The 72,089-nt window shown below is 45.5% G+C and overlaps 1 protein-coding gene across 1 annotated transcript; it reads right to left on the bottom strand.

Annotated features, from left to right (window-relative positions):
• Positions 1-12,714: 12,714 nt before the first annotated feature.
• COX5B (cytochrome c oxidase subunit 5B) lies at positions 12,715-27,424 on the bottom strand. Its single transcript, XM_089687770.1, has 4 exons — positions 27,261-27,424; positions 16,743-16,813; positions 16,413-16,512; positions 12,715-12,897 (listed from the first exon to the last, which is right to left on the bottom strand). Exons 1-4 carry the CDS (start codon positions 27,370-27,372, stop codon positions 12,785-12,787), a joined length of 396 nt encoding a protein of 131 aa, XP_089543896.1. The 5' UTR covers positions 27,373-27,424; the 3' UTR covers positions 12,715-12,784.
• Between the last annotated feature and the right edge of the window lie 44,665 nt (positions 27,425-72,089).

Genomic DNA, 72,089 nt, shown 5'->3' on the forward strand with positions numbered 1-72,089 from the left:
AGAGTCGAGTGCTGAGGCTTTGTGCTTTTGGTATGAGGATACAGTACAATGATTTGTGTTAGGAAGAGTCCAGCCAAGCAAAGCCCAAATCCATGCTACCACACTCCTCCTAGTGGTGACGCAGAAGTATCAGCACTAAGTAGCCAGTACAGCTTCGTGGCATATAAAGTGCCTTTCCAACATAAGAGTACATGACATTGGGATCGTGAAAAATATAAGTTCATCAGTTACCAACCCCCATATAGGAAACAATACATCCATGGCAAAGCCGCCATCTCCTCCAAAATGATCAAAGTAGCAGCAACCCGACACAGGATATCTCAATGAGTTTTCCAGGATCACATGTCTATACGCAGCACTTATAAGTAAACTGCAGACCAGGAAAGAAGTGGAAGAAAATTCTCTCAATCAGATACCATAGACATATTATTTATCCACTCACCCCATTTCAAATTTATTTGGAACTCCTCTGCTAGCATATGTGGGCCTATAAAGTGGTAGAGCTTTGTTAATTAAAGCTTTCCAGGCTTGAATGGAAAGGGCTGTAGGCAGGGGCGGACTGACCATTTGGAAACTCGGGCACTGCCCGAGGGCCCGGGGTCAGTAGGGGGCCCCATGAGATGCCCCTGGGACCTTTTTCATAGGCTTTTTTGAGTTTGGGCAAGGACACAGGGGCCCCATGATCCCCTATTGCCCGGGGGCCCCATGAGTTGTCAGTCCGCCCCTGGCTGTAGGCTTTTTCCATGAGAGAATAACAAGCTTCCTGGAGTAATAAAACAGTGATGTGAGTAAGGTACAGAACACCTTCATGGGAGCCATGGAATCCACCAAACCCAAAAGACATATTTCTATAGAGAGGTGGATAAATAGCTTTGTGACTGACTGAATACATTGCACTACCTCCAACCAATATTCCTGGATAGCTGTACATTCCCAAAATATGAATATAAAATCAGCCTGGGAGGAGGTAAATAGCCAACAGCTGGATGATTGAGTGGGAAAGATCTTAGCCAATCTAGCTGAAGTGAGATACACTATATTGCCAAAATAAGGGAAGGCTGTCCATAAGGTTTAGGAGTGTCTATGGGAATGTTTGACCATTCTTCCAGAAGTGCATTTGTGAAGTCAGGCACTGAAGTCGGACGAGAAGGCCTGGCTCACAGTCTCCACTCTAATTCACCCCAATGGTGTTCTATTTGGTTGAGGTCAGTACTCTGTGAAGTTCCCTTCATTGGAGCTAAGGGGCCAAGCCCAACCCCTGAAAAACAACCCCACACCATAATCCCCCCTCCATCAAACTTTACTCTTTACACAATGCAGCTTGGCAAGCACCCTTCTCCTGGCAACCGCCAAACCCAGACATGTCCATCAGATTGACAGACAGAGAAGCATGATTTGTTACTCCAGAGAACACGTCTCCACTGCTATAGAGTCCAGTGGCGGCGTGCTTTACACCACTGCATCCGACACTTTGAATTGCACTTGGTGATGTAAGCTTTGGATGCAGCTGCTTGGTCATAGAAACCAATTCCATGAAGCTCTCTACGCACTGTTGTTGTGCTAATCCGAAGGCCACAAAAAGTTTGGAGGTCTTTAGCTATTGACTCTGCAGACAGTTAGTGACTTCTGCTGTGCATTTCAGCATGCGCTGATCCCGCTCTGTCATTCTATGTGGCCTACCACTTTTTGACTGAGTTGCTGTTGTTCCCATTTGCTTCCACCTTGTTATAATATCACTAACAGTTGACCATGGAATATTTAGTAGCAAGGAAATTTCATAGATGGACTTATTGCACATTTGGCAACAAATCACGGTACCACGTTTGAATTCACTGAGCTCCTGAGAGTGACCCATTCTTTCACAAATGTTTGTAGAAGCGGTCTGCATGCCTAGGTGCTTGATTTTATACACCTGTGGCCATGGAGGGGATTGGAACATCTGAATCCAATGATTTGGAGGGGTGTCCCAATACATTTGGCAATAAAGTGTATATTCTATGTAAGAACTTATATTGGACAGGATGGTCTGACACCAGTCTTGTAAACGGAACCTCCCAGAGAATGTCCCAGTCATCACCATCCAACTGAGGGAAATTAACCAATCAGGCATTCGTAACAAGGTGTGAGAACGTTATTTGTATCAATAAACAACTGTTTATATATAGTGGATAAATCCTTGCACAGTATATTGGAGCAAGACCTCCAAATTCTCAATTTGGATGGTAATCTCAGAGGTAGCAAATTGGGCAAGGTAAGCATGGTGGAGCTGCAAGTAACGAAATAAGTGTGTTAGGTAATTGGTGTTGGGATTTCATGGCATCAAACTTTAGGAGCACCCCATTCCTCACTACATCCCCAAACTTTTTAACTCCAAATTTGGTCAATGTAATTGGATCAGGGTAATTATAGAAATGGGGCATATGAGGGGATACTGTGTTCATTAACAAGTTCTGCCCGTTTAGTCACCTCCCATGCCCTGACAGTAGAACGCATGGAGGCTGTGAGGGGATAGAGAACCCTACCACCCCGAAACACCAGATGAGACAGTGCCTCATAGGAACCAATAATAGCTGCCTCCAAGGACACCACCGCATCATCTTCCTGGAGGGTCAGCCATCTATTAGAAAAAACCAACTGGCCTAGCAGAAAATAGTGAGAAAATTTTGGGTCTGCCAAACCACCCTGTTTCCATGGTTGCTGAAGTACTTTCAATTTTATTTGAGGAGTATGCCCCTGCCACAGGAAAGCAGAAGCTAATTGATCTATATATTTAAATATAGTTTTCGGATCCACACGGGTGAGTTTCTAAAAATATATAAGAAGACAGGAAGGAATTCCATCTTAAGTAGGGTAATTTTCCTAATCAGGGATAGGGAGAGATTCTGCAGCCTGGAGTCAGTGTTTAAGAGTTTGGAGTAGGGAGTAACATTAAGAGGAAATCTGACACTGAGTTAGATATGAGAATACCCAGGTATTTAACCTTATCAACCCATTGGAGTGGGCAGTTATCAGGGGAACGTAAAGTGGGAAAGGGAGCTTTAAGAGGTAAGACTTCAGATGTACACCAGTTCACTTTCAGGCAAGAGAATATGGCAAAAGTGTTCAGAATGAAAAGAACCCGATAACGACGTGTCAGATTCACATAGGAATAGGACCATGTCATCTGCAAATTGGGCTGTTTATTCTTCCAGACTACCCACTTGAATGCCCTGCACCCCCAGGGAAGCTCTTAAGGCTGCAGCAAGTGGCACTATCATCAGTGCAAAAAGGCCAGGAGACATGGAGCATCCCTGGCAGGCGCCCCAACCTAAACTAAAGAACTCAGAGACCATGCCAATCAATTTAAAGCCGGCTACTGGGCATTGGTTTAATATCTGAACCCACTGTCTGAAAGTGGAACCAAAGGCAGACAACACCACTTCCATATAATGCCAATCGAGCCTTTTCAAGGTCTAAGAAAACTAAAATACCACACTAGAGATTTCTGGGCCCAGTTGGATATGAGAGAAAACTTGTCTTAAGTTAATGGCTGTGGCCTTATTGAGCATAAAGCCTGTCTGATCTGGAGAAATAATATACTGCAGGATAGACATAAGCCGGACAGCCAGCAGTTTCGTAAGAATATTAAAGTCTATGTTTAATAGGGAAATGGGCCTATAAATTGTGCAATGAAGGAAGTCCTTGTCCAGTTTGGCTACAAGTATCATGTGTGCCTTGTAAAAGGAGGGAGGAAGATAGCTACTCCTGAGACAATCAAGGTATGGAAGAAGGAGTTTTGGTGTAAGCATTTCAGCATAGTTTTTATACCACTCTATCGGTAGCCCGTCTGGACCAGGTGCCTTGCAATTAGGATAGGAGCCAAACACAGCAGCTACTTCCTCCTCAGAGGGAACATCTACAATGGCCCTGACTTCAGCAGGCAAAGTGGCTAAACATAGAGGCTCAAGGACAGATATAAGGTCTTCCTGAACGTAAGGTGTTATGGGCGAATAAAGATCAGTATAAAATGAGACAAAGGCCTGGAGAATCTCCTTCCTGTATGTTATCAGATCACCAGACAGGGAGGAAACACATCCCATTCTTATCTCCCTTCTCAAAAATATGTTCGGCCCTGTGTTGCAAGATGCAATGAGTGAGGTCTTGACAATGTAGTATAATTCCCGCCTAGCAAATTGTAGGTTGGCCAATGTCTCCAGGGAGGGTGAAGCGGCATGGGCCTGTTCCTTGGCCTGTAAGGTAGAGGCTCTATGATTGTGGTTCACAAGTGGCGCTTTAATGGTGGATATATGCACCCCTCTAGTAGTTGCCTTAGAGACCAGAGACCTTAGAGACTTAGCCAGCCAGAAGAAATCCATATGGGGCTGTAGCACTGCCTCAACAGATGGCTCTCCCACCTAACCCGGCGAGAGATGTCAGGTTCCCCCAGGCCTGCATTCCATCAATTGTAGAGTGATCTGGAGTGGGGTATGATCAAGTAAGCCCCCAGGAAGATGCAAGACATCTAGTACCACTGGTAATAGAGCAGTAGTAGGAAAAGCTAGGCCAATTTTGCAGGAGGAATCAAACACAGGGGACAGATCTACTTAACCCCTTTATCATATACTGTATGTATTAATTATTCATGAATGTCAGCTTTTCTTTTTATATTTGAGTAATACTGCAAGCAAACAGCTGGATAGGTGTATATTTACTCCATTTACGTTCAATGGCTTTGTAATTTTATTCAGCTACTCCTCAGATGTATAAAACTCCATCACACACAACATCCAGGGAGACCTCTTCCCTACTACTTCTTGGGTAATCTCCCACCTCCCTGGACAGAGGTGATGCAGCTTTATTGCCCAGAGAGCAAGCTGAGCAGGAGAGGGGGCTCCCACCTCTATGGGACTACAGCCTACGCCGAGGATGCTGAAGCTCCGCCTCCCATTTGCTTTGATTGACCTTTGAATCTGGAACTCAAAGCGTCCTCCACCAAGCGTTCCTAGAATTGAAGGATAGCACTAAGCATGTTGGGACATGTAGTCCCAAAAGCTATGTGACGTAGTGGCCGGGAGTGCACTCAGGGGAACGGAAGCTGCAGGGAAGTAAACAAGGAAGAGCCTCAAACTGGTATGTAAAAAAGTTTTTGGCAAAAATAAACATTGATATAGCATATGTATACTGCTAGCACATACAACTTGTAAACATAAAAAAAAAATGATGAGGGTTTAGAACCACTTTAAGAAAAAAAGGCTGATACAAAGAAGTGCTTTGCATATTTACATGTGGTGCTGCAAGAAGAGCCATTTACCAACTTTCCAGTGAAGCATGGTTTAAGTTGTATTGCACACTCCATGGACTCATTACAACACCCCCCACTTAAAGTGTTACTAAACCCACAACAGTAAAATCAGTCTGTATATGCAGTAAAGCATGCTTGTTATACTCACTGTGGAACCTTGGGAGAGTGTGATCAGCATAGGGCCAATAAGCACTGTCCAGACAGAGGTAAGGGGTTCTGCATCCTCCTAGAGAAAACTCCTGCTACAAGCTTTAACCAGTGCTCAGCTGGACACAAATAGAAGTCACAAGACTGCTCTAACTGCTGATGAGAAAAAGTATTTAGCAGTTTATACAGTATCTCACAGAAGTGAGTACACCTCTCACATTTTTGTAAATATTTTATTACACCACTGAAGAAATGACACTTTGCTACAATGTAAAGTAGTGAGTGTACAGCTTATATAGCAGTGTAAATTTGCTGTCCCCTCAAAATAACTCAACACACAGCCATTAGTGTCTAAACTGCTGGCAACAAAAGTGAGTACACCCCCTAAGTGAAAATGTCCAAATTGGGCCCAAAGTGTCAATATTTTGTGTGGCCACCAGGGGCAGACTGACAACTCATGGGGCCCCCGGGCAATAGGGGATCATTGGGCCCCTGTGTCCTTGCCAAAACTCAAAAAAGCCTATGAAAAAAGATACCAGGGGCATTTCATGGGGCCCACTACTGACCCCGGGCCCTCGAGCAGTGCCCGAGTTTCCAAATGGTCAGTCTGCCCCTGGTGGCCACCATTATTTTCCAGCACTACCTTAACCCTCTTGGGCATGGAGTTCACTAGAGCTTCACAAGATGCCACTGGAGTCCTCTTCCATTCCTCCATGACGACATCACAGAGCTGGTGGATATTAGAGACCTTGCACTCCTCCACCTTCCGTTTGAGAATGCCCCACAGATGCTCAAAAGGGTTTAGGTCTGGAGACATGCTTGGCCAGTCAATCACCTTTACCCTCAGCTTCTTTAGCAAGGTAGTGGTCGTCTTGGAGGTGTTTGGGGTCGTTATGTTGAAATACTGCCCTGCAGCCCAGTCTCCAAAGGGAGGGGATCATGGTCCGCTTCAATATGTCACAGTACATGTTGGCATTCATGGTTCCCTCAATTAACTGTAGCTCCCCAGTGCCGACAGCAGTCATGCAGCCCCAGACCATGACACTCCCACCACCATGCTTGACTGGAAGCAAGAGACACTTGTCTTTGTACTCCCCACCTGGTTGCCGCCACACACACCTGACACCAACTGAACCAAATAAATTTCTTGATCTCATCAGACCACAGGACATGGTTCCAGTAATCCATGTCCTTAATCTGCTTGTCTTCAGCAAACTGTGGGCTTTCTTATGCATTATAGAAGAAACTTCCTTCTGGGACGACAGCCATGCAGACCAATTTGATGCACTGTGCAGCGTATAGTCTGAGCACCGACAGGCTGACCCCCAACCCCTGCAGCAATGCTGGCAGCACTCATATGTCTATTTCCAAAAGACAACCTCTGGCTAGGACACTGAGCACATGCACTCAGCTTCTTTGGTCGACCATGGTGAGGGCCTGTTCTGAGTGGAACCTGTCCTTTTAAACCACTGTATGGTCTTGGCCACCGTGCTGCAGCTCAGTTTCAGGGTCTTGACAATCTTCTTATAGCCTAGGCCATCTTTATGAAGAGAAACAATTCTTTTTTTTTTTCAGATCCTCAGAGAGTTCTTTGCCATGATGTGCCATGTTGAACTTCCAGTGACCAGTATGAGAAAGTGAGAGTGATAACACCAAATTTAACACACCTGCTCCCAGTTCACACCTGAGATCTTGTAACACTAACGAGTCACATGACACCAGGGAGGGAAAATGGCTAATTGGGCCCAATTTGGACATTTTCACTTAGGGGTGTACTCACTTTTGTTGCCAGCAGTGTAGACATTAATGGCTGTGTGTTGAATTATTTTGAGGGGACAGCAAATTTACACTGTTATACAAGCTGTACATTCACTACTTTACATTGTAGCAAAGTGTAATTTCTTCAGTGTTGTCACATGAAAAGATACAATATTTACAAAAATATTTATCCAGAGTTTAGCAGCAGCAGAGTTAAAGGGGCAGTTAAATGTCCCTTTCCTGAACGCAGAAGAATCACGTTCAGGAGAGGAACATTTTGACCAAAATACATCAAACGCAGCAAAAACGCATGTGAATACATCTAGGCACTAGCCGTGTTTATTTAGTTCAATGGAAAATACCCTGGCCAATGAAATAAATAAATGTCTAAGAGACAAAACGCGGGTACATATGGTACCACGTTTACACGCATTTAGTGGTTTTCTGCTGCCAGTAGAATGTCTAATGTACTTCCAGTGTACAGTGATCAGCATAAATGAATACACCCATTTGAAAAGTAAGATTAATGAACAAAAGAAATTTCCATGACTATAACAAAACTGAGTTTTATAGAACATTTGTTTAGCTCATTACATGAAAGGTTAATATAGCTTCGATTACAACCTACAGTTTTACTCAAATTACTGTATTTTTCGCTCCATAAGACGCACCTACGTTTTAGAGGCAGAAAATAGGGGGAAATAAAAATTATGAACTAATGGACTGCAGCCATAGTACAGGAGATGACCAGAGACTGTGGACAGCACAGGAGATGACTGCAGACCTTTGGAAAGGGGAGCGGGTACCTGAATTTGACAGGTACCCGCTCTTACTTCCGCGGAGTTGTTCTTTGATCTTACCTGTTCCTCTATCCAGCCACGCGCTGTCTTCCGGGCTTCTGTAGTGTCGGCGCTCGGCATGACAGCCGGGTGCCAGTGCGCATGAGTGAGAAGCACTTAAGCTTTGCGATTGGTCCGGCAGCTTCTGGGATCTGTCATGTGTTCCAGGTACCGCCTTACCATTCACAAAGAGCACTGCTTCTTGCGCATGCGCACTTGGCAGCCGGCTGTCAAGCCCAGCGCCCACACTACAGAAGCCGGGAAGACAGCGCGCCGCTGGATAGAGGTACAGGTAAGGTCAAAAAACAACTCCACGGAAGTAAGAGCGGATACCTGTCAAATTCAGGTACCCGCTCCCCACCTCCCCAAAGGTCAGCAGTCATCTCCATAAGGTCCCGCTGCAGAGCTGAGCGGCCGGCCCAATATTCTGACACGGCGGCAGTGGAAATACCGGACCGGCCGCTCCATATGACGCACTGACATTTTCCCCCTTTTTTTGGGAGAAAAAAGTGCGTCTTACGGAGCGAAAAATACGGTAGTTGATGCAAATATGAATACACCCCACAACAAAAACAACTCCATCTATTATTTTATATGACCTCCATGATTTGTAAGGATAACCCCGAATCTTCTAGGCATGAAATGAACAAGTTGGCAACATATTGTAACATCTTTTTCCATTTTTTAAGAATGACCTCTTTTAGAGCCTGTATGCTGGATGGAAAGTGATGCTCAACCGCTTAGAATTCCCCATGTGTTTGATTGGGTTCAGATCAGGAGACATACTTGGCCACTGAATCACTTTCACAATTCTTCTTCAGAAATGCAACAGTGGCTTTAGATGTGCATTTTGGATCATTGTCATGTTGGAAAAGTGCACCCAGTGATGGTAGCATCTTCTTTCAACAGAGCAGTACATCTGAATTCATGATACCAGCAATGAAATGCAGCTCCCGACACCAGCAGCAGTCATACAGCCCTACAGGACACTGCCACCACGTTTCACTGTAGGCACCATGCATTTTCCTTTGCACCACCATACAATTTTGAAGCCATCAGTTCCAAAAACATTCATCTTAGTCTCATCACTCCAGAGTAGAGTCCCAGTAAAATTCTAGGTGGGCTTTTTTGTGTATGGGATTTAGCAGAGGCTTCCTTTGTGGACAACACCAATGCATGCCATGCCACTGCAGTGTAGGCCGTATTCTATCATGGAAAACAATCAGCCTGGTTTGGCTTTCTACTTCTTTAGCCAACTGCAGTGAACTTGCATGGCAATTGTCTTCAACCCTTCTCATCAGAAACTGCTCCCGTCAAGATGTTAATGTCCGTGGACAGCCTAGACTTCTGAGATGGTTGCAGTTCCATCTTTGTATCACTTTTGCTACAGTATTCTGACTGATAAGTAAAGCTTTGCTGATGTTCTTGTAGCCTTCCCCTTTCTTGTGACATTTCGCTTCCATCTGGTGCCATCGCTGACAGCATGAAATGGGAAGGGTTTTTCTTTTAAGTAATGTCCTTTTATAATCAACTGCCTACTGGACACCTGTTTAATAATTACTCACCTGTAGTTGAATTCTTGTTAATTAGGATTTTGTGGTCTAACATTTAGCTTTGCTCTTAAGGCCTCATGCACACAGGACGTAAAAAAAAAAAAAACCCTCCTAGAAGCCTTCCTCCTGGCAGCAGCGTTTTTGCAGAAAAATGCTTGACACTTTTACTAGTAAAACGCTTTTACAAGCATTTAGGCACATTTACAAGCGTCAAGTCCTTGGGTGTTAATTCATTTAATTGGCTAGAACGATAATTTATACTGGCCATTGACAATTACCATGCCTAGCGTTTAGACACATCAAGTGTTTATTCTGCCTCCAAGGTAATATCTTGATGTGGTAGTATGCATCACATACTAGCACATTATAAGACGTGCCTTACAAAGTCCTCCAACAGCACACTGTCAGAGCTGACAGGCTTCCATCTGTATCTTCCTTCCAGGTCTAAGGATAATCTCAATCCTGCAAATGTGAAAAGAAATCATGGCAGCAGCACAGAGCTCCAAAAGGGACAGCATAAGTATGTAGTCCCAGCAGAAAGTATGTGCCGGTGATATCCCAGCTGCAGAAAACATTAAATAAATACTAAACCGTGCGTGTTTAGGAGATAAAGCTTTATCTGTAGGTACAAGTTTCTAAGCCACCCTCTCAACCAGGGTGCCTTGATGTTTTCTTTAGAAGTGCCTCAGGAAAAATGTCTAAAAAAAAAAAAAATTCCCAAAACTTGTATACAAACCAGCAGGTGGAATTAGTCTGCCTTTTAGTTACACAAAGTCACAGGTTTTCATTGTGCACCATTATGACCTTCTAGCTGACAACCAATGACAGTTGAGGACAGCATCCTAGTTTGACCCTCCCCTGTCCCTCTTTGGCAGTGCTGGGATCACATTATCTCAGTGATGGAGGAAAAATTGAGAGAGAAAACACTGAAATACTACTCAGTACCAGTGTGCAAAAAGTGTGTTTGCTTTGGAAGAATAAAATCATCTGTTGGGTGTCCTACATGTGTGGATGTTGCTGTATAAAAAACAAAAAAACAAAAAAAAAAAAAAACCAGTCTTGAGGCACCCCATTTTACAATGGGGTGCCTCAAGACTGTCAATTTCAAAGGGTGCCTTGACTGAAAAAGAAGGTTGAGAAAGTGTTCTAAGCCATGTTTACTACTGCTTTAAAACAGAACACAGCCAACATTAAGCTGTAGTAGAAAGCTGTTGAACGGTGTTCCTGCTTAGCATGCCACCATTTATAGTCTGTGCCAGAAATTTTGAACCTAGTTTCCTCTTGCAATTATTATTATTTTTATTTTAAACATCTGATACATGTACTGTGGAATATATACAATTATTCCACAACACATGCACAAGTAAAGCTTGCATAAACATTCCACATGTGCAAAATTATTCACCCTCCCAAAATGACCCAATTCATAAATGGCTGCTAGTAAACATCAAATTCTCTATAAATAATACTGGTTTCCCTTTACAACTGCGTAACCCTACACATGTAGAAAGTACAAAGGTATACCTACTTTTTGTGTCATATTTTACTGAATGTTTTGGAATGTAAGCTTTAGAAAAACAGTTATATACAGTGTAAGTGAAATTGTATGAAACATTCCTCAAAGTGGACATCAAAGAAAGAACATACATTAACCACTTGCCCTCCATTGGATTTACCCCCCCTTCCTGACCAGGCCATTTTTGTAATACGGGATGTGTTACTTTACAATTGCACAGTCAAGTAATGCTGCACCAAAATGAAATGTCCTTTTCCACCCACAAAATAAAGCTTTCAGTGGTATTTGATCGCCGTTTGTTTTTTGCACTATAAAAAAAAAAAAAAAAAAAAAAAAAAAAAAAAAAAAAAAAAAAAAAATCAAATTTAGGCCAAAAGATATTTTGCTACATGTCAAGAAAAAAAAAAAAAAAAAATCCCGATACATGTAAATTAATTGGTTTATGTGAAAGTTACAGCTTCTACAAATGGCAGTATACACACTGGATTTTTTTTATACTAGTAAATGGCAGTGATCACCAACTTAGTGGGACCTTAGGCGGGCATTCTGACACTGGGTGGGAACGGGCTGCCATTGACATCTCCAGTGACACGAATAGTGATCAGTGCTAATAAAAAGCACTGACTGTACTAATGACACTGGGCAGTTAGGGGTTAACAGTGTGCAGTTTGCATTTTACTTGGGAGACATGCTGCTCTCTGCACTTGCTGCAGAGAGCAGCATGTCCATGGTGACAGGAGAAAGATGTTTTACACACAGATCTCTCCCCTCAGCCCTGCTGACGATCACCAGTCGGGACCTGGTGATTGACATATACAGCAGCAGTAGCAGTGCACGCCCCCTACCCGGAAATACAAAATCACTTTTTTTGTGATTTTGCACAGCAGAGCCACCCTGCAGCAGTATATCTGCTATGGGGCAGCTCTTAAGTGGTTAACTATTTTTTTCCTGCTTTTTTTTAGAGTTTAAATTGGTTGTCATTTGACCATCCCATCTGACCTGGTGCAGTTCACTCTGGAAAAGGTGGTTATTTTGGAGCAGATGGACAGGGAGAAAACTGCCCGCACACTTGCTAAATTCACCACACAAACTGCTTGGGATTTCAGTGCAGCAGACACTGTTACCAGCTCAAAAAGAGGTTATGAGCACGCTGGATTTAGGCAGTAAAAACAGTACTTTTCTGCAGCATTTTAACAGAAAAAAAAAAAAAATGGGTAAGTGTGCATATATTGTAGAGATGTACGGATTTATTTTTATTTTGCCATATAGCAAAAAGAAAAAAAAAACCCACCTACCTCAGGAAGGAAGTGACAAAGATGCATATCAGTATACATATCTAGATTTTGTGGGCTTAACTTGTGTTCTCTGATGTCCACTGCACTTGTGTACACACACACACTTTTCCGTTTATTTGAATTAAACCATGCCTGAAAAAAATAATAGTTTTCATAGCATACACCTAAAATATTTCCAGCTAGCCATGAAAGGTAAAAGCCTACATTTTAAACTTTCCTACTGCCAACACTACAGAACACTTTCCTGCTATCCTGACCCAAATAAAAAAAAAAAAAAAAAGAAAAAAAAAAGCTCAACTTCGATTAAAAACACAAAGGGATCACATTTAACAGGTAAAGACTTTAATAAAATGTTCAGGGTTTAATTAGATACAGACAGTATCACAAGTCACTTGTTAGTGTGGAAGCTCATGGTGCACAAGCTTGTAGTGGGAGCCACACTCTGGACATCGATTCACTTCTCCCTCATGGATCCAGAAGTAGATAACTGCAGAATTGTCTTCTTCACCTACAAAAAGGACAAAAATATTACATGTCTGCAGAAGTACATTAGAGAATCATACTGTGATGAATGTGGTGCCCTACCCTTCTCTCCAACTTGTGACAAAGGACAGCCAATCTCACAATGTACTGTCACTGGCATAACAATGCCACCCTCAGCTGCATCCTGCATGAATATTTTCCAGCTTGCAGGATCACAATCTAGGTGCCAGCAGCCTGAGAGCTATTGAAGTTTGTCACTTGGTTAGGTTAATTACGCAATTAACTCTTCAAACTGCAAACAGATAGCTTTGGGACTATCAGCCCTTCACAATATTAGCAAGAACAAATGTGAACAAAAGGTCTAACACACTCACAGACAGGTATATTCAGAGGATTATATACAGTAGCACTCTTGGAGAGACAAGGATTCTTTAGTTTGCATTAAAAGCCTTATGCAGGCCAAAGACGGGTCGTTTTATCGGCCGATTTTTCGTCTGCACGAATAAAAAATATATATATATATATTCATGCCGTTAGTGGGGCCAGCCCGTCGGCTGTATTTCGCAGATCTCCCCATTTATTTTTATTGGTCATGCTGGAAAATCCAGCACATTGCTGGCAGCATCGGCAACGGGGCCAACCGATTTTTCATTTATCGGCCGATAAATGGCCTAAGATCATTTTAACACTTTTCAAAATAGGGTTTAGTAATAAAAAAAAAAAAAGTCAAAAAATGGTGCAATTACAATATTCATTGAAAGGGATACTACAAATAGAGAATAATAAGGCAACAGAAATAAAAAAGAAAGGAGTTAAAAAGGCAGAATACTTGCAATGTCATTGGCTTTAGCAGAGTCCAATTGTCCAAGCAAAAATGTTGCCATGGCTCTCTTGGGTGTTCCTTGGTTGATGTTAAACTTTGATATCAAAAGGGGTGTGGACAGAACTGACCAATCATCCGGTTTAGGGGATGGGTGCTTGGAGGTCACCAAGTTTATTACCATGTCCCAACTACATTTTCATTCTAAACTTTCAGAATGTGCAGGTGGTATTCTAGCAACTGGCAGATTAATATCCAGAATTATATTTCGAACCCAGGGATACCAAACATAGCATACTTTGTCACCCAGGAGGCAGGAAACTGCTTTCTGCCCTTTCATATGTGCTAGGGTAGTCATGTATGACCTTGATTTGGTACGATATTCCCTATTCAAAATATATACCTAATATGTGTCCTGTTCCTGTTGAATTCAATCAATTGTATGTGGAATTGTTAGGTTGTGGAATAGATGTTTTATGGAGTTTTATGATAGGGCAGAGTTAAGGGTTTTTCATGGTTTGTGGAAACAAACATCCTGCCAAGACTAAGTAGCTGTTTACAGCTCTGGCCAGGTCTGGACTCTGTCCATTTGTATTTTAGTTAAGAGGCTCTTTTGAAGTACTTTAAAAACGTACAGCTACAAATTCCACATATTTCAGGAGGGAGGAAAGGAAGATCATTGCTCATGAAAAACAAAAATGGCTGTTGCGCACAGGTTCCATGTCTCTATTGCGCATAATCGTTACACATACTCCCTCAGCTAAGCTTACATTTATAGTAGAGTGAAATTACACAGCATGAAACTGCAGTTAGCACGGAGGTCTCACCACAAACCTTCAGGCGATTCCTCCAATCAGCAGCCACCTACAAATTAAAGTGATTCTAAAAAGGGTAAAGTAAAAAAATATTATAAAATCACATTATACTTACCTATGTGCATTGGTTTTGGACGAAGGAGCCCCGATCCGCTTCTTTTTGGGTCCCATGCCGGTGGTCCTGGCTCCTCCCCATGCTCTGTGCTTCCAATAGCAAGCCTCTTGCTATGGAGGCACTCAAGCAGGCTCGCTCCTGTGAATGGACATTGCCAATTCACACAGTGCGGCTTGACCCTGCCCCCCACTGCCCTCATTGGGTTCATTGGCTGTGATTGACAGCAGCAGGAGCCAATGCCTACCGTTGCTGTGTGAGCCAATGAGGAGAGCGTGACCAAGGTGAACCGCTGCTCATGCACATCACTGAATCAAGAAGGGGCTCAGGGGAAAGCTGCATTCAGGTTTTTTACTGTAATGCACAAAGGTAAAAACCTTCTGCCTTTAGAACCACTTTAAGATTCACTTTGAATTGCTACCTTCACATTCTTTAAATCTTACCCAACTACTTTCACTTTTTTTTTTTTTTTTTTTTTTTTTTTAAAAACACACATTTCCAGGTAAAATGGCAACAGCTGAAGTCTGTCTACAACCAAAATGTTTGCTTTCATTTTGGATAAAATGAGAGATTGACTTAGAAGCGTGTTAAACCCTGTCAGGCTTTTTATGGCCTGTATCCTATTGTTAAGACTTCACTTTATAACAGGAAGCCCTTTTAGACAGTGGTCACAAAAACAGACTGCTCCCATTAAAGATTCTCTATTGCCGTTCTGGAGATCAGGGGTGGACTGACAACTCATGGGGCCCCCGGGCAATAGGGGATCATGGGGCCCCTGTGTCCTTGCCCAAACTGAAAAAAGCCTATGAAAAAGGTACCAGGGGCATCTCATGGGTCCCCTTACTGACCCCGGGCCCTCGGCCAGTGCCCGAGTTTCCAAATAGTCAGTCCACCCCTGCTGGAGATTTTCCTCACTTTTCTGTACAGGTGACAAATGGTAGCCAGGACAAGATTGAATCTCCCCAGTATGGGACACAGACCGCAACATCATTAGTTCCAACCCTTCCCCAATCCATCAAAAACTAAGTTTTGGCTTTTCACTTTAACGATTTACATTTTGTGCAAGACCCAGCTTAATCGGGTCTAAAATTACAATGTTTAATAATTCTAACACAGGTGATGTGTTCTGTTTTGGTACAGATGTTTCTTTTGCTTCCTTTCCTCCACTTATTTGGAAGACTTCCCATAAAGAAAAATTGCTGCAAATAGAGCCCCACAGACTACATGAACACAAAAAAACCAAAACCACACTACTTGCATATGGTACCCAACCAAGGGAGGAGCGGAATTATTGTAATTAAATGCCAGCTTGTAAAAGCAAACTGATGGACTGCTATATATGTGCTGCCAGATTGTGATTCTATAGTGATGGAAGGTATTACAAATAGCCAATTAACGACACCTCTTCTAAGTACACCCACATGCTGTGTTGCAATTTCAATCCAAAATTATGCCCCTTAACCTTCAGACTATTCCTTCATCTCATCTGGCTGAATATAAAACTGGAGAGGACAAGAAGGTATATGGATCAATTTATTGCTGTAGATTGAAAAAAAAAAAAATAAAAAAAAAAACACAAAACAAAAAAAAAACAAACTGATTTTAGACTTAAGTTACCAAGCAATGCAGCCTAAAAATATGTGGTCACTACTGTATAGTTCCATATTTGACAATGTCTTTCTAGCAACCAGATTTTGGCCTGTTACATTTCTAGCACACACTGCTGGAATACAGACTTTCAAAATTCATATTAAGCTGACAACTCATATGTCAGAGATGATACCAATACTTACAAATGCAACCAACAAGTCTCTGTTTGTTGATAGAGGGCACAATAATGGGATGTTCCTTCGTCCCTGGAGGTCCTGAATTTGACTGAGTGCTGTATGGATCCTTGAAATTTAAAGAAAAAAAAAAACCTAAAAATTTGTATTGAATAAAATAATCAATGTAGAGCACCACTGTCAAGTAATAAAACACCATCCATGTTCATACTGTATTCCTCAGAATTCCAACAAAATATAAAAAACAAACAAGTTATCTTTCCAGATCATTTTACTGGAAAAAAAAACAAAAAAACAAACACATGAGTGAACTTAAAGCTTTTTAGTAGTCTAAGTTACCTGTCCTTTCTTCATAGCCAGCAAAATTTTCCTTTCAAGTCCAGTGGCCTGCTCTTCATCAGTGGGAATACCTTCAGAGAGATATTTACATTTTAGACTAAACAATCTCATTAAAGCATAACCAACCACAACCATTTTTTTTGTTTTTATACAACACAAAAACATTAACTGAAGCCAGCCATCAAATATGTATGACTGTCAAAACCTGTTCTTTAACCGCTTCCCGACCACCCTATAGCAGAATCTCTGGGTAGGGGGCGTGTGCGCTGCCCTACTCGTGCCACCATTGGTGGCTACAGCTGTCAATCACTAGGTTCCGGCCAGAGATTGCCCACCAGCACCCACTGAGGAACATCAAGGGAGAGGTCTGAATGGAAACAATACAGATCTCTCCAGTCAGCACCAGCATGCTGCTTTGTCTTGCTCTGGCCTCTTTAGCCAACCATGAAAGTGGGGGCAACATTTGCTAGGGAGTTTATACCAGATAGAGGGAACAGCATTCTCTGTCTTCACATGGTGATTTAGTTTGAAGATTTGGAAGAATCCCTTGGTGGATAAGAAGTAGCTTTTAGACTCTTTGGACTACACACAGCTTTCACTTTTCATGTTCAATAGATTTTCACTTATACATTTATGCACTACTGGATAGCTTCTTTTGAGTGTCCATTTATATGTTTTGTTTGATATTTGTGACGTAGCAGCATTTTGGTAGTCATCCATTTGTGTGTATTTATACAGATTTGATTTATTCTTCACGCATCCAGCGCAGTTCTTACACCTCTCTTACATTCACATTAGGAACTGCAAGTGAATCACACAGAAATGATGTATTAAAAGAGGTAGAGACTCCAGAGAGATTTTACCCCTGTACAAATTAGTAAGGCCTCATCTGGAATATGCAGAGAAAGGCAACCAAACTAATATGAGGCATGGAGGAGCTCAGCTATGAGGAAAGATTAGAGGAACTAAATGAATTCTCTCTTGAGAAGAGGAGGTTAAGGGGGATATGATCAACATGTATAAATACATCAGTGGTTCATATAGTGAACTCCGATTACCGCAGGGTGAAAAACTCTACAGAGGACAAGGGGGCACTCTTTACGTCTGGAGGAAAAGATTAAGGCCCCTTTCAGATGGGGCCGACCAGTCAGCAGATCCACCTGCTCAGCAGGGGATCTCTCCGCTGATCCCTGCTGAGCAGGTGGATGACAGGTCCATGTTTGCTCTGCTGCCGCAGAGCGGACACAGACACTGCCTGTGTTTCCATCTGACTGCTATCTAATCCAATCCACCAGACGGATGGGGAACGGATCTCCATCTATGTTTGGAGTTCAGGATCGGATGCTGGCGAGTGTCAGTGGACACTTGACCGCTGACACCCGTCGGTCCAGAGGTCTATGGATGGTCTGATCAGGTTCGCCTTTTTACCTGATGATCCAACCAGTAAGCGTCTTTCAACTACATTTAACAGCCTAAGCTATCAAGCAAAGGTCGCAATTGGAGTGTAGAGACAAAAACGGACAGCTCCCCTTTTATTTATGTGAAACCTTTACCCCCAAAAGGAGAAAAAAAAATTGCTGTAACTGGCTAAAAACTGTTAGCTGAAGTTGGACTTCAGATTGTCAGTCACCAAGTTCATCTAAATGTACTAATCCATCCAACACCACCTTCTCAAAGCAGATTTACTTTTTCAAGCTTCGGTCGCACGCTTCAAGTGGCCTGATGCCCAGGTATGAACAGGCACCATAAGGTACTATATACTGGGCTGTTCAGCAGGCTGCTGTCTCATGTTTATTGGGTGGTGCCTTACGTTACAAAACCAGCCAAACAGAAAAACAACCCACAACTTTATTAAACTGTTGCAAATAAAAATTTCAATCATTTCTATGCAGTGACAGGCACTTACATGAGGCGAAGTGTAGAATAATGTGGCACATAATGGTGTGAACAAGCACAAAAAAAAAAAAAAGTTGAGACTTATGATTGAAATGTGAGTGGCTTAGTGGTTGGCACTTCTGTCGTAGGCCCCATGTACACAGGACACTTCTGAACGATGGAAAATGACTGCTAGGTTAAAAAAGTCTGTTTAGCTGAGTTTTCATAATGCATTTACGTTTGGAAGAGTTTTTTTTTTTTAAAGAGAAGCACAGGAGAACCTCCCAAATGCCCAGAAGTGGTAAACTATTAACGGTTTCAGAGAAATACAGAGAGTAGAAGCAGAGACAGCAGTATGTGTTGAGATTAGCTTAGGTGTGAGTTGCTCATTAACATTTCTTTTGTTTCCAAGGGTGGGAAAGATGTCTGGTGGAGGGAGTCATTAAGGCCACCTGGCAGGGGGTCTTCAGGAGGAATTTGAGGTGTGAATGGACATTAACATATCTTGTTTCCAAGGGTGGGAGAGGTCTGAGGTGTGAATTGGTCATTACAATGTGTGACAAGCTTCGTAGTAACATCCTGTGGTCAGTGTTTTGTCCATCTGAGTACCTTGAAAACGCTTTGCATGCATTTTTCATGATGAAAAAAGGCTCTGGACAGCATCGGGAACTGGAAGAGTCAAAAAAAAAAAAAAAATTCAAATGCAACCGCTTATAAAATGCGATTTACCACGTTTACAGGCGTTTTGCATTTGAGACGCTGATAAAAGACTGAACGCAAGTTTTCTGCGTTCAAAATTGACTGTAAACTCAAATGCCTGTAAACAAAAATGTGTACATGGACACATAGGAAAATAGGGTAAGTTCATGGGCTGCTGAGAAAAAAAAAAAAACCCCAAAAAACCGCTGAACAGCTCTTAAACGTGAGCTTATCAACTGCGGTGTACATGAGCCCTTACAGCACTGGGGTACTCAGTTCAGCTCCCAGTCAGGACACCATCTACATGTTCTTCCTGTACTTCTGCAGGTTTCATCCAACCAGGAAACAGCTTCTTTAAGTTTCACAACACAAAGAAAAGGCATCCCCCACTAAAGTATTGGGGTACCCTTTGTCAAAATATTTGTCTATGAGAAATTGGCTATGAGTGATGTAACCTTGTTCTAGTACAGTTATGTTTGAGGCGGCAAAATTGACTTTTGGGGATATTGTTTACCCAACAGGGATGATGGCAGCTCTTCTAATGTAAATAGGAGTTGCCCGCTGTGGGTTTGGTGTAGTTTTGGGAAAAGATTGTATTGGCATCATGGCAAAGTTCCAGATCTAAAAACCTAGTTTGTCTGGATCACAAACTGATGTGAAAGACAAGCCCATGTCGCTAACCGCTTCCCACCCGGCCTATAGTAAAATGACGGCCGGGCGAGACTCTCATCCCTCCAGGAAGGCGTCATATGACTTCCTTTCCCAGACCGTGCCGTCCGCAGGTGTGGCGAGACCTGTCACCGGATGTGTACCTCAGACACGGCCCATGAAAGATCTGTGTACCGGCCCCGTTGCCAGTACCATGTGACCAATCACAGCAGGCCACATGACAGTTGTACACAATGCATGGCTTCCTTTCATGCCATCCATTGTATACAAGTGTATCTGGCTGTGAATGGTCACAGTGATCACATGCACAGGCTGGGCCAATCATAGCCCATCTGTGTCATGTGATTAGCCGTGGCCAATCACAGCTAATCACAACAAAAAAACCTGAATTAATCGATTTCATTCAGTCAAATGCTTGCTTATAGCAAAGAAATTTGCTATAAGCAGTCAAAAAAACAAAAAAAAACAAAAAAAAGACGATCACTTCCCCAAAGTGGTACAATGTTACTATGGTAACATACTACTGTGGTCATAGTGTAATATGAAAAAAAAAAATCTTAACACAAAAGGAAAAAAAAAAAAAAAAAAACTACTTTCTTCCCATACTGTCACTAGTGCCCTGATCACCACCACACCAGTTATATGATGACTCTGTACTGCACTGGTGACAGTAGGTTAACAAAAAAAAAAAAAAAAAGTGACCAATTTTTTTCATTTTCCAAAAAAATGAAAACTTTAATAAACTCCCCATGCCTCTTATGAAATAGTCGGACTATCTACTTTGCAAAAAGGGGTCATTTGGGGGATATCTGTCCTGTTCTGACATTTTTGGGCCTCAAGAAATTAGATTGGCTGTCAATAATTCAGGATTTCCTTGATCAATGAAGGTCCACACAATGATACAGAGCTAGGCAGAAGAAATCCACTAGATGGCAGAAAATAATCACGGCTCCACCAAAGAAAACACTGCTCCTCCACTGCACATCAACGATATCTGAGAAAAAAAGATGCTCCCCACTGAAATAAATTACTGTTGGGACAGAGGGAGACCAGCAGCTAGGAATCCCCAGAATCACCGACAGAACCGGCGCGGCCCGCTGCTGTGTTCAAATCCTCCCCCGAGATATTTCAGTAGGGAGCATCTTTTTTCTCAGATATCATTGATGTGCAGTGGAGGAGCAGTGTTTTCTTTGGTGGAGCTGTGATTATTTTCTGCTATCTAGTGCATTTCTTCTGCCTAGCTCTGTATCATCGTGTGGACCTTCATTGATCAAGGGAATACATCTACCCTCTCCACGCTGATGACTACTTTTTGAACTCCATCCTTACTACACTGCACTATTTATGTGCACTTCTGGTTAGTGTGCATTGTTACCCTAGGTCACCACAATTGGGCCTTTTTTATGATCACTTTTTATTGTTTCACATTTAAATTTCTAGCGCTGCACTTTAAATTTTATTTTCATGTGAGGATTTTTTGGTTATCCTGTGTGCTTCAGCTGCTTGTCTATTTAAAGTGCTCACATTTTTGCTCTCTGTTTTAATACTTCAGGATTGATCAATTTTCAGATATATCCCATAGTTTGTGAACGCTATAACTTTCCTACAGACTAAATAATAAATACTGATTTGGGTTATTTTCAAAGACATGTAGCCTAAATTTATGAACAATAAGTTGCAAACTTGTATAACAAAAACATGGGTTTTTCACAATTTTCAGTCTTTTTTTGTTAATTTAGCAAAAAAATAAAAACCCCAGTGGTGATTAAATACCACCAAAAGAAAGCTCTAATTGTGTGAACAAAATGATAAAAATTTAGTTTGAATGACAATTGCGCGGTCATGCAATACTGTACCCAAAGTGAGTGCTGAAATCTGAAAATTGGCCTGGGCAGGAAGGGTTAAAAGTGCTTGGTATTGAAGTGGTTAATGCAATGTTGGACAAAGGCTGCAACTTGTGTAGTGGAGTCATCCCAGATTATTATAATGTCATCTATATAGCGCCCATAGAAGATTAGATGACTAGCAAAAGGGTTACTGTTCCAGATGTGCTGCTGTTCCCATTGTCCCATGCTTAGATTGGCATACGTAGGGGCAAAATTAGGTCCCATGGCTGTACCATGTATTTGAAGATAGAAGTCTCCTAGGAATTCAAAATAATTGTGAGTAAAGTAATATTCTGTAGCATCTAGAATGAATTGAGCATGTCGAGGATGAAGGGAGTCAGTGTTAAGAAAAATATGTACGGCTTGTAGACATACCTCGTGTGGTATAGATGTATACAGGGAATTGACATCTAGAGAGCCAAAGATAGGTGGATTCCCAAGTGTAAGTTTTGAGCATTTGCCATAGATGGATGCCATCCCTGATATATGAAGGGAGGTTTTGAACCAAGGGTTGCAGAAAATGATTATATATTGGAAAGAAAACTGGTAACACTGCCCATGGCAGCCACTATGGGGTGTCCTGGTGGTTGTGTGGAGTTTTTACGAATCTTTGGAAGATGATAAAAGCACGGTCTTTGGTAAAACTTTTGTTTAAGGATATTTCAGGCATATTGATAACCCCATCCTGGAATGCTTTGTCTATGAGATTATGCGCTATATTTTTGAATTGTGGTAAAGGGTCATTCTTTAGTTTTTGGTATGTGAGTGTCTGATAATTATCTCATATATTCTTTGATGTAATCATCTCGATTTCGGATTACGATACCTCCCCCCTTATCAGCTGATTTTATGATCAAATCATGATTAAGAGTTGTTTCAATACTATGGATTCTTGGGCTGAAAAATTGGAAGCGTGGGAGATAGAACTGTTACACATACGTAGAATATCAGTGTATATGACCTAATAGAAACGTATGTAGGGACCCTTGGCTGAAATGGGATAAAAAACAGATTTGAGATGAAAATTAGTGTGTTGAATGGGCGGGAAAAAGAACAGATGTTAAGTACATTAAGATACTCATCTTCCTGGGTATATACCTGTTCTATAATCAGCCAAGATGGATTCGTTAACGGACAAGTTATCGATAATTCAAACTTGGAATCAAGAGTGGAGTTATCAGAATTACTGTTGGTTAGTGTTCATATGGGGATACAGAGGAGAGCGACTTTCAGCTTCTTCATTGAAACTCTTAAGGCCTGGCTAGTAGCTCAGGACTTGAAATTTTGAGCCCTGCCCTACATGAAGGCAAGATAGGTTTCAATGTGTGTATTGCCTCCTCACCTCCTTATACTCAAGTCCTCAATGGATCCAGTGCTGTACCCAAAAGCAGCAGCTCATTTCCTCACCCTCACTGAGGCTGCAAGAGCCACCGACTACCGCTGCTGTCAGTCAAATCCTGTGATGAAGGGTCTGAACCTTGCTGTCTTGTGTCTATAGATGCAGGGAGCGTGGCTCGGGATTGAGCATGCAAGTTTGCCGCAATGGGAAACAGCTTCCTATAGTTGCACAGATAAGTGGGAGGAGCTCAGAGCTGAAGAAGAGGATTGAGGATGCTCTGCGAAACACCACTGCACAGAACAGGCAAGTATAACAGGTTTGTTATTTTAACCACCTAAGCTCCTGGAGACTTTACCCCCTTCATGACCAGGCTGTGAAGACAGGCTGAGCTCTGCAGTCACCTTTGCAGCATCCGTTTTCTTATTCTGGTTCACAATACTGCTCAATGTCCTTTTCGTCTTTCAGTCAGTTGACCATGTGGACTGCGCTTATACTTAGAAGACAAGTGTACAATCCAAATGAATGTATTCTTGCATTAATGGCTGTGACTGATGAAGGGGTCCTGTGAGACTCTGAAACGTTGCCTTGGTGAAACTATGATCATTCATTAAAACTTTTGGACCCATATTGGCGATTCTTGGTGTGCTGGTGATGTTCTGCCTTTGCTTATAAGATTACGTTTTCCCAAAAACTATACACACTATATTGCCAAAAGTATTGGGACGCCCCTTCAAATCATTGGATTCAGGTGTTCCAATCACCTCCATGGCCACAGGTGTACAAGATCAAGCACCTAGGCATGCAGACTGCTTCTACAAACATTTGTGAAAGAATGGGTCACTCAGCTCAGTGAATTCAAATGTGGTCCCGTGATAGCTTGCCACCTGTGCAATAAGTCCGTGAACTTTCCTTGCAACACAATATTCCACGGCCAACTGTTAGTGGTATTATAACAAAGTGGAAGCAACTGGGAACAACAGCAACCCAGCCATTAAGTTGTAGGCCACATAAAATGACAGCACATGCTGATGTGCACAGAAGTCACCAACTGTCTGCAGAGTCAATAACTAAAGACCTCCAAACTTCATGTGACCTTCAGATTAGTACAACAGTGTTTAGAGAGCTTCCTAGAATGGGTTTCCATGGCCAAGCAGCTGCATCCAAGCCTTACATCACCAAGTGCAATGCAAAGCGTCGGATGTAATTGTGTAAAGCACACTACCACACTGGACTCTGGAGTGATGAATCACGCTTCTCTGTCTGGCAATCTGATGGACATGGTTGGGTTTGGCAGTTGCTAGGAGAACTGTACTTGCCTGACTGAATTGTGTAAAGTCTGATGGAGGGGGGATTATGTTGTGGGGTTGGGCTTGGCCCCTTAGTTCCAGTGATTCCATCAGCATACCAAGACATTTTGGATAATTTCATGCTCCCAACTTTGTGGGTACAGTTTGGGGATGGCCCCTTCCTGTTCCAACATGACTGTACACCAGTGCACAAAGCAAGGTCCATAACGACATGGATGAGCGAGTTTGGGTGGAGGAACTTGACTGGCCTGCACAGAGTCCTGACCTCAACCAGATAGAACACCTACGGGATGAATTAGAGGAGACTGCGAACCAGGTCGTCCCGTTCATTATTAGTGCCTGACCTCACAAACGCGCTTCTGGAAGAATGGTCAAACCTTCCTATAGACACCCTCCTAAACCTTGTGGACAACCTTCCCAGAAGAGTTGAAGCTGTTATAGCTGCAAAGGACGAGCCAACTCAATATTGAACCCTACAGACCAAGACTGGGATGCCAATAAATTTCATGTGTGTGTAAAGACAGGCATCCCAATACTTCTGCCAATATAGTGTGTCGTCAACCTTTGATGTTGTACCTCGTGACACAGCAAACAAATTGGAAAACTTAAGTCACAGAGGCACCAGCTGAGCTGGCACCAACAATTTGCCCTCTTTGAAGCTCAGGAATAACTCCCTATTACTAGCAGCACATGCTGTGAATGACAAAAGTGAGGCTTCCTACCTAGGTGTCTCATCGCATAGCGGAAGCAAAAGAATGTTACATCACTACCGCTTTCAGCGCAAAACATGAAACTTTCACACCTGCAAATCAGGTCATGTTTCCAACCTGGCAGACGCTCCTGGAAGCTGGAAACTGCTCAGTAGACACCACTACCTCAGTGACCTCCACTTGCTTCCGGGTTCCACGCCAAACAGTTGCCTTGATGCACTGTGTACCAAGGAGGTTGGCTGCTATGCTGATAACGCTTTGCATTTTCTGAATACAAATGTTATGGATATGTTATGCTTGGATAGTGGGGAGGGGTCGCTCTCCTCATCCAATCAGAAGCACTTTACATTCATTTGGAAAATGTGTGCTCAGCATGGAACCCGGAAGCAAGTGGAGATGGCTGGACTAGTGGTGTGTACTTCAGCGATTGCCAGTTTCCAGAGAGATCGGCCGTCTACAGTATACACAGTTTCAGAGGTCCAAGCTGAATAAAATGTATTTATTTCAGATACTTATATAGTGCCGTCAATTTACGCAGCGCTTTACATATATATTGTACATTCGCATCAGTCCCTAACCCTCAAGGGGTGTACAATCCCTAACTCACATTCATACATGGGACAATTTAGACAGAAGCCAATAAACCTAGCAGCATGTCTTTGGAGTGTGGGAGGAAACCGGAAAACCCGGAGAAAACCCACGCAGGCACAGGGAGAACATGCAAACTCCAGGCAGGAAGTGCCATAGCTGGGATTCGAACCAATGACCTTAGTACTGCGCTAGACGGAAGTGCTAACCATTTAGCCACTGTGCTGCCCATAAATAGAGCCATGCCTAACCTACCGATGCCGGGGGTTCTTCCTTAACCACTTGCCTACAGGGCACTTATACCCCCTTCTTTACCAGGCAAATTTTCAGCTTTCAGCGCTGTTGCACTTTGACTGACAATTGTGCAGTCATGCAAGATTGTACCCATATGCAATTTTTATCATTTTTTTCTCACAACTACAGCTTTCTTTTGGTGGTATTTAATCGCTGCTGGGCGCTTTACTTTTTGCGCTATAAACAAAAAAAGTGCAAAAATGTGAAGAAAAGTTTGTTTCTATTATAAAATTTTTCAAACCGGTAATTTTTCTCCTTCACTGATGTGCTTTGATGAGGCAGCACTGATAGGCAGCACTAATGAGGTGGCACAGATAGGCGGCACTGACTGGCACAGGTGGGTGGCACTGCTGGGCACAAATCATCAGTGCCCTGATGATCGGTGCTGATCCCCGCTCTGACAACTGCCGGTTCTCGGCAGTACTTTCCTCGCGCTCTGACAGCGTGAGGAAAGCGCAGCCGAGAACCAGTAATTGCATTTGCCGGTGATCAGCGTGTCATTGGACACGGCTGATCACGTGGTAAAAAGCCGCTGTGATTGGCCTTTTACCACATCACATGATCAGCTGTGTCTGTAGGGGAGATCGCGTTCTGGGAGGAAGTCATATGACGCCCTCCCAGAACTGGCTGGCCGCAACGTAGCCGTCATTCAGCTATCTGTGGTTGGCTAGTTAATGGTCCCTAGTATGTGTGCACATGATGTGACATAGGACCTGATATTGTCCCCTCCTGGAGGGCAGGAAGTGATGTGAATGTACAGTATGTATCTGCATCAATGGTGAGCACTGTGTACATTCCTATAATAACAGGTGACATGAAATAAAGTACCAATACAGACAGAGGGCGGCCTCTATGCATACGCCTCAGCCCGGGCCTAGTCTATACACACACAAGGTCACACTGCTCGGTCCCGGGAATTAGACGTATCGGGAGTCACGTGCTTAGAGCCTCCAGGATTGGAGCCGCAGTGCGGTACGTGCTGAGGGGCGGGGCCTCTTTTCGCCTCACCATTTCCCCCCAGTCACCAGGAAATCTGGTACAACGACCTGAAGCCTGCCCTTCACAGGGCACAGTATGTCACCTACATCCACACCCCTGTATTGGCCGCTCTCACACATAGGGAAGGAGGGAGGTGCGGGGGTCACACTCACCGCCGTAGCTCACAGCCCTGGTGCAGCCTCTGCTGAGATGCATAGTACGGGGGACGGAGGCAGCGCGTGGAGCAGCCCGCAGCAGAAACTGACACATTCTCCAGGAGGCCATCCTTACAGGTCCGACCGGCTTCAGTACTGAGGAAACAACTCAATGTGAGGGGGCCGTCCTGTCTATCACCACGCCTACTTTCTATACTGACCGTACCAAGTCCCAGGCACGGGGGAGGCTCCCAGGAAAAATTCACTTCATGGAAAGGAGAGGCGAACGTTCACACTTCAAGTATTAGTGTTTCACGTAATTACTATGCTAGCACATGGCCCCGTGTCTCGTACTGTAGGTGAATAAAAGAGTACATTGCCGGCTAATATTGGTACGAGCCTCTTCCCTTCATGCAATGGGCGCCGGCCTACTTTTGCTGGTTACACGTTCATATAATGACAGCCGCCTATTACAATGACACGGAGCGTCTAATACCCCCCCCCCCTACACTCCAGACACACTGGTATGGACAAAGACGATTGTTTGCAGGATGGAAGGAATAAAGCTTTTGTTTTATCCTGATGTCTGTTTCCTCCTCTTGTGCTCCTCACCAATGACAGATGGGGGTTTATTTACTAAAGCTGGAGAGTCCAAAATCAGACTCCCTTCTGCATAGAAACCAATCAGCTTCCAGGTTTCATTGCCAAAGCTTTATTGAACAAGCTGAGGTTAGAAGCTGATTGGTTTCTATGCAGAAGGGAGTCTGATTTTGGACTCTCCAGCTTTAGTAAATAAACCCCGAAATGTCAAACTTGGGTTGCCAGCAGAACAAGGGTAGTGGAGAAATCTTCTACTGAGTGTGTCTATGGGACAGGAAGTGAAGGGAAATCCATTTAACCATTTGCCCTCCAGAGGATTTACCCCCTCCTTCCTGACCAGGCTATTTTTTTCCGTTGCGGCACTGCGTTATTTTAACTGACAACTGTGCGGTCATGTAACGCTGAATCCATATGAATTTATGTCATTTTTCCAACCAAAAATAGAGCTTTCTTTTGGTGGTATTTGATCACATGTGCGGTTTTTCTTTTTGCGCTATAAAAAAAAACCTGCCAATTTTGATAAAAAAATATTTTGGACTTTTTGCTATTAAACATGTCCAGTAAAAAAATTAAAACAATCAAATTTCGTCATAAATTTAGGCCAAAATGTATTCTGCGACATGTCTTCTAAAAAAATCCCAAGACATGTAAATGAATTGGTTTACATGAAAGTTATAGCATCTACAAATGGCTCATAAAAACCGCTGACACTGTACTAATGACACTGGGCAGGAAGGGGTTAATTTTTGGGGGATCAAAGGGTTAACTGTGTGCTGTGAGTGTTTTACATAGTGTGCTGTTTTATTACAGAGGCATGCTGCTTTGTATTTCTCTGCTGTGCATGTCCTTGCTGGCAGGAGAGAGACCTGTGCTGTTTATACAAAGGTCTTTCCCCTGTTAGCTTTACATGGCGATCGCTGGGTGCCAGTGGGGAATCTCCAGGCGGGACCCAGTGATTGACATCCCTAACTGCCAATGGTGGCGCAGGCAGCGCGGCACGCACGTGAGTGTCTACCCGGAAATGCAAATCATGTATAGCCAAAATCCGCACGTTCCTAACCCCAGAAACCACTAAACAGCTCATCCACTCCCTCATCATATCACGACTCGACTACTGCAACTCCCTCCTCACTGGCCTGCCTCACCACAGGCTATCCCTGCTTCAGTCGATCCTGAATATGGCAGCCAGACTCATTCACCTTTCCAACCGCTCCATCTCCGCCACCCCCCTCTGCCAATCCCTCCACTGGCTTCCGATTGCGCAACGGATCAAATTCAAAATCCTAACACTGACGTACAAAGCCGTCCACCACACTGCCCCGAACTACATCACTGACCTAATATCAAAGTACCGCCCAGCACGCACACTCCGCTCCTCACAAGACCTCCTTCTCTCTAGTTCCCTGGTCTCCTCCTCCCATGCCCGCCTCCAGGACTTCTCCAGGGTGTCACCCATCCTCTGGAACTCCCTGCCCCAACCCATCAGATTATCACCTACTCTCCTCTCCTTTAGGCGCACCCTGAAAACCCATCTCTTCAGGGAAGCCTACCTCACCCCCTGCTAACTTGCCGACTGTTGGTTATGTGTTAGAGAAGACACTGGTAGTGATAGCAGAATTCAGACTTTACTTGTGTGGCTTAAGTTACAAACACACAGAGCACATTGCAGCAGACTGTATAACAGCAGACGCATTACTTCCTGAAGAGATGATAGAGAAGAAGAAAGAAGCAGCAAGTTTTACACATACACAACTAGTAACCTTTAGCGTAAAGTGCCATCTACTGGTCAAGTGATATTACCACAGAATACTGTATATAGTACATTATAGTACATGCTGTTGTATTCCCAACACCCCTTCTCAACGGCATGTGCATAATTATATGACATTTAGTCTCTTTTGTAGAAAACAATGACGTTCCCTTGGCAAAGGTTTGGTGAGTGCGTCTGCAGTCATCTCCTCTGATGGGCAGTACTGGATGTCGATAACCCCTTGTTCTTGCATGTCTCTGAGCAGATGATATCTTACATCAATGTGCTTGGTTCTTGGGTTAATCTTCTCAGAGTGTGTAAGCTTTATGCATCCCTGATTGTCTTCAAAGATGGGTGTGGGTTGTGACATATTCAGTCCCATGTCTAGTAGAAGTTGACAAATCCAAATGGCTTCTTGACATGCATGTGCTGCTGCTATGTATTCCGCTTCAGTTGAAGAGAGTGCAACAGTCACTTGTTTCCGACTAGACCAGCTTATGGTTCCTTGTCCATACTGAAAGATGTAACCACTTGTAGATTTGCGGTCAGTGGTGTCTCCAGCCCAATCGGCGTCCACATATCCAATCAGTTTTGGGTTTGACGATGCTGGAAGTCGCAGCTTCATCCGATTTGTTCCCTTTAGGTATTGCATTACCCTCTTTACTACATTCCAGTCGCGTTGAAACGGTGTTGCGACTTTCCTGCAAAGTGTTCCCACTGCTAGGGCGATGTCTGGTCTTGTCACGGTGGCGATGTATAGCAATTTTCCGATTGCCTTGCGGTAATAATCATTGTTAGGTAACAAGTTTTCTGTTCCATTGTTTTTTAGATAATCTGGTTCCATTGGTGTTTTCACTTCCTTTGCATCTTGCATGTGAAACTGTTCTAACATTTCTGTAATTTTCTGACTTTGGTTAAGAAGATAGCTTCCATCCTCTTCCCGCTCTATTTGAATTCCTAGATAGTGAGTAATGTTCCCCAACTCTTTAATTTCAAAATTTTGTTTCAGTTTGTGAACTATTTGGTCATAGTCCCCTTCTTGTTCAAAACACGTCAAGATGTCATCGACGTATATTAGGATGTATGTCCATTTGTTCTCTTGATTCTTTGAATACAGACATGGATCTGCTTTACTTTTTGAGAACCCTTCTTTTCTGAGTATTTCGTTCACTTTTTCATTCCATGCTCTCGCCGCTTGCTTGAGCCCGTAGATGCTCTTTTGCAGTTTGCATACAAGGTTCTTTTCTTTCTCAAAGCCTGGTGGCTGTTCCATGTACAGATCCTCCTTAATGTCTCCATACAAAAAGGCAGTTTTGACATCTAGATGCTTTACTTGCATTCCCTTTCCGGCAGCAATACTAAGGAGTGTTCTTATGGTAGAATGTTTTACAACTGGAGCAAATGTCTCATCGTAATCTTCTCCAAATTTCTGGGAGTATCCCTTGGCAACTAATCTTGCTTTGTATCTATGGATGTTTCCTTCTGCATCATATTTTACTTTAAAAGTCCATTTGCTTCCGATGGTTTTGCGACCAGGAGGGAGTTCTGTTAGTGACCAAGTTTTATTTTCTTGAAGTGATTTTATTTCTTCTTCAGCTGCTTTTCTCCACTGATCTGCTTCCCTTCTCAGCAAAGTTTCTATGTCTTCCCAGGATGTAGGCTCCTGTGTTTGATGTGTTTTAGCAGCGTATGATAACCTGCGGGGTGGTATCCCTTTTGTCATTCGAGAGGATCTTCTGATTTCTTGTTGTTCAGTGGGTTCTATTGGATCGTTGATTGTAAGTTCCACTTCTTGTTCTGGCTCTTGTCCTGCTTTGCATAAAATCAGTGTCTCTTGCCGATTCAGTGTGTAAATCCTCTCCACATTTTTCAAAAATTGTATTATCTGGTGCTTCACTTTCATCAAAATAAACACTGCGGCTTACTGTGACCTTGTTGGTCTTTGGACAAAGGATTCTATATCCCTTACTCTGCTCACTGTAGCCGGCCAGAATGCCTTCTATGGCTTTGTTCTCCAACTTGGAGCGTTTCTGACTTGGAATGTGGGCATATGCTTTACAGCCAAATACTCTGATGTGTCCTATGTTGGGTTTTGATCCATTCCACATTTCATATGGTGTACTCTCAATAGCTTTTGATGGGAGCCTGTTTTGTAGGTATGTTGCAGTCATTATTGCTTCTCCCCAGTATTTGTTAGGTAAGGCAGCGTCCGAAATCATACATCTGGTCATTTCTACAAGAGTGCGATTCTTTCTTTCCGCTACACCATTTTGCTCAGGAGTGTATGGTACGGTTGTTTGGTGTATAATACCTTGTTTCTTTAGGTATGATTCCATCTCTTTATTCATATAGTCCCCTCCATTGTCAGTGCGTATTATTCCAGGTTTCCTTTGAAACTTGTTGCTTGTCATAGCTACAAACTCTTGAAATTTTTCTAATGTCTCACTTTTGTGCTTCATTAGATACGTTATTGTGTATCTGGAATAATCGTCGATGAAAGTCAGTAAATACCTGTTCCCGCCAGGTGTGATGGTTTTCATTGGTCCGCACACATCACTGTGTATCAGTTCCATGGGTTTAATGGTTTTATTCTGACTGGTCTGTGGAAGAGAGGTTCGGGTGGCCTTTGCTTTGATGCAACACGTGCACTTGCTGAGTGTGTGGCAAGGCAATATTTTCATGTCTTCTGAAAGACCTCTCTTTGCAAAGTCCTTTATAGCTTCTGGGTTTCGATGCCCCAGTCTTCTATGCCACAGGTGGATGCACTTGTCATGTGGGTTATGAGTTGCCGCATTAGCCTTCTCACTTTCAGTGACGAGTTTGTACAGATGTTCATTTAATCTTCCTCTTGGTAAAATTTGCTTTCCATTTTGAATTGTGCATTCATTACCTCTGAACTGGACAGTGAGTCCATTGCTTGCAAGGGTTTTAACTGATAGGAGGCTTCCTTCTAGGCTTGGAACATATAGAACATTCTTTACAAGGATGCTCTGCTTGCCCCCTGATGGCGTTTTGCAGTTCAGAAATCCCTGACCTTTACCTTCTGCTGTAATACTTTTCCCATTTGCTAAGAAGACTTTATCTTTTACACTAAAATCAATTTCTGGGAAGAATGTCTCGTCGCTTGTCATGTGACTTGTTGCCCCTGAATCAATGTACCATCCATGTGAGGTACTATTCTGAGTCACTTTAAAAGTACCACTCCATGATGCAATTTCATTTTCTTTCATGACCGCTTTAGCTCTTTCTCTTGTGGGTAGCTCCCGCTTTCGCTGCTCAGCTTTCCAGATTGAACAGTTCTTTTTCAGGTGACCAGCCTTTTTGCAGCGAAAACATACCCTGGTTTCTTTGCTTTGTCTTATGCCTTCCTGCACCTTCAGAGCTGCCTCTGGTCTCTCGTTCTCTTCACTATGCAAATTTTCCTTTCTTCTGCTGTATTCATCAATTAATTTTCCCTTAACATATTCTAGCGTCAGTTCAGTTTCCGGTCTAGTTTCTAGAGCATTTATAAGGGCACTGTATGATTCTGGAAGGCTGCACAGAAGTAGCGCCACATGGTTGCCTTTTATTTCTTCACCTATTGCACCCAGCTGGTCCACAATTTCTAGCATAGCATTTACATGTTCACCCATTTCCTGCCCTTTTTCCTGCCTCATCTTATACAGTTTGCGTAGCAGATATAGTTTACTGTTTAGGTTTGCACGTTCATGCAGCTTTTGTAGTGCAGTCCACATACCTTTAGCTGTGCTTTCTTTCCTTATATGAATGAGTTGATCATCCTCCACTAACAGGCTTATGACTGCTTTTGCTTGCCTGTTTTTTCTGTCCCATTCTTCTGGGTTGTCATTGGGTCTGTGTGTATCTAGTACCTGCCACAAGTCATCTTTGGATAACAGCATTTCAAGCTTAAACTTCCATAGCTGGTAGTTGGTGTTGTTGAGCTTTGCTATTGTAAACTTCATATCTGAAGCACTTGCCATCTTTCAGTGAATTGGATTGTAAATGCAGCACTTACTTGCTTGTAGTTTTCCTTTTTCCAGTGTCTGGAGCTGGGCCCATAACCTGTTGGTTATGTGTTAGAGAAGACACTGGTAGTGATAGCAGAATTCAGACTTTACTTGTGTGGCTTAACTTACAAACACACAGAGCACATTGCAGCAGACTGTATAACAGCGGCCACATTACTTCCTGAAGAGATGATAGAGAAGAAGAAAGAAGCAGCAAGTTTTACACATACACAACTAGTAACCTTTAGCGTACAGTGCCATCTACTGGTCAAGTGATATTACCACAGAATACTGTATATAGTACATTATAGTACATGCTGTTGTATTCCCAACACAGACCTCCTCCACTCTTCCTACCACTCCATCCCCCACAGTTATCTCCTCCTGTGCCACCATCCCCTCCCTCCTAGATTGTAAGCTCGAAAGAGCAGGGCCCTCGATCCCCTCATGTTTTGCATTGTATTGGTATTGTTCTGTCATGTTCTGTCCCCCTTTGTAATGTACAACGCTGAGCGAACCATTGGCGCTTTATAAATACTGTATAATAATAATAATAATATGTGCTTTTTTGCAGCCCTGCTGCCCTGTAGCAGTACTTCTACTACAGGGTGACGGGCAAGTGGTTAATGAGACTCAAATGGCAAAACAAAAACAAAAAAACAAAAATGACATTACCTACAATATCTAAAATTAAAAAAAACACAATTTGGCTTTGAGTATACTCTATATCAGACCTTATTTTGAACTAAACTCACTGCTTTAGGACCACTTGCACATGTGCTCATGGACACCTAAAAACGCCATCTAAATGCAGCCCATTGCTTTTAACAGACCTGTACACACAGGTGCTTAAACCTGTGCTGTATATAGTTCAGTCAAAAAAAAAAGCTGAAGAAAAAATTGTTTTGATTCAACATGTTGGCAGGTGTTAGCACCCCTTTATTTGTTGCCCATCCTGTAGTGGTGTAATGGGTGGAGATAGTGCCTCTTTATATGTCATCTGTGGGTGAGGCCCAGTGCAGTTGAGGTATGATAAAAGTACACCCCTGACCTGTAGAGATGAAGTGTTGTGCTGGAGAGGTAATAAAGAGCCCTTCTGCAGAGCTGAACTGCTAGGGTAATGAGAGAGATAGGACACCTAGGAGCAGTAAAGAGACTTTTCCACCCTGACCTTCAACTGCTGGTCTGTGGCTTGGTTTAGCGTGGCCCCTGGCCCTATGGAGGATCTTCTTTGTGTTAGAGGAGGGGGCATCTTAGTGAGTAAGCATAGAAATGCTAGACAGCATGAGGACAGTCTGTTGCAGATGCTGTGAAGTTGCTGGAAAGTGTGGAGGGCTGGAAAATGCAAGCCTTAGGATACATGGCAGTGAGTATGGCCCAGCTACGCTTTACATCCCCATGAATCAAAGATGTGACTATTGAAACGGCTATGGTTGATGCCGAGGTATGGACTGGCTGTATGTTACATCAGGATGACTGACACCTTGGACCCAGTCAGGGGCGGACTGACCATTTGGAAACTCGGGTACTGCCCGAGGGCCCGGGGTCAGTAGAGGGCCCCATGAGATGCCCCTGGTACCTTTTTCATAGGCTTTTTTGAGTTTGGGCAAGGACACAGGGGCCCCATGATCCCCTATTGCCCGGGGGCCCCATGAGTTGTCAGTCCGCCCCTGGTCCCAGTGAATGTGGTGCTCTAACTTCTGCATTGGCAACTTGGGCCTGACACAGAGGATGCAGAGCCTTCCTATTTGATGTTCTACCAGCTGGAGAGGCATCATGTGAGCGGTAAGTGCCATGGCAGGAGGGCACCACCTGGCAGGTCATCAAAGGCACTAAGGATTCTCAACAGCGGCCAATGGAGGTGCACCCAGCCTCTCCAGAACTGCCACCTCACACCAGAGCTCCCCCAGGGACAGTGGGGTCAAGCTTCTCCATTGAGAACTCAAAGAGGAGGACAGTGCCATCACAACTCCTGTACCAGCGGATGAGCATCTGATGGTCAGCCAGGATGTCAGTGATCGACTGAGTCCTGTCCCGCAGCGACATCTACAGAGCCACCAGAGTTGGACCCTCCAGGTCCAATGAAAGAGGCCTTGTCTTCAGTACAAGATGTGGAAGCACCTGAGGAGTGGCCAGGGGCTTTGTGGTGTAGTTTTGTTTTGGTTGTTACTTTTTTTTTGCAGCATTAGGTTCTGTTGCGGCATCATTTGTTTTCCCCCTTCTGTGTTGCAGGTGTTCCTTCTTCTGCATTAGCAGTGGTTTCCTTTTTTTTTTTTTGCTTTTTTACTTTTAATTTTTTCTTTAATTTAATTTTAGTTATTTATTTATTTTTTTGCCACAGTAGCAGCACTAAAAATATTTAGGGCATAATTGCTGTTCCCCCTTCTGTGTCATAGGTGTTCCTCCTTCTGCGTCAGCAGTGGTTCCCTTTTTTCTTTGTCTTTCTGAATTAATTTTTTTTCCAGCAGCAGCGAAAAGAATTTCTGCATAATTGCTGTTCCTCTTTCTGATTGGCAGGTGTTCTTCCTTCTGCATCACCAGTGTTTTTGGCTTTCTTAATTTTTTTACATTTATTTTATTTTAGGTTTTTTTTTTTGCAGCAGTAAAAAAAATCTCCAGAATTGCTGTACCCCCTATTTTCTTTATTAAAAAAACACAAAAATAAAATAATTTTTAGTGCACCAAGCACAAAAGTATTGCACCCAAGCACAAAATTCCCATCCCGCACTCTAAAAAAGTTATAAAAATCCCCCCCAAAAAAAGCCCATCATGTTCAAAAGGCCAACAAGGAATAGATGCTCCCAGGCAGCTAAAAGAGGGTAAGCAGCCTCTGTGTCCACAGTGATAAGTGGTAGTCGTGGATATGGTGTATTCTCTTCAGGTAGGGCACTCTTGTCCTTTTTTTCCAGGGCTGGACGTGTTGTTGAGCCACGACATGCAGAAGAGGTGGTGGAGTGGACAACTAAGCCATCTTCATCCTCCTCATGCTCTGTCACCCAGGCTCATACTAGTTCACCTTTCACCGCAGCTGCCACAGGCTCTTTGTCCACAGCTACTCCTTCCGCAGCCTCACAATCACCGGAATTATTCGATCATAGTGTGAGTTCCATGCTGCTGGAGAATGAGCAGCAATTTGAATGCTTTGATGTTGGTTATCAGGTTGAGGAAGGGAGTGACGTGAGCCAAGAGAGAGGGGGTGCCGACTGACAAGAAATTGGCAGTCATGTTACCCCAGCCACAGCATACTGCCAAGTTGGCTCCAGGAGGGAGGGGATGATGAGGTCACTGACTGTACTTGGGTGCCTGAGAGAACATAGGAGGAAAGTGCAGAGGAGGTACAACAAGGCAGGATGCCCTCCAGGAGCAGGCGTAAGGGCAGCCACCCTATCACATCACACAACAGAGTTCCACAGGTGCAGGGTGCTGTTGACTCCCCGCTGACTTCCAAAGGTTCATTAGTGTGGGCTGTTTTCAACACGTGCAACAGACCGCAGCGTTGCTGATTGCAGTTTCTGAAGCTGATCAAGCGTGGCCAAAACACCAGCCATTTGGGCCCCAAATGCTTGACAAGACATATGACGACATGCAGCCCTTTGGCAACAGCACCTGAAAGATCCACATCATAAAATAGTGCAGACTTCTCTTTGCTCCTCATCTGGAATCTCTACCCCTACTATATTATCTCAAGTCTTCTCAACAGCCTCCACTGAGAGAGATGATGGTATAGCAATGGGTGCCACAGGTCCTTGCACCCAATCTGCTAGCAGTACACCACCTGTTGATTTCACCAGGCAAATTTCGCTACCCCAGTTGCTGAACCATAAAAGAAAAGCACTGTCTCACCCATCCACATGCTCAGCATTGAAATGCTAGCTTGGCCAAATATTGCTAGCATTGCAACTGCTGCCTTTCCATCTGGTGGACTCTGCCCCCTTCTGTGAATTTGTGGAATGTGCTGAACCACAGTGGCAGGTTCAAAAAATAAATTTATTTTCACGTACGGCCATTCCAGCTCTGTACCATCATGTAAGGCAATGTTTTGGCCTCATTGGACAGGGTGGACAACAGCAAGGCCTATATTACTGCTGGCACATGGTCCAGCAGGCATAGAGACAATACATTTCCTTTACGTCACACTGGGTAACTCTGCTGGCAGCAGGGAAGAATGCAGGACAGGGTTCAGTGCTGGAGCTTGTTCCACCACCATGCCAACAAAAAGCTGGTGGTGATTCTGCCACATCTGTCTGCTCCACCCCCTCCTCTTCCTCTATGGCCTCTTCTGCTGAATTGTCCTCTGAACCAGCAGTGCTTCGTAAGCATTCAAGGGGCTACGCAAGCAGTCAGGCTAAAAGATGCCATGAGGTGCTTCAGATGGTCTTTCTAGGGGACAGGAGCCACACCGGGACAGAGATTCTGTCAGCTCTGCAGGGGCAGGCTCAGAGGTGGTTGACACGATGGCAGCTTGAGCCTGGAATAGTTGTATGCAACAACGGCATCAGCCTTCTCTCCGCCCTCCAACAGGGACACTGGACACATTCATGCTTGGCACACAGCCTGAATTTGGTGGTGCAGGTACCCAGGCTTACAAGATCTTCTGAGGCAGACCAGAAAGGTCTGTGGCCAAATCTGGTGGTCATACATGGCCAAATGTCAGGGACCACCGCGACGCATGAGTCTGCACATGCGTAGGTGTCCGACAAGACATGCAGGCAGGCGGTCACTAGGACCCAGGCGCGTCTGTCACCTATGACGGTGCTGGGCAGGCACTAGGACCCAGGCACGCCTGTCAGTGCCGGGTGGGCTACATAAACCAGCCCTGCACAGACACAAGTTGTCTGATGGTCTTCTCTCTGTTCCTGTGTTCCTGCTCTTCCTGTATGCTGATTGCCTTGTTTCTGACCCTGCCTGAACCTGATACCGCTGTCTTCTCCTGCCCTGACCTTTGGCTCGCCCTGACCATCCTCTGCCTGCTCCCTTTGTCTAACCTCCTGTTACCAAACCTGGCTTGTGACCCAATTACGCTTTGTCTACCGATCTGTACCGTCTGCCTCACTGTTACCTACCCGGCTTGCCTGACCACGTCACACCTCTTCACATCTGGCTCCTACCCGCTACACGCCATTGGCGGTTGCCTTTACCACGGTTGGTGTCACTCAGGGGTCGCGACCTGGTCCTGGTCTGTTTCAAGTCCATCCCCACCATCAGGGGCTCTGGTGAACCAGCAGACCTGGGCTTAGACTCCGCGCCCTGGGGGACTCCGGCCAGTGGGCCACTAGATGTCGCCATCAGTGTTCTTGACACCAGTGTTCGGCTGGCTGTCATTCAACTGGAATTCAGCCTGCCCACCAACTGCCTCATTTGTGACATGCCCACCAGGGGGAACTCAACATTTGGAATGCTGCAGCAACTGCACATGCAGCAGAGGGCAATCAATGTGTACCTGTGTGAGTATGGCACAAGGATAGGCTCAGGGGAGCTTGGCTTCTTTTTCCACGACAGTGGACTGCTGATAAAGAATGCATGCACTGTTCTGTCACCATTTGAGGAGGCCACAAGGATGGTGAGCAACAACAATGCATGCATCAGTGACATTATCCCTGCTGGAGCACATGTTCCGTGGAATCATGGACAAGACATTTGAAGTAGAACAGCGGGAGGAAGAGAAGGACTTCCTTTCCTCTCAAGGCCCCCTTTATGCAGATACCATTCCTGCGGGGCTGCAGAACAGGAGGATTGTGGCAGCATGGAAGTAGAGGATAACATACGGCAGTCTTCAAAGGATGGTATTCAGACCCCAGAAACCCAGACCCCAGTAGTATGTTAAAAAAAGCATGAGCAAATGAATGCTTTGATCTCCATTGATCTGATAGACTTTAGATTCTGAATCAAAACTTTGATATTGTTTGCTGAACCAAACCAAGGTATGTTTGCCTCATTACTAGTCAGAAGCCTCCTGGAGGGCCCATTAAATCCTGCACCTCCTTCAGAGGTGAGTACCACATCTAGTTTAGTGTAACTCACTATAACAAGCAGACCATAACCAGTGTTATTGTCTCAAGTGATAATCGTGGAGGATAGCATACCTGTACCAGCATCTTCTTTTCATAAAGTAAGCTGGCCTGCTTGAATATTCACCTCAAAAACTTGGGACACTCAAATATGCAGATTGTGACCATTGACCCTTTATTGTATTGCTTTCTTCCTTTTTGGGCACACAGTATGGCAGACATCCTTAATGGCCAAAGAGTGTAGAGGTGGGAGAGTAGTGGATGTTGTTGCCCTACAGTTCAGCTGGGTCAGCTTTCCACATGAGATGAAGATGAAAGTTTACTTTTGAACTATCTGTTTGACCACATGAACAGCCTTTACATTGCAGTCATCATGACATTTCAGGTCAAATTGATTTGATTGCCAAGGTCTTTTAAAGCTTCACTATAAAGATTTTTTTCCTGCAGGTTGAGAAAACTGCATATTGTTTTTGAAGTGTTTTATATATATTCCACAATTTTGTAATTTTTACTATTGAACTTTCAGTGAAATGCAGACTGTTTTTCACACCGCACAGATGAATAAAATCGCCCTATCTATAAAATTATGCACCACATTCAAGGTAAAGGCATTCCTTTTTTATACACCAGCCCCAATAAGGTACACTTTCTGTATTAGTAGAGCAGAGGCAAACAGCCTGACCAGTGACTATTTTCAGGCAACCATAAAACAGGCAACTTAAAAAGGATGGACAAAAGCTTGAAGAAAGTTATAAGGGCAGTCAGTAAACATATTTACAAACTGGCATGTGTTATGAGCTAGGTATAGACTAGGACAAGAACTTGTTTGGCTAGCAGGTCCAGAGATACAGTAACATAATTCTGGCAATTCTCATCCTTTAATATTTTGGAGGCCATGGGTAATCACCTGTTGATGGGTGAAAACAGGGTTGATATAAATGGCAACCTCTCTACAAGGCTCCGAGATGTAATTTGTTGACAACAAAATGCTAGGAAAGCCACCAGCGCTGGTGCCAGTGGCTTGCATTTGCTGTGAAAAGGTTGCAGAATAAGGTGAAGAAATTTGAAAAGGTAAGAGGAAAATAAGGAAGAAGTTCTATGACTATCCTTGGTACGTACCCCTTGAAATCTGTGCAGGTGGTAGCCATATAAGGAGCAATGATCAGTTAGCCAGAAACTGGGAAAACATTATTCAGTAAATTTACATGCAAGATGAATACCTCCACTGCCTATTAGGGTATTAAAAATGTAGATTAGGTAAAGGCATCACTACATTTATAGGGGCTGTTTTACTAAAGGCAAAAAGCCAGTTCACTTTGCAAAATTTTCAATAGTTTAATGAATGTGGTGAAAATATACTTTGCAAAGAATACCCAATCATGTGCAAGGAAAATTTAAAATAATATATATATTTTTTGCTTGCGCATGATTGGATAATTGTAGTCAGCAGGGCTTCACCTGATTCAATAAGCTTTGGCAAAATTCCATTGCAAAATGAAAAATCACTTGCAAAGTGATCAGCATATTTGCCTTTCACAAACTGAACTCACAATGTTTAATTTTCTTAGTGCCCGATCTCCTAGGAGAGGTGGTTAAAACTGCATTGGCACTCAGGATGCCAAGATCAGTTGGCTCAGGACTGTCTGTACAGGTTTGCAGCAGCCCAAATACAGAGAATAAATCGATGATTGAACTGTTCAGGAGATGGTCATCTTATCTTTATGGGTAGAGATGAGCGAATTATTCAAAAATTCGATTCGGCTGATTCGCCGAATTTGCGGAATAAATTCAATTCGATGCGAATTTATTCGCTGCGAATTTAACTTATTAAAAGGGTTTCTAGGCTTCAGAGAGCCTTTATATTAGTGCAGAACACTGTACCTTTAATTTAAATGCCCTTGGAGTCTGCTGGGGAAGAGAAATAATACTGTCAGTCAGTATGACATGCAGATGAGTGCCGTCGATCTTAGAATCACCGCACACTTCACTCATTTCGGCAGTCACGGGGCCAAAACCAGAGTGTGGAGCCACAGTGTGGCGGTGGAGGCAGCAGCAATGGGAGGCCATACAGCACCCTATGACAAAATGGAACCCACCAGCAGTGTGAGGAGACCTGAAAGTGGCACATGGCAGAGTGTGGCGATGGAGACAGCAGCAATGGGAGGCCGTACAGGGACCCATGACACACTCTGGACCTGGCAGCAGCATGAGGAGGCGGTACAGGGGCCCATGACAGATTACGGGCCTGGCAGCAGCATGAGGAGTCGGTACGGGGGCCCATGGCAGATTCCGGGCCTGGCAGCAGCAATGGGAGGCCATACAGCACCCTATGACAAAATGGAACCCACCAGCAGTGTGAGGAGACCTGAAAGTGGCACATGGCAGAGTGTGGCGATGGAGACAGCAGCAATGGGAGGCCGTACAGGGACCCATGACACACTCTGGACCTGGCAGCAGCATGAGGAGTCGGTACGGGGGCCCATGGCAGATTACGGGCCTGGCAGCAGCATGAGGAGGCGGTACAGGGGCCCATGGCAGAGTGGCGAAGCGTAAGCAGCTTAAATTGAAGGCCATACAGAGGCCTATGTTAAAAAGTCCCCCCAGCAGCAGTGTGGGGAGACGACTATCAAGAGTCCAATGGCAGAGTGGCGGAGCAGAAGCAGCTTCAATTGAAGAAGAAGAGGATGAGGACGAAGAAGAAGAAGAAGAAGAGGATGAGGATGAAGAAGAAGAAGAAGAAGATGAGGATGAAGAAGAAGAAGAAGAGGATGAGGATGAGGATGAAGAAGAAGAAGAAGAGGATGAGGAAGAAGAAGAAGAAGAGGATGAGGATGAAGAAGAAGAAGAAGAGGATGAGGATGAAGAAGAAGAAGAAGATGAGGAAGAAGAAGAAGAAGAAGAAGAGGATGAGGATGAAGAAGAAGAAGAAGATGAGGATGAGGAAGAAGAAGAAGAGGATGAGGATGAAGAAGAGGAAGAAGAAGAAGAAGAAGAAGAAGAGGATGTGGAAGAAGAAGAAGAAGAAGAAGAAGAAGAAGAGGATGAGGATGAAGAAGAAGAAGAAGAAGAGGAAGAGCATGAGGATGAAGAAGAAGAAGAAGAGGATGAGGATGAAGAAGAAGAAGAAGAGGATGAGGATGAAGAAGAAGAAGATGAGGATGAAGAAGAAGCAGAAGAAGAGGATGAGGATGAGGATGAAGAAGAAGAAGAAGAGGATGAGGAAGAAGAAGAAGAAAAAGAGGATGAGGATGAAGAAGAAGAAGAAGAAGAGGATGAGGATGAAGAAGAAGAAGAAGAAGAAGAGGATGAGGATTAGGATGAAGAAGAGGATGAGGATGAAGAAGAAGAAGAGGATGAGGATGAGGAAGAAGAAGAAGAAGAAGAGGATGGGGATGAAGAAGAAGAAGAAGAGGATGAGGATGATGAAGAAGAAGAAGATGAGGATGATGAAGAAGAAGAAGAAGAAGAGGATGATGAAGAAGAGGATGAGGATGAGGAAGAAGAAGAAGAAGAAGAAGAAGAAGAAGAAGAGGATGAGGATGATGAAGAAGAAGAAGAAGAAGAAGAGGATGAGGATGAGGAAGAAGAAGAAGAAGAGGATGAGGAAGAAGAAGAAGAGGATGAAGAAGAAGAAGAAGATGAGGAAGAAGAAGAAGAAGAAGATGAGGATGATGATGATGAAGAAGAAGAGGATGAGGATGAGGAAGAAGAAGAAGAAGAAGAAGAGGATGAGGATGAAGAAGAAGAGGATGAGGATGAAGAAGAAGATGAGGATGAAGAAGAAGAAGAAGAAGAGGATGAGGATAAAGAAGAAGAAGAAGAAGAAGAAGAAGAAGAAGAAGAAGAAGAGGATGAGGATGAGGATGAAGAAGAAGAAGAGGATGAGGAAGAAGAAGAAGAGGATGAGGATGAAGAAGAAGAAGAAGAGGATGAGGAAGAAGAAGAAGAAGAGGATGATGAAGAAGAAGAAGAGGATGAGGATGATGATGAAGAAGAAGAAGAGGAGGATGAGGATGATGAAGAAGAGGATGATGAAGAAGAAGAGGATGAGGATGAAGAAGATGATGATGATGAAGAAGAAGAGGATGAGGATGAGGAAGAAGAAGACAAAGAGGATGAGGATGAAGAAGAAGAAGAAGAGGATGAGGATGAAGAAGAGGATGAGGATGATGAAGAAGAAGAGGATGATGGTGAGGAAGAAGAAGAAGAAGAGGATGAGGATGAAGAAGAAGAAGAAGAAGAAGAAGAAGAGGAGGGTGAGGAGGATGAAGAAGAAGAGGATGAGGATGATGAAGAAAAAGAAGAGGATGAGGATGAAGAAGAAGAGGATGAGGATGAAGAAGAAGAGAATGAGGATGAAGAAGAGGATGAGGATGAAGAAGAAGAAGAGGAAGAGGATGAGGATGAGGATGAAGAAGAAGAAGAAGAGGATGAGGATGAAGAAGATGAAGAAGAAGAAGAAGAAGAAGAAGAAGAGGATGAGGAAGAAGAAGAAGAGGATGAGGATGAAGAAGAAGAAGAAGAAGAGGATGAGGATGAAGAAGAGGACAAGGATGATGAAGAAGAGGATGATGGTGAGGAAGAAGAAGAAAAAGAAGAAGAAGAGGATGAGGATGAAGATGAAGAAGAAGAGGATGAGGATGAAGAAGAAGAGAATGAGGATGAAGAAGAGGATGAGGATGAAGAAGAAGAAGAAGAGGAAGAGGATGAGGATGAAGAAGAAGAAGAGGATGAGGATGAAGAAGAAGAAGAAGAAGAGGATGAAGAAGAAGAAGAAGAAGTAGGATGAAAATAAGAAGAATTCCATTCCAGCAAAAAGTGTATCTGCAGAGAGCTCCGCTATTTCTGACAGTTTTCTGACAGTTCCTTCACATTTACAGCGGTTGAAACATTGTATCTATTTGTTTCCGAATAAAAACATCTGTATCCTAAATGGAAACAAATAGATACAATGTTTCAACCGCTGTAAATGTGAAGGAACTGTCAGAGAACTGTCAGAAATAGCGGAGCTCTCTGCAGGGACACTTTTTGCCGGCTGTAGAAGGGATGAAAATCGGCCGATCGGGGAAAATTCGATTCGTGCATCCGAAGTTTGCTAATTTTCGGATTCGGCGCGAATCGAATTTTTCCTAATATTCAAAACGAATTCCACTTTGCCAAGTTCGATTCGCTCATCTCTATTTATGGGTATCTCAAACAGGAAATCATACAATTTGTCAAAACCTCAACCAATCCAAAGGGGTTGATCTACTATAGGCAAATAACACTCTTCACCTTGCAAGGCAATTTGGAATTTTCCCCAGAGCTTTGAGAATGAGGTGGGGCTCTGCTAAATTTCATCATCCAATCACATGCAAGCATAAAAACCTTTTTTCCTTGTATGTTATTGGTTATTCTTTGCAAAGTGACATTTCTCCACATTCTCTAAGCTATGGGAAAAATTCCCTTGCCAAGGGCAACTTCCCTTGCAAGGTAAACCCTGGCTCCCGTATTGCAGCTCCCAGGCGACTTCAGCCTCAGGTGACTTTTTCTTGTACAATAAGAAATGTATAAGAATTTTAAAAATTGCTCACAATTGTTAGTAATAACAAGCTTTTAAAGAGACAGACTCCCTAAGGGTAAATATCCACTAGGTGGAAGTCCCTTTTAACACCCTTGTAGAGCTTTCACAGTCCTATTCCCCAAAGCATATATTCATCTGGGTAAGCCAACAGATAGCCACTTTCCTTAAATTCTATCTGGTTAACCCATCTGACATAGCTGTGCAAAATGTTAAACTGTCTCATAAATACATGATAAAACATATCAATAACTTTTCAAAAGATCTCAACAAATACAAAAAAAACTATTAAAAAATAATTATGTGAGGGAATGGATAACAAAAATAGCACAAATACTGTATCTCTCATAAGAAAATGCCTAATAGGTGGAGGGTAATTCAACTGGGATTACAAATGCAGTTAATATTAAATTTAACTTTTAATCCATTGGCATGTAGAGTACTATAAAAATCTAAATTCTAAAAAAAACATTCCCTTTCTTTTTTTTTAACAATATAAATATCGCCTAGGAAATCTGAGCGGAAATGGGAGAAGGTACCTGTCAAAACTGGGTACCTGCGCTGCCCCCCCAAAAATATGTTCTCTCTAGCTTAGAGCAATTGCAGCTGTTTTAAGGGAACTGTCCCTTGGAGAGCTTTGTAGCCCATCAACCCAACAGATTTTAACCAGTACAAACTAGGGATGCACCGATACGGATTCTATGCATTTGTATGAGTATTTGTATTCATGCAAATGCACCAATTGCTGAAACCGATACTGGAAGAGACATCAGCATGGAGGTGGAGAAGAATTTGTTCCCCCACATTGTGCTGGTAAGTGCTTACATGTCCCTTGCTGACTGCTGTACATGACCCTTGATGACTGCTGTACATGATCCTCACTGACTGCTGTACATGTCCCTCGCTGACTTCTGTACATGATCCTCGCTGACTGCTGTACATGTCCCTCACTGACTGCTGTACATGTCCCTCGCTGACTGCTGTACATGATCCTCGCTGACTACTGTACATGTCCCTCGCTGACTGCTGTACATGTCCCTCGCTGACTGCTGTACATGTCCCTTGCTGACTGCTGTACATGTCCCTCGCTGACTGCTGTACATGACCCTTGCTGACTGCAATACATGATCCTCACTGACTACTGTACATGATCCTCGCTGATGGCTGGACACATCCCTCACTGACTGCTGTACACGTCCTTCGCTAACTGCAGTACACGTCCTTCGCTGACTGCTGCACATGTCCCTTGCTGACTGCAGTACATGACCCTCGCTGACTACTGCACATGTCCCTTGCTGACTGCAGTACATGACCCTCGCTGACTACTGCACATGTCCCTTGCTGACTGCAGTACATGACCCTCGCTGACTACTGCACATGTCCCTTGCTGACTGCAGTACATGACCCTCGCTGACTGCTGCACATGTCCCTCGCTGACTGGTTCAGATCAGGCAAGTTTGCTGGCCAATCAAGCACAGTAATCTCATTTTCATTGAACCAGGTTTTGGTGCTTTTGGCAGTGTGGGCAGGTGCCAAGTACTGCTGGAAAATGAAGTCAGCATCCCCATAAAGCTCGTCTGCGGAAGGAAGTATGAATTGCGCCAAAATCTCCTGGTAGATAGCTGCGTTGACCCTGGACTTAATAAAGCACAGTGGACCAACACCAGCAGATGACATGGCTCCCCAAATCAACACAGACTGTGGAAACTTCACACTGGACTTCAAGCATCTTGCAGTGTGTGCCTCTCCATTCTTCCTCCATACTCTGGGTCCTTGGTTTCCAAATGAGATGCAAAAGTTGCTCTCATCAGAAAAGAGGACTTTGGAGCACTGAGCAACAGACCAGGTCTGGTTATCTTTAGCCCAGGTAAGACGCTTCTGACGTTGTTTGTTGTTCAGGAGGGCTTGACAAGAGGAATATGACATTTGAAGCCCATGTCCAGGATCCGTCTGTGTGTGGTGGCTCTTGATGCACTGACTCCAGCCTCATTCCACTGCTTGTGAAAGTCCCCAACACTTTTGAATGGCCTTTTCCTGACAATCCTCTCCAGGCTGCGGTCATCCCTGCTGCTTGTGCACCTTTTTCTTCCACACTTTTCCCTTCCACATAACTTTCTATTAATGTGTTTTGATACAGCACTTTGAGAACAGCCAAATTCTTTTTCAATTACCTTTTGAGGCTTTCCCTCCTTATGGAGGGTGTCAATGATGGTTTTCTGCACAACTGTAAGGTCAGCAGTCTTTTCCATGATTGTGATTGCTACTGAAGCAGACTGAGAGACCATTTAAAGGCTCAGGAACCCTTTGCAGGTGTTATGGCTTAATTAGCTGATTAGAGTCGGACACTTTGAGCCTAGAATATTGCACCTTTTCACAATATTCAAATTTTCTGAGATTGTGGATTTTGGGTTTTCATGAGTTGTAAGCCATAATCATCACAATTATGACAAATCACGGCTTGAACTATCTTGCTTTGCATGTAATGAGTCTATCTCATATATTAGTTTCACCTTTTAAGTCACATTACTGAAATAAATTAACTTTTGCACGATATTCTAATTTTTGGAGTTTCACCTGTAGGTGTGTGTGCCAACCTCAAAAACCTAAATCAAAAGGAAAGAGGGCAGCTGTGACGAACACAGACTGCTAAAGGAGGTAATTATTCACCCAAGCAGAGTAGCTTTTGTGCAACAATGTGACAATTCTTTATTAATATTGGTATAAAAAGATAATGACATCTTCCAATTGTGAATACTACTACAAATCTACCTGATAAAACACAGTTAAAATGAAACAATCCGGATTGCCACGCTCATGCAGTTGTCAATAATGATAAAGGAGGTATATAAGCAGTCACCAGCGTTAATGAATTCAACTGAATGCTAAGTAACAAGCAATAAGTGAATACACCTCATCTGAAAGATACATGCATTGAATATTAGTAAATGGTAAGTAAGATGTACTGTATATGTAGCTATAAATGTGAGGGTCTTGCAAAGCAAGTTGAGCGTCCTTAGGTCTGTTGAGTAGAATAAAAGTGTATAGTGCTATAATATAGCTTTGCATGAAGCAGTGAACAGTTGGAGGCAGCTGCAATAGTCTCAAGCCCTAATCAGCAAAAAGCATGAATACATGTAAAAGTCCATAGAAACAGTATGGGCAGAGCTTAGTGGATTGAAGCGGATCCTTATCCAATGACTTTAAGTATATGTAAATGAGGGTGGGAGATGGAGAGAAAATAACTCTACCTAACCTTGTACATCGGTTTTACTGGTACCACACCCCTAAGGAAAATAGTTGAAAAAAACCCTAACCAAAAAAGCTAATGGGCTTTTGAAGGTACCACACCATACTAATAGAAGTATAATAGAAACGTGAAATCAACAGATAAAATTGAACACCTTTTATTAGGTTAAAAACCACCTATAGGTGGAAAAAGTTGATAAGGCATAAACATGAAAAAACATAAAATTACAATCAACAAAAAATGGTCGCAGTAAGCTGTGGCTGATGTCCTAGACTCAGTGGTGTCACAGGTATCAGCCGCAATGAACAGCAGCCATTACATAGGAGCAGAAAAGACTAAACTGTACAAGTAGTATATGAAGGTACATGGCTAACAGTGGAGACATATAATTTTGTTGAAAAAGAACACCTAACCAGACAGTGTCATAGGTGTTGATAAACAAATGATTAAATAGTGTCCACTTGAAACCATGAAAGGTGCTTTGCTTGTGAATTCCAACGCGTTTCGTGGGAATCAGCCCACTTCTTCAGGGAACAAAACAAAACATAAATTCCTACAATAAACCAAAACAGAGCCAAAAACATAAAATCAATAAGTACTCATAAATAAATTATACAAAGCATGACAAAACTAAATAAACAAAATAACAGCAATTACCAGCTGATGATACTGGAACATTCTCAGACAGCTCCTGCTAGATATAAATCAGTAGTATCTGGATGAACAAAGAGGGGCCTCCAACAACCATAAGAAATGATCATCGATTGAGAAAGAGTCCAAATACATTTAAAGACTTGTGGAAGACACAGTCATCATTCTAGGGCAGTGATGGCGAACCTTTTTGAGCCCGAGTGCCCAAACTGCAACCCAAAACCAACTTATTTCTTTCAAAGTGCCAACACTGCAATGAAACCTGAATATCGAGCTTTTGGTTTAGAAAAAACAACTCGTACAGTAGTGCAAACTAATTAACAGTACAGGGATGACCAGAGACTGCGGACACAGTACAGGGATGACCAGAGACTGCGGACACAGTACAGGGATGACCAGAGACTGCGGACACAGTACAGGGATGACCAGAGACTGCGGACAGTACAGGGATGACCAGAGACTGCGGACAGTACAGGGATGACCAGAGACTGCGGACAGTACAGGGATGACCAGAGACTGCGGACACAGTACAGGGATGACCAGAGACTGCGGACACAGTACAGGGATGACCAGAGGCTGCGGACACAGTACAGGGATGACCAGAGACTGCGGACACAGTACAGGGATGACCAGAGACTGCGAACACAGTACAGGGATGACCAGAGACTGCGGACACAGTACAGGAGATGACCAGAGACTGCGGACACAGTACAGGAGATGACCAGAGACTGCGGACACAGTACAGGGATGACCAGAGACTGCGGACACAGTACAGGGATGACCAGAGACTGCGGACACAGTACAGGGATGACCAGAGACTGCGGACACAGTACAGGGATGACCAGAGACTGCGGACACAGCACAGGGATGACCAGAGACTGCGGACACAGCACAGGGATGACCAGAGACTGCGGACACAGCACAGGGATGACCAGAGACTGCGGACACAGCACAGGGATGACCAGAGACTGCGGACACAGCACAGGGATGACCAGAGACTGGGGACACAGCACAGGGATGACCAGAGACTGGGGACACAGCACAGGGATGACCAGAGACTGGGGACACAGCACAGGGATGACCAGAGACTGGGGACACAGCACAGGGATGACCAGAGACTGGGGACACAGCACAGGGATGACCAGAGACTGGGGACACAGCACAGGGATGACCAGAGACTGGGGACACAGCACAGGGATGACCAGAGACTGGGGACACAGCACAGGGATGACCAGAGACTGGGGACACAGCACAGGGATGACCAGAGACTGGGGACACAGCACAGGGATGACCAGAGACTGGGGACACAGCACAGGGATGACCAGAGACTGGGGACACAGCACAGGGATGACCAGAGACTGGGGACACAGCACAGGGATGACCAGAGACTGGGGACACAGCACAGGGATGACCAGAGACTGGGGACACAGCACAGGGATGACCAGAGACTGGGGACACAGCACAGGGATGACCAGAGACTGCGGACACAGCACAGGGATGACCAGAGACTGCGGACACAGCACAGGGATGACCAGAGACTGCGGACACAGCACAGGGATGACCAGAGACTGGGGACACAGCACAGGGATGACCAGAGACTGGGGACACAGCACAGGGATGACCAGAGACTGGGGACACAGCACAGGGATGACCAGAGACTGGGGACACAGCACAGGGATGACCAGAGACTGGGGACACAGCACAGGGATGACCAGAGACTGGGGACACAGCACAGGGATGACTGCTGACCTTTGGGGAGGGAGGGGGAGCGGGTACCTGAATTTGACAGGTACCCGCTCTTACTTCCGCAGAGTTTTTTTTTTTTATCTTACCTGTTCCTCGATCCAGCCGCGCTCTGTCTTCCCGGCTTCTGTAGTGTGGGCGCTCGTCGGACAGCCGGATGCCCAGTGCGCATGCGCGAGAAGCGCTGCGCTTTGTGATTGGTCCGGCGGCTTCTGGGATCTGTCATGTGTCCCAGGTACCGCCTTACCATTCACAAGGAGCACTGCTTCTTGTGCATGCGCACTTGGGACCCGGCTGTCACGCACACTACAGCCGGGAAGACAGCGCGCCGCTGGATTCTCCTGGCGTGCCCACAGATAAGGCTCGGCGTGCCGGCTGTGGCACGCGTGCCACGGGTTCGCCACCACTGTTCTAGGGGATCACAAAATACAATTGATCAAAAAAAGAGAAAATAGTCTCAAGCCCTAATCAGCATAAAGCATGAATGCATGTAAAAGTCCATAGGAACAGTATGGGCAGAGCTTAGTGGATTGAAGCAGATCCTTATCCAATGACTTTAAGTATATGTGCCTTTAATGTAGTTCAGGCTGAATTGCAATGGATAGATTCATCCACAGGTGCTACATGCACAGCTACTCTGATTGGGTGATTAATTACCTGCTTTAGCAGTCCGTGTTCGTCATAGCTGCTCTCTTTCTTTTTGCCCTCACAGCAAAACGCTTGCTCTGGGGGCACTGGTGCATGCTCACTCCCGAGCCCCTCTCTATGTATCCATTTAAGACACATAGAGCTGTGGCTTGGCACTATTCTTCTCATTGGCTCACTGGCTGTGATTGACAGTAGCAGGAACCAATGGGCTCCAGCTGCTTTCTCAGTCAATAAGGAGTGAGAGCCCCATGAGAAACTCAGCTCTCATGCACATCACTGGACCAAGAGGTTGCACATCACTGCACACAGAATGTTTTTTACAATCATATATAGAAAAGAAATGGAATGCATGAAGGTAAAACCTTCAGCCTTTAATAAAACCACTGTAATTTCTTTTTGGTGTCATTTTGTTTCTTAATGCACAAACAGGATAGCATGCTTGCTTATTCATCATTGTTGTCTTGTAGCTTAGGTATAAAGATTGATTCTTCTTGAATGCAGACACTGGAAGAAATGTTCCTACTGGAACTGCAAGAAATATCTGAACAGGCAGCTACACCCGAGGTGCTTGAGAAACCAGCTGTCAAAAAGCCTCACATTGACCAGTCAGGTACCAGTCTGGACAGTGTTTTTCAAGAGATTTCCTATTCATCTACATTTGAGAACAATGCTCCCATAGCTGCTACCATACAACTAGAAGCATAACTTGGAGAGGTCACTGTGCTTCAGACGAACCTCTTAGGTACTGAGCAGTTAATAAAATGTGATTTCCAACTCTGGGCCAAATGGCACAAAAATATATTTCAGCTCCTTGCAGTAGTGTGGAAAGTGGAAGATTGTTCAGTGCAGAGTCACACATTCTGAGTGACAACAGAAACCGACTTCTAACTGAACATGCAGATATTCTTCTGTTTCTTAACCACTTTCCTGCCGCTCTATAGCAGAAATACTGCTACAGGGCAACAGGGGTGCGCAAAATCACATATATACAGAACATACGTGATTTTGCATCTCCAGGTAGGGGGCACGGGCAATCCGAGCGAGCGCCCTACCCACGCCACCATTGGTAGCCTTGGCTGTCAATCACAGGGTCCCATGCAGTGATTCCCCACCAGCACCCGGCGATCTCTGTGTATCACGGACGGGGGAGAGACCTGTATTTAAACAATACTGATCTCTCCCCTGTCAGCTCCTGTACACTGCTTTGTATGGCTCTGCATAGCAGAGCCATACAAAGCAGTGTGCTTACAGTGTAAAACACACTGTGAAACAGCACACAGTTAATCCTTTGATCGCCCCAGATGTTAACCCCTTCCTAAATCCTTCCTGCCCAGTGTCATTAGTACAGTGTCAGTGCTTTTTATCAGCACTGATCACAGTATTGGTGTCACTGGGGATGTCAGTGACAGTTAGTTAGTTCCCCCCAGTCCCAGAATACATGTCACAGTCCCGCAGTCTCGCTATAAGTCGTTGATTGCCACCATTACTAGTATATAAAAGAAAAAATTCCAGTATACCTCCATTTGTAGATGCTATAACTTTCACGTAAACCAATGAATTTACACGTATTGGGATTTTTTTGTAGCAGAATACATTTTGGCTTAAATTTATGACGATATTTGATTTTTAACATTTTTTACGTTGACATGTTTAATAGCAAAAAGTACAAAATATTGTCTTTTTTCTCAATATTGGCAGGTTTTTTTTTTTATAGCGCAAAAAAATAAAAAACACACAGGCGATCAAATACCACCGAAAGAAAGCTATATTTGTGGGAAAAATAGGAAATACATTTAATTTGAGTGCAGCGTTGCATGGCCGTGCGATTGTCTGTTAAAGTAATGCAGTGCAAATAATGGCCTGGTCAAGAAGGGGGGTAAATCCTCTGACGGACAAGTGGTTAAAAAGAATTTGCCACTTGCGTTTGAATTTGAAAAGTAGACTGCCTGATACTGTACAACTGAGACTGTAAGGCCTCATGCACACGTGCACACTGCAGCTCAAAGAAGCTGCTCCTACAGGTGTTTGAGGCTTGAACTGTTTTGAGCTTTTACTTTTCTCTGCCTGTTAACTCCCCACCATGTGTCCATGCAAAACCCTTTGGGTTTTTTTCTCTTGCCCGTAAACTCCCCTGCCACTAAACTCCTGAAACGCCTAGTGTACATGGATTGGACACATAGGCTAATATGAAGGGGAGTTAACAGGCAGAAAAAAGTAAAAGCTCAAAACAGCTCAAGCCTCAAAAGCCTGTAGGAGCAGCTTCTGTGAGCTGCAGTGTGCATGAGGCCACTAAACTCCTGAAAACGCCTAGTGTACATGGATTGGACACATAGGCTAATATGAAGGGGAGTTAACAGGCAGAAAAAAGTAAAAGCTCAAAACAGCTCAAGCCTCAAAAGCCTGTAGGAGCAGCTTCTGTGAGCTGCAGTGTGCACGAGGCCTTACTTGCATTGATCCAATTATAAATTGCACTGCCATTCTAAGCTGAGATAATGTCCCTGATGTCCCCACTGGCTGCAGTGAAGGCAGCAGGCTCCCATGCGCCATTCAGGGGTGTGGATTAAGCCTCATCAGAGAAAGGAAAGAGCACTGCTCAATGACCCAGTGCATGAATATGTGAATGAGTGTGGCCCTCTGACATGTTTCACCTCGCTTGATCACTGGGGCTTGATCACAGATTCTGTGTGGGGCAAAACATGTCAGAAGGCCTGGCTGGAGCGGCACTGGCTGAGACCACACTCATTCACATATTCATGCGCTGGGTTGGTGAGCACTGCATCCTTCCTTGGCATCCTTGAATAAACAACATAATTTTTTTGTTCTGTGAAATGTGTTTCTTTTTTGTTTTTATTAGTCCTTTTGCCACGTTTATATCACAGAATTTTTATATTTTTCTACTGTAAGCTCTGTTTTATGGAATAGGCATACCTCTGGATCTTTTGTAATTCTTACCCCCGTTATCTCCTGAATTTGCTGAATTATTCCCTCCCAATATTCCTGAATTTTCGGACACTCCCACCATATATGTGCCATTGTGCCCTTAAACCCACATCCCCACCAACACATAGCTGATTTGTCTTCGTATTGCATATGTGCTAGACTTGGTGTAACATACCACCTAGCTAAACATTTATAATTATTTTCCACCACCTTCATATCTACAGCCCCATGTGCTATTCTAAAAATTTTGTTGCCAAGCAAATTCTATTCCCAATTCCCTTTCCTATTTCTCCATATACTGGAGGGTAGTGACCTCTGTCATTACAGTAAGGATTTTATAAATTCGAGAGGTACCGCGCTTCCCATCCCTGTGTGTGCTAAGTAATTGTTCAAATGGGATCATATCCTCCTTTGTGCTCAAGGGCCTAGGGAGCTTTACCACAAAGTGTCTTAGCTGAAAATATTGCCACTCATCTAACCTAGAAAACAGCTCCTTCTTGTTTTTCAGCTCCTCAAAGAAGCAGATTTATTCCCAATTCATTATATCCTTTAACTGTGCATTTCTCTTTCTTATCCAGTTCCCTGAAATGTTTTCTTTCCCTGGTAGGAAAAGATCTGTAACCAATGGCATCAATATGGAGTTGAATTCCCATCCAATTTTTCTGTGCAATACATCCCAAATTTGTAATAAATTTCGTGTATAAGTGCTCGTGCTTTCTGCCAATCTTCGATATTGATGTGGCAACCACACCATCCTATTCAATTGTATCTCACTAAGTGTACTTTCTATATTTACCCAACTTTTCCCCCGTACATTACGTGTCCAATCAAAAATACGTGATAATAATACCGAATGATAGTATCTCTTAAAATCTGGCACACCTAAACCCCCATTCTCCTTGTCTCTACACAGCACTTTGTAACATATTCTTGATTTTTATTCCCTCAAATATATTTTGTTATCATTTTTTGGATTATTTTAAAGTACATTCCCGGAAGATGTATAGGTAACGTGGAATTTATACAGAATTTTAATTTTTATCAAGTTTATCCGTCCTATCCAAGCTAAGGTTCCCACCACTAGTTTCCTTAATTCCTCCTTAATTTCGTTTATTAGAGGGATATAGTTTGCTTTATATAAATTCTTATAGGACGAAGTTAATTTTATTCCAAAATATTTTAATTCTCCCTCCATGAGAAGGGAAAATCTCCTTGCAAACTTTCTTCTCAGTTTTCGGAACATTAACATTTACAAGCTCAGATTTAGTTGGATTCATTTTTAGATTTGACAGCTCTCCATAGTCTTTCATTATTTTTATTAGATTGGGCAATGTTAGCCTAGAATTAACCACATAAAACACCATGTCATCAGCATACGTGGCTACCTTGTGGTCTATTTCTCCTATCCGGATCCCTTTTATATCTGTGCTATTCCTTACTGTTGCTAATAGAGATTCCAAAAACAACACAAACTACAAAGTGGATACCCCTGCCTTGTTCTGTTGTACATCCTAAATAATTCAGATATGCACCACTGACTTTTACTGCTGTAGAGGGTTGACTATATAATTTCCTTATCCACTCCCTCATTTTGGGGCTTATCCCCAGAACTTCCAGTGTGTCTAACATAAATCCCCAGTCCAACCTATCAAAATCCTTCTCTGCATCTACTGACAGGATCAATACCAGGGATTTATCTCTCTTGCTTCTTTGAATAAGAAGCAATGATCTCAACCCCTTGTCTCTTCCCTCCCTCTTCACTTATGGACCGCTATGGGATAACATTATATAACTTACTATAATATTTTTTTAATACATTCGCGATGTCAGTGGTTGAGTAAACCAGTTCTACATTTTCATCTTTAATTTTTTCTATCTAACTCCTTGATTTCTTATTTCTCTGTGCTCTCATTAAATATTTCCCTGGTTTATTCCCCCACCAATATCTCTCTATGCCATCATATTAAATGTTCTCCTCCTTTCTTCCTCCATTAAATTACATAGTTCCTCTCGTTTACAAATTATACTCTGCTGAATCTCTTTTGTTATTTTCTTTTTATGTAACTGTTCTAGTTCATCTAAATCCCTCAGAAGCGTATTAATTATTTCTTTATGTTACTTTTTTTTTAACCCCAATCGCTATCAAGACTCCCTTGATATATGCCTTATGGGCTTCCCATACAGTGGCCATCGAAACTTCTTCAGTCTCATTTCTTTCAAAATATTTCTCTATTTCTTTTTTTATTCTCTGTTCTGTCTCCTGATCCTGAAAGAGTGTCTCATTTAGTTTGTGCACATTTGACATATTTTGCTCTTTTCCCCATAATAACTTCATTAGGTGCATGGTCCGATATTGTTATGACTTCTATATTTACTTTAACCAACGACTTAAAGAGTCTATGGCACATCAATATATAATCTAATCTCGAATACGTCACATGTGCAAGAGAGTAGAATGTATAATCCCTTTTTTTAGGATGTTTAATTCTCCAAACGTCCACCAGTTGACATTGATATAACATTCTACGTAAGAATTTCAGAGATTTACTTCCCTCTCTCTGCAGGTGCGACGTCGTATCAATCTGGGGATCCATGCAAAAAATTAAAATCTCCTGCCACAATTAGTTTAGCTTTTTTAAAATGCAGAAGTCTTATCAATATATTTTTCAGATAGAAAACTGGATTTCTATTGGGGCAATAAATGTTTGCCAATGTGCACTCTATTTCCTGTAATTTCCCCCTTAAGAACAGTAAGTGCCCCTCAGGGTCCTAAACCTTCTTTTACAGCTTAAACCTTAAGTTTTTAGCTATGCCAATTGCCACTCCTTTGGCACATCTAGTTGGTGAGTCTACATAAAACCAGGTTAGATCATTACTGGAATATAACTTCACATTTTGATTCGTTTCCTGAACTAAATGAGTTTCTTGTAAAAAGTTAATGCAATGGGTCATTGTTGTAATTTTCTAAGGATCTTATGCCTTCTCCCCAGAATTTTCAACCCCTTGACATTATAGGTCACAAAATTAACTTCCTCTATTTCCCGTAAATATTTCCTCTCTCTTCCACTAGAGTTATTCCTGACGAGAGTGTTATCATCCTTCCCAAGGAACACGGAGCTAGCCCCTACATAACCACCCATTCCCCTCCCTTCCCCTCTCCCACCCATCCCCTTCCCTCCCCAACCCCCCTTAGGCTCTTAACTTGCCTACGAATTGTTGGTGGTCCAAATCCCACCATCAATTCAATGCTAGGGTGGGGCTCTGACCACTTATGCCACTTCAATCCGCGTTCTCAAGACCCTGACCGCGTTTCCAAGTATCTGTCCTGCCCCCCGTGTCCCGCCCTTCTAAGAGAGCAGAAGGAGAGGAAAAGAGAGAAGGGAAAAAACAAACCCCCCCCCTCCCCCAATTTATCTCTTTGTCTTTTCCCACTAAGGGCTAACTGCCAACTCCCATTTTCTTTTTTTTATAATTTAAATATTTATTAATTTTCCATTTTAATTACATTTCATCATCACAATATAAATATATATATATAAAAATATATTCTATAGTATTATATTAACCAACATTTCTACTTTATATACTCTATGCTACCTTTCCCCCCCACCACCACCCCCCACCCCGTATCCCCTCTGCCTATTCTACCTTTTCTCTGCGTCTTCTTATATCAGCAAGTGGAATTTTTCTGTTGTTATCTTTATTCTTTCCTATACCTCATATATAATCTAGCTTTTTCCCAGTTCTCCCATTTCCCATAGTAAGCCTCCATCTTATCTTCTTGGGTATGGCACAACCTTTCCATCTTTTTAATCTGCTCGACTCTTTCAATCCAGTCCTCTTCCTTTGGTGCCTCTATTCGCCGCCAGAACTTGGGTAGCAGGGCTTTTGCAGCATTTATATAGTACCATATCCCTGATTTTTTATATTTATTTACCGTTATATCCGTGATGTGCAAGATACATACTTCTGGATCTAGCTTTATGTCTATTTCTGTCAATTTTCTTATTAAGTGGATTATTGTTTTCCAGAATATCTGGATTTTTGGGAATCCCCACCATATATGGTATATGGTGCCTATTTCTCCACATCCCCTCCAACACAACGGTGTACTCTCTCCACACATCTTATTTTCTACTGTTGGTGAAATGTGCCATCTTGTCAAACACTTATAGTTCATCTCTACTTCTCTCATAGAGACATTTTCGTGAGTTAATCTATACATTCTCCTCTGCTTTTCCTCATCTATCACCACTCCCATATCCATTTCCCATTTTGTTATATATGTTGGCTTCGTGTTTGTGTCTAGTTCAGTGAGTATTTTATAAATTCTAGCAATCCCATGTTTCCCATCACCTTGTGTTCCCAATATCTTTTCGAACAAGTTCCAATTGTCTCTTGTCCTTAAAGGTCTTGGCAGACTTCTAACAAAACACCTCAATTGGAAATACCGCCATTCGTCTAATTTAGTGAAAATCTCTCCCTCTTTTTTTTTCAATTCACCAAATGCTCCTATTTCATCTCCCACCAAGATATCTCCCAATTGCACCTTATCTTTTTTAAACCACTTCCCTCCTATTTCTTCTCTGCCTGGGGGAAAAAACTCTGTATTTTTTAGTGGAATCAGTGTGGAATTAAAAGTCCATTTCATACTTCTGTGTAAGTTATCCCAAATCTTTAAAACATTCAAAGTGTATGTATTTACATTGTCATTTAAACCCCTATACTGTGTTGGCACCCATATCATTCTTCCCAAATCTATTCCGCTAAGTTCATTCTCTATTCTCACCCAGCTTTTTTTATTATTAAATATCCAATCTATGGTTCTTGACAATATTACCGCTTTGTAATATCTTTTAAAGTCTGGGAGCCCTAAACCCCCTCTTTCTTTCCTCCTACTTAGCAGTTCGTATGACAGTCTTGGTTTTTTATTCCTCCATATGTATCTTGTTATCAGTTTCTTAATTATTTTAAAGAAAATCTCTGGGAGTTTAATTGGGATCATTTGATATCTATATATGATTTTTGGTACTATTACCATTTTTACCAGATTAATACGGCCCATCCATGTCGGGGTTCCTCCCTCCAATCTTTTTAATTCGTCTCTAATCTCATTAATCAATGAAATATAGTTTAGTTTATATAGATGTTTATGTGAGGCTGTAAGTTTTACTCCTAGATATTTTATATCCCTGTCTTTCCATTTAAAGGGAAATTCTTTTTGTATCCTTTCTTTTTCGTTTTTTAAGATGTTTATATTTAGAATCTCCGTTTTTGTTGGATTTATCTTTAAATTTGATAGTTCTCCGTACTCCTTTAGTGACTTCATTAAGTTTGGAAGTGTTATCCTGGGGTTTCCTACATAGAACAACAAGTCCTGCCCCAACCCATCAGATTATCACCTACTCTCCTCTCCTTTAGGCGCACCCCGAAAACCCATCTCTTCAGGGAAGCCTACCTCACCCCCTGCTAACTTGCTGACCTCCTCCACTCTTCCTACCACTCCATCCCCCACAGCTATCTCCTCCTGTACCACTGCCCCATCCCTTCTAGATTGTAAGCTCGAAAGAGCAGGGCCCTCGATCCCCTCATGTTTTGCATTGTATTGGTATTGTTCTGTCACATGTTCTGTCCCCCTTTGTAATGTACAGCGCTGAGTGAACTATTGGCGCTTTATAAATACTGTATAATAATAATAAGTCGTCTGTGAAAGCAGCAACTTTATGTTCTGTATCTCCTATCAGGATTCCCTTTACGTCTCTATTCAGCCTTATTGTTGACAATAGTGGTTCTAGTGATATAACATACAGCAATGGGGACAATGGGCATCCCTGTCTTGTTCCGTTTGACATCTCAATGGGTTCTGACCTCTCCCCGTTTACCCCAATAACCACCGAGGGGTATCTGTACAGCTTTCCTATCCACTCTCTCATCCTAGGCCCGATTCCCAAGGCTTCCAGAGTATCCATCATGAATCTCCAGTTTACCCTATCAAACGCTTTTTCAGCATCTATAGACAGTAGTACCACCGGTTCTTTTCCCTTTTTACTCTTTTGGATTAGCATCAATGATCGTACCCCATTGTCTTTTCCCTCCCTCCCTCCCTGGAACGAAGCCCACCTGATCCTCATGTATCCATCCAGGCATTAGCTCTTTCAATCTATTTGCTAGGACCTTTGCGTACAACTTAGTGTCTGTGTTCAATAGTGAAATAGGTCTATAGCTCGAACACTGAGAGGGATCCTTTCCCTCTTTTTGAATGAGCACGAGTTGGGCTTGTAATGATTCTCTTCTTACTTCCATCTCTCCACCTAGTGCATTCATATAGTTTTTAAGTTTTGGTACTAAGATTTCACTAAATTTTTTATAGTATCTCACTGTATAACTAGAGATGAGCGAAGTATTCAAAAATTCGATTCGGCTGATTCGGCGAATTTCAGGAAGAAATTCGATTCGATGCGAATTTATTCGCTACGAAGATGACTTATAAAAAAGGTTTCTAGGCTTCAGAGAGCCTTTAAATTAGTGCAGAACACTGTACCTTTAATTTAAATGCCCTTGGAGATGAGGAAGGAGAAGGAGAAGGATGAGAAGAAGGAGAAGGATGAGAAGAAGGAGAAGGATGAGAAGAAGGAGAAGGATGAGAAGAAGGAGAAGGAGAAGGATGAGAAGAAGGAGAAGGAGAAGGATGAGAAGAAGGAGAAGGAGAAGGATGAGAAGAAGGAGAAGGATGAGAAGAAGGAAAAGGAGAAGGATGAGAAGATGGAGAAGAAGGAGAAGGATGAGAAGATGGAGAATGAGAAGAAGGATGAGAAGAAGGATGAGAAGAAGGATGAGAAGAAGGATGAGAAGAAGGATGAGAAGAAGGATGAGAAGAAGGATGAGAAGAAGGATGAGAAGAAGGATGAGAAGAAGGATGAGAAGAAGGATGAGAAGAAGGATGAGAAGAAGGATGAGAAGAAGGATGAGAAGAAGGATGAGAAGAAGGAGAAGGATGAGAAGAAGGAGAAGGATGAGAAGAAGGAGAAGGATGAGAAGAAGGAGAAGGAGAAGGATGAGAAGAAGGAGAAGGATGAGGAGAAGGAGAAGGATGAGGAGAAGGAGAAGGATGAGAAGAAGGAGAAGGATGAGAAGAAGGAGAAGGATGAGAAGAAGGAGAAGGAGAAGGATGAGAAGAAGGAGAAGGAGAAGGATGAGAAGAAGGAGAAGGAGAAGGATGAGAAGAAGGAGAAGGAGAAGGATGAGAAGAAGGAGAAGGAGAAGGATGAGAAGAAGGAGAAGGATGAGAAGAAGGAGAAGGATGAGAAGAAGGAGAAGGATGAGAAGAAGGAGAAGGATGAGAAGAAGGATGAGAAGAAGGATGAGAAGAAGGATGAGAAGAAGGATGAGAAGAGGGATGAGAAGAGGGATGAGAAGAAGGATGAGAAGAAGGAGAAGGAGAAGGAGAAGGATGAGAAGAAGGAGAAGGATGAGAAGAAGGAGAAGGAGAAGGATGAGAAGATGGAGAAGGATGAGAAGATGGAGAAGGATGAGAAGATGGAGAAGGAGAAGGATGAGAAGAAGGAGAAGGAGAAGGATGAGAAGAAGGAGAAGGATGAGAAGATGGAGAAGGAGAAGGATGAGAAGATGGAGAAGGAGAAGGATGAGAAGATGGAGAAGGAGAAGGATGAGAAGATGGAGAAGGAGAAGGATGAGAAGGATGAGAAGAAGGAGAAGGATGAGAAGAAGGAGAAGGATGAGAAGAAGGAGAAGGATGAGAAGAAGGAGAAGCATGAGAAGAAGGAGAAGGATGAGAAGAAGGATGAGAAGAAGGAGAAGGATGAGAAGAAGGAGAAGGATGAGAAGAAGGAGAAGGATGAGAAGAAGGAGAAGGATGAGAAGAAGGAGAAGGATGAGAAGAAGGAGAAGGATGAGAAGAAGGAGAAGGATGAGAAGAAGGAGAAGGATGAGAAGAAGGAGAAGGATGAGAAGAAGGAGAAGGATGAGAAGAAGGAGAAGGATGAGAAGAAGGAGAAGGAGAAGCAGAAGCAGAAGGAGAAGGAGAAGGATGAGAAGAAGGAGAAGGAGAAGCAGAAGCAGAAGGAGAAGGAGAAGGATGAGAAGAAGGAGAAGGAGAAGGATGAGAAGAAGGAGAAGGATGAGAAGAAGGAGAAGGATGAGAAGAAGGAGAAGGATGAGAAGAAGGAGAAGCAGAAGGAGAAGGATGAGAAGAAGGAGAAGGAGAAGGATGAGAAGATGGGGAAGGAGAAGGATGAGAAGAAGGATGAGAAGAAGGAGAAGGAGAAGGATGAGAAGAAGGAGAAGGAGAAGGATGAGAAGAAGGAGAAGGATGAGAAGAAGGAGAAGGATGAGAAGAAGGAGAAGGATGAGAAGAAGGAGAAGGATGAGAAGAAGGACAGTTCTGTGACAGTTTCTGTCTATTTCTGACAGTTCTGGGACATTCACTCCATACAGCGGTTTCAACCGCTGTATGGAGGGAATGTCATAGAACTGTCAGAAATAGACGATTTCTGACAGTTCTGGGACATTCCCTCTATACAGCGAGAAGGATGAGAAGAAGGAGAAGGAGAAGGATGAGAAGAAGGAGAAGGATGAGAAGAAGGAGAAGGATGAGAAGAAGGAGAAGGATGAGAAGAAGGAGAAGGATGAGAAGAAGGAGAAGGATGAGAAGAAGGATGAGAAGAAGGAGAAGGATGAGAAGAAGGATGAGAAGAAGGAGAAGGATGAGAAGAAGGATGAGAAGAAGGAGAAGGATGAGAAGAAGGATGAGAAGAAGGAGAAGGATGAGAAGAAGGATGAGAAGAAGGAGAAGGATGAGAAGAAGGATGAGAAGAAGGAGAAGGATGAGAAGAAGGATGAGAAGAAGGAGAAGGATGAGAAGAAGGATGAGAAGAAGGAGAAGGAGAAGGATGAGAAGAAGGAGAAGGATGAGAAGAAGGAGAAGGATGAGAAGAAGGAGAAGGATGAGGAGAAGGATGAGAAGAAGGAGAAGGATGAGAAGAAGGAGAAGGATGAGAAGCAGGATGAGAAGAAGGAGAAGGAGAAGGATGAGAAGAAGGAGAAGGATGAGAAGAAGGAGAAGGATGAGAAGAAGGAGAAGGAGAAGGATGAGAAGAAGGAGAAGGATGAGAAGAAGGAGAAGGATGAGAAGAAGGAGAAGGATGAGAAGAAGGATGAGAAGAAGGATGAGAAGAAGGAGAAGGATGAGAAGAAGGACAGTTCTGTGACAGTTTCTGTCTATTTCTGACAGTTCTGGGACATTCACTCCATACAGCGGTTTCAACCGCTGTATGGAGTGAATGTCCCAGAACTGTCAGAAATAGTCTATTTCTGACAGTTCTGGGACATTCACTCCATACAACGGTTTCAACCGCTGTATGGAGGGAATGTCATAGAACTGTCAGAAATAGTCTATTTCTGACAGTTCTGGGACATTCACTCCATACAGCGGTTGAAACATTGTATCTATTTGTTTCCATAAATGGATCCATTTATGGAAACAAATAGATACAATGTTTCAACCGCTGTATGGAGGGAATGTCCCAGAACTGTCAGAAATAGACTATTTCTGACAGTTCTGGGACATTCCCTCCATACAGAGGTTTCCGGCAAAAAGTGTATGTGCAGAGTTCCTCTATTCTGCAGATACACTTAGAGGAGCTCTGCAGATACACTTAGAGGAGCTCTGCACATACACTTTTTGCCGGCTTGGAATTAATCTTATTTTCATCCTACTTCTTCTTCTTCTTCTTCATCCTCATCCTCAGAAGAAGAAGAAGAGGATGAGGATGAAGAAGAAGAAGAAGTAGGATGAAAATAAGAATAATTCCAAGCCGGCAAAAAGTGTATGTGCAGAGTTCCTCTATTCTGCAGATACACTTAGAGGAGCTCTGCACATACACTTTTTGCCGGCTTGGAATTATTCTTATTTTCATCCTACTTCTTCTTCTTCTTCATCCTCATCCTCAGAAGAAGAAGAAGAGGATGAGGATGAGGATGAAGAAGAAGAAGAAGAAGTAGGATGAAAATAAGATTAATTCCAAGCCGGCAAAAAGTGTATGTGCAGAGCTCCTCTAAGTGTATCTGCAGAGCTCCTCTAAGTGTATCTGCAGAATAGAGGAACTCTGCATATACACTTTTTGCCGGCTTGGAATTATTCTTATTTTCATCCTACTTCTTCTTCTTCTTCTTCATCCTCATCCTCGTTGTCAGGGCTCCCAGGTATGACCAGAGGTGTGTGACTGAAGCAGGGAAACGCAGACCTCAGATATGTTATAAACAATATAATTTATTAACACTAACAGTACAAACATAAACGCAGTGCAATACTAAAACATAATACGGTGCAAACAAACCAAACCAAACCACCCACAGATAACAGTATATACAAGCAAGCGTCGTCAGGCAGGCCGGGTCAATATCAATTGGGCAGGTAGGTACAGGGGGAGCAAGCGGAGAATGGTCGGGGTCACAGGCCAGGTTCAGCAGGTAGCAAGCAGCATAGTACAGAGGGTCAGGCAGAGGGATGGTCCGGGTCACAAGCCAGGGATCAGAACAGGTAGCAAGCAGCGTAGTACAGAGGGTCAGACAGAGGGATGGTCAGGGTCACAAGCCAGGATCAGAGCAGGAGAAGTCAGCAAAGGAACAGAAACAGGTTGCAGGACAGATACAGGGCCCAGGACAAACACAACACCAAGGCAGAGTCTGTGGGTCTGGCCATCCCTTAAATACCCCAGCATCATCAGTTCCAGGTGTTAGCTGGCTGAAAGGTTGAGTCTCTGATTGCTGGGAGCACCCGCTGGCCAGCCCTGGTACTGCAGATCAAAAGGCAGGTGAGTCCCACCATTGCTGGCCAGTCCATTCCTAACAGTACCCCCCCCTCAAGGAGCGGCCTCAGGACGCTCCAAACAGTCCTAGCTGGGCAAAATGTTCCACCGCCCGGGTCTGGCAACTGGCGGGATATCAAAGACTGGCACACCGGGCAGGACTCCGGGCAGCGGCACACCGGGCTGGACTCCGGGCAGAGGCACATCGAGCAGAGGCACACCGGGCAGAGGCACACCGGGCAGAGGCACACCGGGCAGAGGCACATCGGGCAGGACTCCGGGCAGAGGCACATCGGGCAGAGGCACATCGGGCAGGACTCCGGGCAGAGGCACATCGGGCAGGACTCCGGGCAGAGGCACATCGGGCAGGACTCCGGGCAGAGGCACATCGGGCAGGATTCCGGGCAGAGGCACATCGGGCAGGACTCCGGGCAGAGGCACATCGGACTACCAGGCGAAGCAGCAGGCAGCGGGCCACCAGGCGGAGCAGCAGGCACCAGGCCCCCGGGCGGGGCGACAGGCACCGGGTCCCCGGGCGGGGCGACAGGCACCGGGCCCCCGGGCGGGGCGGCAGGCACCGGGCCCCCGGGCGGGGCGGCAGGCACCGGGCCCCCGGGCGGGGCAGCAGGCACCGGGCCCCCGGGCGGGGCAGCAGGCACCGGGCCCCCGGGCGGGGCAGCAGGCACCGGGCCCCCGGGCGGAGCAGCAGGCACCGGGCCCCCGGGCGGGGCTACAGGCACAGGCACAGGCACCGGGCCCCCGGGCGGGGCGACAGGCACCGGGCCCCCGGGCGGAGCAGCAGGCACCGGGCCCCCGGGCGGAGCAGCAGGCACCGGGCCCCCGGGCGGAGCAGCAGGCACCGGGCCCCCGGGCGGGGAGACAGGCATCGGGCCCCCGGGCGGGGCGACAGGCATCGGGCCCCCAGGAGGGGCGACAGGCATCGTGCCCCCAGGCGGGGCGACAGGCAACGGGCCCCCAGGCGGGGCGACAGGCATCGGGCCCCCAGGCGGGGCGACAGGCATCGGGCCCCCAGGCGGGGCGACAGGCATCGTGCCCCCAGGCGGGGCGACAGGCCTCGTGCCCCCAGGCGGGGCTGCGGGCGCCGGACCCCCAGGCGGAGCGACAGGTCTCGGGCCCTCAGGCGGAGCGGCGGGCGCCGGACCTCCAGATGGAGCGACAGGTCTCGGGCCCTCAGGCGGAGCGGCGGGCGCCGGACCCCCAGGCGGAGCGACAGGTCTCGGGCCCTCAGGCGGAGCGGCGGGCGCCGGACCCCCAGGCGGAGCGACAGGTCTCGGGCCCTCAGGCGGAGCGGCGGGCGCCGGACCCCCAGGAGGAGCGACAGGTCTCGGGCCCTCAGGCGGAGCGGCGGGCGCCGGACCCCCAGGAGGAGCGACAGGTCTTGGGCCCTCAAGCGGAGTGGCAGGTGCCGGACCCCCAGGCGGAGCGACAGGTCTCGGGCCCTCAGGCGGAGCGACAGGTCTCGGGCCCCCAGGCGGGGCGGCGGGCGCCGGATCCCCAGGCGGAGCGGCGGGCGCTGGACCCCCAAGCGGAGCAACAGGTCTCGGGCCCCCAGGCGGAGCGGCGGGCACCGAGACACCAGGCATGACAGTGGGCTCCGAGTCAACTGGTATGACCGCAGGCACTGGGTCAGACATTGGATGGTCTGGCTGGACAGCGGGCATCGGGTCACCAGGCATCAGGTCATTTGCCTCGACAGCGGGCACCGCGTCATCTGGCAAGGCAGTGGGCTCCGAGTCAACTGGTATGACCGCGGGCACTGGGTCAGACATTGGATCGTCTGACCGGACAGCGGGCATCGGGTCACCAAGCATCAAGTCATTTGGCTCGACAGCGAGCACCGCGTCATCTGGCAAGGCAGTGGGCTCCGAGTCAACTGGCATGACCGCGGGCACCGGGGCAGACATTGAATCGTCTGGCTGGACAGCGGGCATCGGGTCACCAGGCATCAAGTCATTTGGCTCGACAGCGAGCACCGCGTCATCTGGCAAGGCAGTGGGCTCCGAGTCAACTGGCATGACCGCGGGCACCGGGGCAGACATTGAATCGTCTGGCTGGACAGCGGGCATCGGGTCACCAGGCATCAGGTCATTTGGCTCGACAGCGGGCACCGCGTCATCTGGCAAGGCAGTGGTCTCCGAGTCAACAGGCACGACAGTGGGCACCGGGTCATCAGGTACCGGATTGTCTGGCTCGACAGCGGGCATCGGGTCATCAGGTATGACAGCGGACACTAGGTCACCAGGCATCAGGTCATTTGGCTTGCCAGCGGGCACCGCGTCATCTGGCAAGGCAGTGGGCACCGAGTCACCAGGTACGACAGCGGGCTCTGAGTCAATTGGCACGACAGCGGGCACCGGATCAGGTACCGGATCATCTGGATCAACAGCGGGCATCGAGTCAACTGGCCTAATAGGATCGTCAGGCTGGATCAGTTCATCATGCTGGGTAGAGGCATTAGGCCGAGTAGAGGCTTCAGGCCGAGTAGAGGCATCAGGCCGAGTAGAGGCATCAGGCCGAGTACAGGCATCAGGCCGAGTACAGGCATCAGGCCGAGTACAGGCATCAGGCCGCGTAGAGGCATCAGGCCGCGTAGAGGCTTCAGGCCGCGTAGAGGCTTCAGGCTGAGGAGAGGCTTCAGGCCGCGTAGAGGCTTCAGGCCGAGTAGAGGCATCAGGCCGAGTAGAGGCTTCAGGCCGAGTAGAGGCTTCAGGTTGCGTACAGGCATCAGTCTGAACCACGGAAGGCAGGCTCACCGGTTTGGATACTGGCAGGATGGTATTGGTTGGAAAGAATTTTCGCTTTTTTCTGGTTTTAACTACTGGAGCACTGCAAGTAAACGCAGGTCTGCAAACGAATGGAGCAGCTGGAGACAGAGAAGAACTGGAGGATGGAACAGGAGAGGGAGCAGTTGCTACAGAGGGCTTTTTTACAGGGTTAAAGGCAGGATAGGTGCAGCGAGTGGGAACAGGGTACTGACATGCGGTAGATAGCCAAGTATACTGGGCTGTAACTGGAGGATCTGGTGGGAATACAGGAGTAGAGTTAGAAGCAGGACTGGGTCTTTGTAAGCTGACTGAGGCTGGGTGCAACAAATCTGTCCATGTCTGCAGTAGGGGTTGAACAAAGCTGAGCTTACACAAAGTCTGTCTGGTCAATGACTGCACTGCGTTTATACAATCTCTCAGTGTCTGTGGTGAACATGTGGAATAACGCTCCAGAAAGTAACCCACATCATCCTCTAATAACCACACCAGGGACTCTACCTGGTCTGCACTAAATGGTGGCAAAAATTCATCCCTGCATTCGGGGGAACCAGATGAAACCAACTCTGCACAAACCTCAATCAAAGGCTGCACCTCAGAGAACTCTGTGCCCTGATCTACTAGAACATGAGCGAGCCATATACATTCTAGCAATTCATCCCGGGTATACTCCTTCAGAGTTTGATAAGCATACTCCCTGTCATCAAACACTAGCAGATATAAATACTCAACCTCCTCAAGATCCATCCTTCCCATCAACAAGCCAAGATGGCTTCCCTGTGCAGCCACTTCTGGTCAGGATTGGCCTTGGTGTAATGTCAGGGCTCCCAGGTATGACCAGAGGTGTGTGACTGAAGCAGGGAAACGCAGACCTCAGATATGTTATAAACAATATAATTTATTAACACTAACAGTACAAACATAAACGCAGTGCAATACTAAAACATAATACGGTGCAAACAAACCAAACCAAACCACCCACAGATAACAGTATATACAAGCAAGCGTCGTCAGGCAGGCCGGGTCAATATCAATTGGGCAGGTAGGTACAGGGGGAGCAAGCGGAGAATGGTCGGGGTCACAGGCCAGGTTCAGCAGGTAGCAAGCAGCATAGTACAGAGGGTCAGGCAGAGGGATGGTCCGGGTCACAAGCCAGGGATCAGAACAGGTAGCAAGCAGCGTAGTACAGAGGGTCAGACAGAGGGATGGTCAGGGTCACAAGCCAGGATCAGAGCAGGAGAAGTCAGCAAAGGAACAGAAACAGGTTGCAGGACAGATACAGGGCCCAGGACAAACACAACACCAAGGCAGAGTCTGTGGGTCTGGCCATCCCTTAAATACCCCAGCATCATCAGTTCCAGGTGTTAGCTGGCTGAAAGGTTGAGTCTCTGATTGCTGGGAGCACCCGCTGGCCAGCCCTGGTACTGCAGATCAAAAGGCAGGTGAGTCCCACCATTGCTGGCCAGTCCATTCCTAACAGTACCCCCCCCTCAAGGAGCGGCCTCAGGACGCTCCAAACAGTCCTAGCTGGGCAAAATGTTCCACCGCCCGGGTCTGGCAACTGGCGGGATATCAAAGACTGGCACACCGGGCAGGACTCCGGGCAGCGGCACACCGGGCTGGACTCCGGGCAGAGGCACATCGAGCAGAGGCACACCGGGCAGAGGCACACCGGGCAGAGGCACACCGGGCAGAGGCACATCGGGCAGGACTCCGGGCAGAGGCACATCGGGCAGAGGCACATCGGGCAGGACTCCGGGCAGAGGCACATCGGGCAGGACTCCGGGCAGAGGCACATCGGGCAGGACTCCGGGCAGAGGCACATCGGGCAGGATTCCGGGCAGAGGCACATCGGGCAGGACTCCGGGCAGAGGCACATCGGACTACCAGGCGAAGCAGCAGGCAGCGGGCCACCAGGCGGAGCAGCAGGCACCAGGCCCCCGGGCGGGGCGACAGGCACCGGGTCCCCGGGCGGGGCGACAGGCACCGGGCCCCCGGGCGGGGCGGCAGGCACCGGGCCCCCGGGCGGGGCAGCAGGCACCGGGCCCCCGGGCGGAGCAGCAGGCACCGGGCCCCCGGGCGGAGCAGCAGGCACCGGGCCCCCGGGCGGGGCTACAGGCACAGGCACAGGCACCGGGCCCCCGGGCGGGGCGACAGGCACCGGGCCCCCGGGCGGAGCAGCAGGCACCGGGCCCCCGGGCGGAGCAGCAGGCACCGGGCCCCCGGGCGGAGCAGCAGGCACCGGGCCCCCGGGCGGGGAGACAGGCATCGGGCCCCCGGGCGGGGCGACAGGCATCGGGCCCCCGGGCGGGGCGACAGGCATCGGGCCCCCAGGAGGGGCGACAGGCATCGGGCCCCCAGGAGGGGCGACAGGCATCGTGCCCCCAGGCGGGGCGACAGGCAACGGGCCCCCAGGCGGGGCGACAGGCATCGGGCCCCCAGGCGGGGCGACAGGCATCGGGCCCCCAGGCGGGGCGACAGGCATCGTGCCCCCAGGCGGGGCGACAGGCCTCGTGCCCCCAGGCGGGGCTGCGGGCGCCGGACCCCCAGGCGGAGCGACAGGTCTCGGGCCCTCAGGCGGAGCGGCGGGCGCCGGACCTCCAGATGGAGCGACAGGTCTCGGGCCCTCAGGCGGAGCGGCGGGCGTCGGACCCCCAGGCGGAGCGACAGGTCTCGGGCCCTCAGGCGGAGCGGCGGGCGCCGGACCCCCAGGCGGAGCGACAGGTCTCGGGCCCTCAGGCGGAGCGGCGGGCGCCGGACCCCCAGGAGGAGCGACAGGTCTCGGGCCCTCAGGCGGAGCGGCGGGCGCCGGACCCCCAGGAGGAGCGACAGGTCTTGGGCCCTCAAGCGGAGTGGCAGGTGCCGGACCCCCAGGCGGAGCGACAGGTCTCGGGCCCTCAGGCGGAGCGACAGGTCTCGGGCCCCCAGGCGGGGCGGCGGGCGCCGGATCCCCAGGCGGAGCGGCGGGCGCTGGACCCCCAAGCGGAGCAACAGGTCTCGGGCCCCCAGGCGGAGCGGCGGGCACCGAGACACCAGGCACGACAGTGGGCTCCGAGTCAACTGGTATGACCGCAGGCACTGGGTCAGACATTGGATGGTCTGGCTGGACAGCGGGCATCGGGTCACCAGGCATCAGGTCATTTGCCTCGACAGCGGGCACCGCGTCATCTGGCAAGGCAGTGGGCTCCGAGTCAACTGGTATGACCGCGGGCACTGGGTCAGACATTGGATCGTCTGACCGGACAGCGGGCATCGGGTCACCAAGCATCAAGTCATTTGGCTCGACAGCGAGCACCGCGTCATCTGGCAAGGCAGTGGGCTCCGAGTCAACTGGCATGACCGCGGGCACCGGGGCAGACATTGAATCGTCTGGCTGGACAGCGGGCATCGGGTCACCAGGCATCAAGTCATTTGGCTCGACAGCGAGCACCGCGTCATCTGGCAAGGCAGTGGGCTCCGAGTCAACTGGCATGACCGCGGGCACCGGGGCAGACATTGAATCGTCTGGCTGGACAGCGGGCATCGGGTCACCAGGCATCAGGTCATTTGGCTCGACAGCGGGCACCGCGTCATCTGGCAAGGCAGTGGTCTCCGAGTCAACAGGCACGACAGTGGGCACCGGGTCATCAGGTACCGGATTGTCTGGCTCGACAGCGGGCATCGGGTCATCAGGTATGACAGCGGACACTAGGTCACCAGGCATCAGGTCATTTGGCTTGCCAGCGGGCACCGCGTCATCTGGCAAGGCAGTGGGCACCGAGTCACCAGGTACGACAGCGGGCTCTGAGTCAATTGGCACGACAGCGGGCACCGGATCAGGTACCGGATCATCTGGATCAACAGCGGGCATCGAGTCAACTGGCCTAATAGGATCGTCAGGCTGGATCAGTTCATCATGCTGGGTAGAGGCATTAGGCCGAGTAGAGGCATCAGGCCGAGTAGAGGCATCAGGCCGAGTACAGGCATCAGGCCGAGTACAGGCATCAGGCCGCGTAGAGGCTTCAGGCCGCGTAGAGGCTTCAGGCTGAGGAGAGGCTTCAGGCCGCGTAGAGGCTTCAGGCCGAGTAGAGGCATCAGGCCGAGT

The sequence above is a fragment of the Staurois parvus genome, unplaced genomic scaffold, assembly GCF_062004578.1.
Source record: "Staurois parvus isolate SC_StPar_1 unplaced genomic scaffold, SC_StPar_1.0 ptg000437l, whole genome shotgun sequence".
Lineage (NCBI taxonomy): Eukaryota > Metazoa > Chordata > Amphibia > Anura > Ranidae > Staurois > Staurois parvus.

What these genes read in the sequence shown, in the direction of transcription:
- COX5B (XM_089687770.1), bottom strand. Translation starts at nt 27,372, where the DNA reads ATGGCCTCCTGGAGAATGTGTCAGTTTCTGCTGCGGGCTGCTCCACGC. An exon ending in CAGGGCTGTGAGCTACGGCG is followed by an intron (nt 16,814 to 27,260) that starts GTGAGTGTGACC and finishes ATCTCTCTGAAG; the next exon opens with GTATTCCCACTGATGAAGAG. An exon ending in TGGCTATGAAGAAAGGACAG is followed by an intron (nt 16,513 to 16,742) that starts GTAACTTAGACT and finishes TTAAATTTCAAG; the next exon opens with GATCCATACAGCACTCAGTC.